Source organism: Pelmatolapia mariae, unplaced genomic scaffold (assembly GCF_036321145.2).
Source record: "Pelmatolapia mariae isolate MD_Pm_ZW unplaced genomic scaffold, Pm_UMD_F_2 NODE_ptg000216l+_length_74052_cov_1, whole genome shotgun sequence".
NCBI classification, from domain to species: Eukaryota; Metazoa; Chordata; class Actinopteri; order Cichliformes; family Cichlidae; genus Pelmatolapia; species Pelmatolapia mariae.
Window position 1 is genome coordinate 1,667 of NW_027051910.1, and position 72,089 is coordinate 73,755.

Consider the following 72,089-nt stretch of genomic DNA (forward strand, 5'->3'; position numbering starts at 1 on the left):
CACCAAGATCAGGAAACATTGAACAAAATACGCAAAACAAAACTAGAATTAAATGAGATAATTGATAAAAAAACAAAATTCTTAGTACAAAGACTACGCTTACAAAATTATGAACATAGTAATAAATCCGGTCAATTTCTAGCAAACCAGCTAAAAATAAATAAAGAAAAAACAACTATATGTGCTGTTCAAGATTCATCTGGGAACACAATATATGAACCGAAACAAATAAACAACATTTTCAGGGATTTCTATAAAACGTTGTATTCACCACAAATAAACCCATCTAAAAAGGAAATTGATCAGTTTTTAGACAACATAACTCTCCCAAAATTATTAGACACTCAAGCAATGGCACTGGATTCGCCACTGACGCCAGGTGAACTCCAGGAAGCCCTGATAAATATGCCCAATAATAAGGCTCCAGGTCCAGACGGCTTTCCTGCAGAATTCTACAAAGAATTCTGGACGATTCTAGCACCAGTTTTTTACAGAACGTTGTTGGAAATCAAAGAAAATGGCAGACTTCCACCAAATATGAATTCTGCAAACATTAATCTCCTGCTAAAACCAGGCAAAGACCCTGTATATCCCTCAAGCTATCGTCCAATATCCCTTATAAATGTAGACCTTAAAATAATTTGCAAAGCTCTCTCAAAGAGACTAGAGAAAATAACCCCCCTCTTAATTCATCCTGACCAAACTGGTTTCATAAAAGGTAGGCACTCATCAACAAATACACGTAGATTACTTAATTTGATAGACTACTCATACAGTAAAAACCTTGAAACTACAATATTTTCTCTAGATGCAGAAAAAGCGTTTGACAGAGTTAACTGGAAATTTCTATTTGCAACTTTACACAAATTTGGTTTTGGATCTTCTTTCATCAACTGGTTAAAAATATTATATAATTCCCCAACAGCTTGTGTCAGAACAAATGACCAGACATCCTCCAGCTTCTGTCTCCTGAGGGGCACCAGGCAGGGATGCCCACTCTCCCCTTCACTGTTTGCAATTTTTATCGAACCACTAGCAGCAGCAATTAGACAGAATTCAGTAATTAAGGGCATAAAATGCAAGAACGTGGAACATAAAATCAGCCTTTATGCGGATGATGTGTTACTCTTTCTCCAAAATTCACAAACCAATATCTCTGGGGTGATTGAACTGATAAACTCTTTTGCAAGAATATCAGATTACTCAATTAACTGGTCAAAATCTACAGTCCTTCCGATTAATTGCTCCTTCCATAATTCCTCTTCTACTCCACTGCAATCGGGAAATATAAAATATTTAGGTATTAATGTTTCTCCCAAGCTTGCAGATCTAACTAAATTAAACCATATCCCACTTTTAAAGAAAGTAGAAGGTGATCTGGCTAGGTGGAAATGTCTACCCATATCACTCATGGGAAGGGTTGCCGCTATAAAAATGATGGTATTACCAAAAATAAATTATTTATTCTCAATGATCCCAACTAAACCGCCGCAAGATTGGTTCAGATCTCTAGATTCATATATGTCCAAATTCCTTTGGAAAAATAAGCCCCCACGTATAAGCTTAAAAACACTACAAAAGACCAAGGATAAAGGAGGATTAGAACTACCTAACTTTCAGCACTACTTCTTGGCCAACAGGCTTCAGTTTATCTCAGGATGGCAAAAACATACCCTCTTAGATGAACCTTGGCTAGATGTAGAACAAGCACTTTGCAATAATCTAGAGATTTCAGATCTACCGTTTATCAGCTCAAACATCCAACGACATGAATGCTTCAAAAGCGTCAACATCAGCTCCTCTCTGACAGCGTGGTGGGAGTTTCTGAAGTTGACAGAGTCTCCATTAATCCCATGCAAACGTACACCTATCTGGAACAACCCTGACATATTACAAAACAATAATATGATAAACTTTTCAGATTGGAGTAGTAAAGGAATCAAATATTTAGAACATATACTAGAAGGAACAGAATTTATTTCATTTGACAGACTAGTTACACAATATGGGATCAACAAGAAAAGATTTTTAGAATATCAACAAATTAAATCCATAGTAAAAAAGAGATTTAAACCGGGTCAAGTTGAACTACAAACACCACCAAGTGTGGTTCAATTTCTTACTCTTAAAACCCCCAAATTACTATCCAAAATATACAGAATGCTTTCTAAAACAGATGAATCAATATCACTTCCTATTGCAAAATGGGAAGCGGATTTATCAGTTAACTTAGACCAAAACTTCTGGTCTCAGATTTGCTTAAAAACCTTTCATTTAATTAGAAATCCCAGTCTTCAATTAATTCAATACAAAATACTACATAGAGTGCACTATACAGGTCATCGGATGTTCAAGATGGGCTTTACGTCTACCAACAACTGCTCACACTGCCAAACCAATTCACCGGACAATTATATCCACGCTCTTTGGTTCTGTCCACCAGTTCAGAAGTTTTGGCGTGAGATATGTGAAGACTTATCAAAGTGTCTGAAATGTAACATTCCAACTTCTCCTTTAGTATGTTTGTTGGGCAGCTTAGATAATGTCACTACGGAAAAGAATATAGCCCATATGGTTTTCACTGCCCTATGCATAGCCAAGAAAACAGTCCTCATGAACTGGAAAAATAAAAATAATCTTAATTCTAACCAATATAGAAATTATCTATTAGATTACATTAGTCTTGATACAGCCTCTGCCACCACATCAGATCAATTGCTCTGGGCTCCTTTGATCAGCTCCATCACCTAGCGGGGGTGGGGGGCCATAGTTTGGTCCCACCTTCACTGTTGTGATTGGTGTGGGGGTAGGGACAGGCTTAGGGCGTCGGGGGGTTCCCCAGGAGCATCTTCCTTGGGGGGCTCAACCCGGGGTAGCGGTCATGGCCAATTAGGGGCTCTGTTGGCTCTTAGGTGACGGTTTCCTCGTGGCTGCGTGCAGCGGGGCTAGGGGAGGGTCTGTGCTGACGGACGTGGGTTACTGACCTGGTAGCCTGGCTGCCCCTGGGTGGGTCCGGGATGGGCGTGAGGTTCTGGGGGCGCTCCGTCTCTGGGCTGGGGCCCTGGCCGGGCCTCAGGGGCTTGGGTCCTGGTTGGTGTGTTGCCGAGGTTGTGGGCGGGTGGGTGTATGGGGGCCCGGCCCTGGCGCGGGGTGCCGCCGGTGCATCGAGCCACCTGGGGGGCTCTTCAACTGGTGGGGGAGGTTGTCACATCTTGCAGGAGCTTTCCTCTCTTCAGGAACTCTCTCTGCAGGAGGGGGAGATACAGGAGTGGTGGAGGAAGATCTCAGCCTGGGCGTCTATTGTCTTGTGTAGTCTGGAAGATGAGTGGATGATGGGGTGGGTGCAGTTTTCTCTGTGGTGGGGTCGGGTGAATTGTCCCGGGCTCTGTGGGGCCGGGGGGCGCTGCTGCACTGGGCCCCGGTCCGGATGGGCCTGGGCCCCCTTTCCCTGGCGGGTTGCACAGCATGGGGGTGCCTACTGGGGTCAGCGGGGGAGCTGGCCCCAGGGAGGGGTCACTTGCCCCTCCCTTCCTTCCCTCCCCATCTCCAGCGGCCTCCCTCTTCCCGCTCCACCACAATCACCCACACATGCAGGGCCTTGGGGTAGGGGTGTGTCACCAGGGTGCAGAGGAGACATCCCCCCCCTCTGTCCCCTTCTGGCTGCCTCTGCCTCAATTTTATCCCACAACTTAGACATTCACATTACTCACACTCTCATTACACATACATATAGGATCTTGGAGGTGGGCACGCTACACGGATTCCAAACTACCATCAGGGTGTACACCTCACCCCTGGCGTCGTTGCCCACCTCTCAATTTTAAATACATGTAGACATTGAGGGCTAGCAGGAGGGGCTATATGCTTACCTGCTGCTCTGGCAGGTGGCTCCATGCCCTCCTGGGTTTTAAATGCACCTTAGAACACACATACATCAACAGTACATATGAGCGGGTGGAGGGAGGTTTGGAGTCTTCCTACACCCCCGTTCTCTGCGGCCTGCTGGAGCAGGGGGGCTAGGAGGAGGAGTTGGCCGTCCGACTGGGGTCTGGTGTATGGGGCCTCCCTGCTGCTGCGGAGTCGGGGCGGTCTGCTTCTCCCCACCGCAGGGAAAAGGGTTACACCACCTGAGTCTGGGTGCAGTTTCCCCCTCCAGGGGCAAGGGTACCTAGACTCGGGGCTTAGAGTACGCTTGGGGAGTGTGATTGTGTGTACAGCGTCTCTCTATGTCTGTCTCCACGTTGGGTGAGTGTTGAGCAATTGTATATGAGAGCATGAGGGTGGGAATAGATGTTTGTATCTGTGTGTGCCTGTTTGTCTGTGTCTATATGTCAGGTTGGGTATCAGACGCCACCTCTCTGAGGACATCTCAGGCCCTCCAAGGTTTGGAGGCCCATCTCCCCCCACCACTTCCCCTGCCGGTGGCGGACGCCCTCAGACATCGGTGCGTTGGTGGTTCTCTGTCTCCGGGGGTGGGCGCCCAGGTACCCACCGGCTCACTCCTTGGCGGCTGCTTATTGGGGCCTGGAGCCTGGGGCTCGCTCGGGCCACTTTGGGGATGGGGTGCCCTCGGCCTCACGGCCCGGGGCTCGGCCACTCAGGCACAGCTGGCTGCCGGCGGAGCTCACGGGCACGTCACTGCAACCCCCCCTGGCTTCTGCTCCGCGGCTGCTGAGTGACCCCTCATCTGGGACTCTCCTCAGCTCTTTCTGGGATAGTGGCGCGGCTGCCCCTCTGTTGGTCTTCCTTGGTCTCTTGTGTTCTGGGGGCCTCTGGATGTCTGGAGTCTTGATCTCCTCCATACCTGCTTCATGCCCTGGAGGTCGGGGCAATGGCCCCCCACACCCTCTAGCAGATCATTACATGAAGGAACCTTTTAAAAACAAGCGCGTTCATGCTCACAGGTGTACACACGGGTGATCACACACACAAATTACACCCTTTTTGGCTCCTACCTCAAAGCACACTGTGCGCTGTCGATCTCACGTGCTGCACAATAATGTTTAATATTTAGTATTTACTGTCATATTCTCATATATCATTGTGATCTTGTTTATTACTCTCGTTTTCTTCTGCTTGCTTTCTTTTTTCTTTCTCAACAGGTGATCCAGGTGATCGATATATGTATTTTTTGTCTGCTTATTCTGTTGGTTTTTGTTTTTTGCCCTTTTTCCCCGTCCCTCTTCTCAGGTTTTTTTCTTTCCCTCTTTCTTTCTCCACATTCTCTCCTCCAGTCAAGTCTGTCCCGTATTCAGCAAGTGAAAATAAAATAAACAATAAAAAGTTGAATCAAATGGACCATTACGGCAAGGCTGGGATGGTCCATTTGGTAAAGTAAATCCGTTGGGCATCTTTCTTCGCCTTTAGACAATAATTCTGATGGCAAAAGAACCAAACGGGACAGGTTTAAAAAAAAAAAAAAAAAAAAAAAAAAAAAAAAAAAAAAAGAATTTCTGCAGAAAAGAGGCAAAGAAGCAGAACGTTGCGCTGAAAAGAGGTGAATGAGCAGAATTTCTGCTGAAAAGAGGCAGAAGGTTCTGTATGTAGAAAAAGAAACACGATGAACCATGTGTGAAATAAATAAAGAAATGAAATGAAAGAACAACCTGATTCTGCTCAAATTCACCAATCAGAGCTACTGCCTCTGTCTGCTTAATTAGGCTGGGTACTTGTATGCATTTTGGTCCATATTAGAAAAGCTGCTAAAATTATAAAACTTTGCAGAATTGTAATAAATGATAAATATAAATGACAGGTCTGTGATAGTGTATAAATTTGTAGTGAAAAAACAAATGCTCAACAAGGTGGGATTGAACCCACGACCTTTGAGCTGCAGAACCATGTCATTACTGATTGCGCCACCTGGGATGGGGGCAATTGGCTCAAAAAACATAGACATGAGCAGTCAGAAAATAGATCGCGGTGAGCGGCAAAAAGCGCCGTTTTTTGGAGTTACAAAATGTCGTGTAACTCAAAAACTAGGAGGGCTAGAAGCATAATTCTTGTACTGGGTGAATCAGCGGACTTTGGTGTATCTGGACTGCGATTTTCATAGCACTTTGTGCCTCCGTCGCGGAGGTATGACGAGAGAAGAAACGGCTTCAATTCCAGAGTTTGAAGACTGAGAGAAGGACAGATTTCCACCCCTCAAACAAACGTAATTTATGGCTCAACGGTAAGATGAATGAAAAAACGGCTTCCACTGTGAGTGTCAGGAGTGTCTGAAGATATATTGGCACAAGCCTCATGTCCTAACTTTGCTTTGTTAAGGAGATATGGCGATCTAAAAATGCCTCCCGTTACAGAATTTCAGCTCTGAATTTCAAAACCTCCCCATACACTTTGAATGGGGACTTGTCAGACTTTGTGTCACTTCGAGGCAAATTGCGAAAAAACTGTGAATCTCACAATAAAGATAGTGACATTGTCTGAAAGCCAGCAAAAATACCTACGTTTTGATGTATAATTTGTGGGGGTTGAGTGAAAATTGAGCGAGTAGCAAGAAGTTGTTCAGACATGAAGAGAAAATTCAGAACAGACCAGCACTCACTCTGAGTTAATTGCACAGAATTGTGGAAGTTTCCCATTCATTTCAATGGGATGGGACAAATTAAAAGAAAAAAGTGTAATATTTTAAAAAGTATAATAGTAATAAACACCAAACGTCATAGCAGGAATTAGCAGAAAGAGCAGAACAGTTTAGAGTTTGAATGGAGAAAATCGGCTGAAAACTGAGGGAGTAGTTAAGCGGCAAAGAAAGTGGCAACTTGAAGAATAAAGTATAAAGAATAAAGAGAAACAGGAACTCAATAGTGTGGAAGCCCTTTAGGGCATCCACACAATAAAGAGAAACAGGAACTCATTAGTGTGGAAGCCCTTTTAGGGCATCCACACAATAAAGAATAAAGAGAAACAGGAAAACAATTGTGTGGAAGCCCTTTAGGGCATCCACACAATAAAGAATAAAGAGAAACAGGAAAACAATTGTGTGGAAGCCCTTTAGGGCATCCACACAATAAAGAGAAACAGGAACTCAATTGTGTGGAAGCCCTTTAGGGCATCCACACAATTGTGTGGAAGCCCTTTAGGGCATCCACACAATAATAAAGATTAAAGAGAAACAGGAGCTCAATAGTGTGGAAGCCCTTATAGGGCATCCACACAATAAAGTATAAAGAATAAAGAGAAACAGGAACTCAATAGTGTGGAAGCCCTTTTAGGGCATCCACACAATAATAAAGATTACAACAACAATACTGTGAATGCTTTTACAAGCATTCACACTAATTAGAATCAGAAGACTTTATTAATCCCGAAGGAGATTAATTAATAAACATGTCACGGTCCTGTGTCGGTGACCCAGTGTTTTGAGTTTTGTATCATTATTGAATTTTGATTTTGTCATAGTTTATCTTTTCTAGTCTTTTGGTTTCAGTCTCTGTGTTCTCTGGTCTGCTGTATTCCCTAGGCCAGTCCGTGTCTGTTATGTTTCCTGTCTTACTTTGAAAGTCTGTGTCCAATGTCAGTGTATTGAGTTTCGCTTCCCCTAGGTCTTGTCATGGCAGATTACTCCCAGCTGTGCTCTCCTTCTGTGTCTCATTTCCCTCGTTATCCTTCAGCGTATTTAAGCCCCGTGTTTCTCTTTGTCAGTGTCGCATCATCTGTGCTCCACGCCCTATGTCATGTCAGGTTTCAAGTCTCTGTGCAGGTCATGACTCATGTTGCTTATTCTTATAATTCATAGTTCCTTCATGTTCTGACACAGTCGTGTTCATAGTCTCACTGTTCTTAGTTTCTTCCCAGTTTAGGTTCCTGTTTAGTTTAGTTCATGCACTCCAGCCTGTCTGTCAGTCCTGCACTCTCTCTCTGTTTCTTTCTCTCTGATTGTGGAATAAAAGTATGAACATGTATTTATAAGTTACACTTGTGTTTGAATCCTGCAGCTTATCACACATTTCATTTCCATGTGTGACAACTGCAAGTGTCCAGAGTGAGGACAGACTGAGGGACCCACTGCTGCACATCATCTGTGAGGCTTTGCACCCCTGATGATCCACCAGGACAAACTCAGCAGTGTGTGAGGAAGAGGAGGAGGAAGAGCCAGCAGCAGCTGACAGATGGAGAGAATAGACAGACTGTTCCCTGTTTGTGAAGGACTGCTAGAAAAGTTTAAAAGAACTATATACTATATATAACAGGAGGTTATGGATGAAATGGAAAACATGATCTTCACAACTTAAAACTGTTTACATTAATGGTTGGATGGTCCATCACAATTAATTGTGTGACAATTTATTCTACCCTCTTATAAAGGATGGTCCAGTGGATCCTATGTTACAAGACGCAGAAATGAGGCATAGAAGCTCATTTCTTTAGTGTTTGGAAAGTTATAACAGGTCTTATTATGGCTGCCACGCAGATACGCTTGGGTCACGTCTCTTGGTTAGGAATCAGAAAAAAATTAATATTGTGCTCTATGCTGCCACCTGCTGGCACTGCTTATTCAAAATCATAACAGTTTTCATCTGATTCACACTCACAAAGCGGACAAGGTGAGGAAGAGAGGAGTCAAGGGAACAACAAGTACCACAATGTGTAAATACCATAGTGTTACAAGGTTATAATAATACCCTTAGTAGTAGTAGTAATAATAATAATAATAATAATAATAATAATAATGAGGAGGAGGAGATGTTCACAGTTGTTCCATGTTTGTATATTTCAGCTGTGGCATCTTTTTATTCTTTAAAGGTTAAAACACTTTCAAAGGACACACCTGTGCATCCTCCTTCAGCCTTCTCTTTTGAAGCCAAGCTTCAAAATCAAACAGCAAGTAATGACCAAGATACAGTAAATTGATCTTTTAAAGGCAAAATTAAGTAATAAGGTTAATATTATTTTTAGTTTAAGAGTTTGAACACAGGTTTCTGTAGAATATTTATTAAAGTTCATCAATTTACGAGAATAAAAAATACAAATCTAACGTCCACTTTCATCACAGATCCAGTGACAAACTACAGCCAGTAGGTGGCAGCACATCTCCTTTCTACACCAACACCTCATCACAGCCACGTCACTACTTACATTAAGGCTTGTTTCGGGTTTTCATTTTAAAGAACAGGGGGGAGAAACAGGTTTTCAGGGGCCAGTCTTCAGCTAGTGAAAACCTGAGATGAATGAACTGTTTGCATAACAAACACCAAAACCAAAAAACAGAACAGACAACTTTCATGAGTGCTGCTGACACAATCCTCCTCCACTGCCTGCAAAGGTGAGGAGTTCAAAACTGTAGCAATGAATGAAAGATGTCTGATGAAGACAAAAAACACAGAAAACAAACCATCAGGACAGAGTTCAGGGTTAGCAAAGATGAATATGAAGTTGAAAATTCTGGTGTGATTATCTAGACGAGGATAATTACAAAGGAATAAACACACAACAGCCTTCAGCCAACTTGTATTAGGTTGCAGCTCATAACTTGCTGGTTGTTTCATGCGCAGGCACTAAAGCAGTCTAAAGCAGAATGTCATGCTAAAAAAAGGATGATTCTTTTAAATACAAGGGGGAGCAAGTGAGTCAGATACCAAAGCACAGAGATGAAACAGGTCTAATTGGAAATACTTTATGAACATGTGGTATACTCACTGATGTGAGTGAGCTGGTGGACCCATGTTCATTATGGGTCCACCAGCAGTCCAGGAATTCCTTCTTTAGAGCAGAGTCCACGCCAGCCTCGTCTTAGGCAGATGAGGAGGAGCCTCCTATCCTCTTGTCCTTCCACTGGGCCCACCACATCCCCCAGCTTGCGTTCTGCATCCGAGTCCATCCTGTGATGCCACCACAGCTCCCCTTGCGTTGGTGCCCTGTAAAATAACAAATAGGGGCCAGAACAATGGTCCCAGAAGCGGCTCTGGCTTATAGCCTTAGCCACGTATATACCTCTGCCCTGCTGCCAATCACACGTGTTGTCTCCTACTGTCGCCCTTCCTTGCTGTCAGGACTGGGTCGTCACATCACGCACACACAAACTCTTTTTACACATACAAATCCTGATTTACAAGTACAAAATATTTATGACCACAATTTGAGCCCATATGTGAAGCCCAACAAGTAAGATCAGGAGACCCAAAGACTGTGCATATAGAGAAAACCTCCTGCAGGAAATGAGTGAAAAGCACCTTCATCTGACATGTTAAAATGTTGCTTTTGTTAAGCAGTGTCTTTGATACAAAGCCATTTTCTGGATGGTTTATTGGTAAAGAAACTCCCACTAAGATTGTAACACTTAAAAATCTGTGTTACATTTGTCTATCTCTCACTTTGCATTCCTGCGACAGTTCAAAGAAAAGAACAATCATATAAATTATGATTATTTGCACTGTGCAATTATAGCAATGCAAGCTCCATTTGGAGAAAGATTCAGCGAGTTCAGAAAGGAAAAATAAACCCACTGTGGCCATCCTCGTCATACTGCTGGACATCGACCCATCCCTGCTTAACACATTCACTGGGTTAAGTCAGTCTGATCATGACATTGAACTGGTCGACAGAGCGGATAAAGAGATGTGGGTGTCCAAGTTCAAAAGCCTGAGAGCAGATCTCAAAGAGCTCGTCCGTCAGAAGACCAATCTCGCTAAAGAGCACAAACCTGACAAACTTGTTTTCCCCGACACAAACACATGAACATGACAAAGTATGCGCGTGGGTTTGGTAATAGTTATTTGTAGCCGTAACTTTACTGTATGTAAATGGTAAATGGCCTGTATTTGTATAGCGCTTTACTCAGTCCCTAAGAACCCCTTTACACTACATTCAGTCATCCACCCATTCACACACTGGTGATGGTAGCTACATTGTAGCCACAGCTGCCCTGGGGCGCACTGACAGAGGCGAGGCTGCTGAACACTGGCGCCACCGGGCCCAGGGATGTAGAGCTAACATTTCCAAAAGTTCAGGAGTAATAAGTGATTACAAGAACTGTGTGTGAAATAAAAGTCAAGAATGAGGGATACAGTCAAAATATCTCTCCCACCTGTACATGTTACAGCTCCAACGTAGAGCAGATCAACAACTAACTTCAGAAACTAAGTCACATAAAACAGGCGAGAACACAGCATTTAATAGGCTATTATTTCTCTGTGTTGCAACAGGTAACATTAAAAAAAAAGATTAAACTTTTAAAAGTTTAAAAGCAGTTTTATGTGTTTTTGTCTCCAGATGATATTTTTTAGTGGAAGACGGAGCAAAATGCTCTTTTAATATTAAAGGCCGCTAACCGTTGAATTATACTCAAACACTTTGGATCTTTGGAATGCAAGTGAAACTTTCAAACGTTAACAATAAACTTCATGAAGGGGCTTCTACATCAGGATTGATCCTTTATTTGAACCAATAAATGATTTTAATAATTTAAAAACCTTTAATAACATAATGATCATTGTCCAAGATGAATAAACAGAGGCTTTGCTACAGTGAGACATTTCCAACAAACGAGCTCAATACAAATGAAACAGCTGGAGCCTCCACTGAAGGTCAAAGGTCAAATTCAAAGACTATGAGACCGCTCTTATCAACAGGATAAGAGCATCTTACCTGCAGTGCCAGAGTCAGTGATTGCTTTCTGAAAGTAACACATGACAGCAGCAATAACCTGAGCAGTAAGCTCGTATTTATTGGCATCAAATGAAAATAAGATGAACTTTCTGTCCATTAATAATACAAATATTGTTCTACATGTCTACATATAACAGTGTTTAGTGTTGAAAAAGTTGTGCAGCATTTCTATCAGCAGTATCAGAGAGACGTCTTTGTCTATGATCAGTTTCTGCCAATAATATGTTTCCATGGTGGTTTTCTGACCTGGGCATTATTATCTGACATTATCTCTCTGACCACAGCTTTTTTTTTAACCTTTCACACAGTTACAAACCTGTGACATACAGCTCTGTAACAGTGTTTGTTTCTATTAGTCTCAGAAATTATATAACAGCAGCCGTGCTCATTATGTGGAGTCAATTCATTTTGTTTTACATGAATGCAGAAAGTTTACCGCAGTTTCAGGTATGAGACCGAGGTGGAATGGCTTCACTGTGTAAAGCCTCCTGTGTTTATCTGTGCTGTGATTTTACAATGTGAGCAAGTGAATATTTAAATGTTCTGAGATGATGAAATGTTCTGTACATCATGTCAGGAAAAATTACTTTATAATTAGTTTGTTTTTGTTTGCTTTTTTTTTACTACAAAAGGACTGACTAACAGTTGTTATTTCATGTGCTGTCAGCATGGTTGGACTTTATTCAGTGGAAAATGGAGTAAAACTGACTCAACAATTTGAATGTATTGACATTTTAGCCAAATTACTTTAAGCAAAGCAGACATATTTCCCCCCACACTGTTCAGTTATTTAGTAAACATTTGCATAAGGTGTCACTTTCAGTGCTTGTTCCTGTTTGCATTCGCTGTCAAGCAACGGGCTGTTTGTAAGAGGAAATGTTCCCAACAGTCTCTCACAGATCAGCTGCTGCTGACAAATTCAACACAGAATCCTGTCAAACAGCTTTTCACAGGAAGGTTTCCAACTCAGAAAAACTATAATAAAAAGTGTTAGTCGCTCTGTCTCTCTCTCACTTTGAATTTTCCAAACAATACCAAAAGGTGTTTGGATGCTTCATTTAATGTTTCCTTTAATGCTTCCTTTAATGTTTCCTTTAATGCTTCCTTTAATGTTTCCTTTAGCAGAGGAGACACTGGAACTTTATTCATGAAAGAAAGAAACTGATGCTGGCCCACAGTTTACAGGGACTCACCGTCAGACTAAACAGTCAACATCACTCTGAACTCGTCCTGAAAACTTTTCATCCTGAGACTCTGAGACTTCAGCACCATCACGTACATGATACAGGAGTGAGGAATTATCACCAGTTACCATAGTTTTATCACAATCCAATTTAACCCAACATCATGCACTCAAGTATACAATGGGAGGAAATATTGTCCTCCTGGATCAAGGGTGCAAACTGTAAAAATAAAGTGACAAAATAAAAATGTTGTTATTAAATTATCTGATGTCAGAACAAGAAGCATTGAAGTGGAGCAACATGGAGAGAAAACATGAGCGTTTATTCGTGTTTAGTCTCTGTAATAATTAACACCATCGTGTTAATAAACAAATAACTATCAGAGCAGTCTGAGTCTCTGAAGGAATTATCTATTTATATTTAGTGCTCACTGATTGAGAAGAGGTTCAAAAAGAGTTTAAACTAATAATCCAGGCTCACGGTGCCCGAAGAGGTTTAACCTCCAGAGTCCAGAGTTCGTTTTACTAGTGATTAATGGATCCTGTTCACAGTCACGGTTAAGCAAACTGTGCAGCCAAGTGTGCACAGCTGTGATGTGCTTTTTATGAGTAGGATTAGCAGACAGTGTGTCAGTTGTTCCCTGTTCCTGCAAGTTGCTTTCATTTTAATTCGGTTTACTTTGTAAACAATGAGGTGATACTTGGCTTTTTTAAACATCACTCTATGCTACTGTAGACAGCCGTCAGTGTTGCATGGTTTTGATTGGTGACTCTGTTGCTGATAGAAGCTGTACAGAAGTTTGGGAACTTTTTTCTAAACACAGTCAAAGTAAAGTGAAAACCATCAGCAGAGGGAAAAATACTGATGCTGCTGTCATGACGATTAAAATTAAGGTAAATTACAAAAATTACAAAAGCAAAAGTAAATTTAAAAAGACATTAAGGTAAATTACATTTCATATCAACAACTAACTTGTTATACTTAAAGCAGACGTCAAAGGCAGGGAGTATCTTGGTTTATAGAGTCTGTCACTGAGAGTTTAGAGGTGCATAGGAGTTTGGTCTCTCTCGTTTCTTTCTCTGTACGACTGAAAATAAATTCCACATCAGCAGAGTTAATGCTGCTGCTGCTGCTGTCAGGAAAATTAAAATATTCTTCCAGTCTCTCTCTTCTTGTAGTGATGAAGTTGGTCTCTGAGTTGATCTCTGATCAGCAGCAGCTGTAACGGACATGAAAATATTTACTTGTGCAGAACTAAAATGAAACCATCAGGATGTTTGACATGAACAACACTTCATGTTTTTCAGTTATAAATCACAAACATTGCACATAAAAGTTTAACAGACCAGTAAATATAAAAGTGGTCATTCAGTTTTGACTTGTTCAAACTTACCAGTGACGTTGAGTCTACAGCTCGCAGAGCTGAAGCCATAATCTGTGTTTACTTCACATCTGTATTGACCCGAGTCCTCAGTCCTGAGTCTGCACAGCTGGAGTCTGATTCGTCCTTCTCTGAGGGCGTCTTTGTCACCCTGAACTCGTCCTGAAAACTTTTCATCCTGAGACTCTGAGACTTCAGCACCATCACGTACATGATACAGGAGTGAGGAATTATCACCAGTTACCAGGTCACAGTAAATTATTAGATATGTGGGCGATCTGCCTGTTTCTACTGTGAACGTCCACTCCAGTGTGATGTTGTGGTTCTCCTCTGCCTGATAGGAGGTCTGAGTCACATTCACTACAAATGATCCTGTTGAGGAGACAGAGAGAGAGAGAGGAGCAGACACTCTGAGGACTGGAACAAACCTGTTGTTGTGGTTTTTGTTTTAATTTTACTTTGAATTTTATCCAATCCATGAACTTGAAAAACAGAATGTTTGTGTGCTCTCTAAATCTTCATGAGGCAGATGTTTTCTGAAGTTTACATAAAGGTTGATGTGAAGTTTTACATGTATTGCCTCAGGCTTCACCACTGTCCTCTAAGTGTTGAACTCTAAGTGACCAGTGAAGTACACGGAGGGATTTGTAATGTAAATTATTGCTACAAAGCATCTCTCCACACAGAGATGCTTTTTCACACTTTAGCTTGCGCATGTTTTAATTAATCAATCTTTATTGACAGACTTAATGTCCATAGTTATAAACAAAACAAAACAGAACAGAACAGATACACCTTAATAAAAAAATATATAAAATATTTGTAAAGATATGAAACCACAATATACATAAAATACACAATTACTTAAAAGAAATCAGTAAATACACAAACACTTCAAGCAGTGCTTCCTCAGACTGGATGAGTAACGGGAACAACTCACTGTCACATCTGTGAGTGTTAAATTTTTACTGTTAGTAGAGCCATGCAGTCGTTCTCTAAAAGTGAACATTGACTTCCTTAAAAGTGCTTTAAAAATCCAAACACTCTCAGCTGCTGCTTGTAAGATGACCGCCAGTGGCGGCACATAGTGGTGTGCAATAAGCTTTAAACAGAGTCACTTTAACTGGAAGTGAAAAAAAAGCTGAATTTGCGTGGAGATTGTATTTGCCTGCACATCGAGCTTACAGCGTTGTATCTATACGTCATCATAATCATTTATTTGATCAGGAATAAAGTGACTGAATATTTCACCTTTTTATGAACCTCGAGGGTGTTTGGACAGTTTTAACACAGGGAAATTTAGCTGATTATCCTGCTTGGCTCTACATAGCAACACTTTTACCAGCACTGTTCTTTATATCGTATTGCACACCATATTCAGAAGCTGCTGTAATCCAGCACTACTGGGACTAAAACAACCAGGTCATCTGCATACATAAGATAATCACTGTGAGGAAAAAATAAATCGATAGGATTTTAAAATCAAACTCACCTGCACAGGTAAAGCCCACGAGGGAGACAGACAGTAAAGTCCAGCAGAGCCACGGAGATGTTACAGCAAACATGTTTCATGAAGCACAATCAAAGTTCACAAACGGAAGTTATGTTGGGTGTCGGAAGGAGTCGTGTTTTTGGTTGTGGGTTTTTTTTTCCCCCAACGCCCATGCTTGTTATTGGATAAGGCTGCTGTCGACGGTTCGCTGGCTGTCTCCCTGGTCACACCCCCTCTCATCGCTGTGACTCGGTATCCGCTGATTCTCTTACACACAAGTAAGCTGGCTGATTAGGAGCAAAGTGCTCAAACGATGTTTTTGAGCTTGGAGAAGAAATTGCTCTATTATATTATTATTAGATTATTATATCATTATTCAAGCAATTGCTTGAATAATCTTAAACTGTGATAAATGTATAACTTACAGTTTTAAATCCATCTTTAATCTTCATCCTGGCTCTTGGTGCAGCTCCTCAGTTAATCCCGAACATAAAACTAAAGCTAAGTGTTCTCACCTCATTGTAAAACTCATTGTAAAAAGAGTCACTGTGAGAGTTTTGCAATAAGTCAACACGACTGCAGCGGTAGTTACAAATCAGATTTTTGCTTCAGAGACAGTCATCTGATTGTGGGAAGTTTATTTCAGTGAGCAGAACTCATTAGAAGTAATTGAAAATGATTTATTTATGTACAGAATTTAACTTTAAGTATTTGGTGGTTAGACTTTGATGGCCCATCACTGTTAATTTCAGACCACAGACGTCATTTCTGATTTCGTTTTTCTGCATGTAAAAACTGCAGACTTTGCTCCTCTAAGCTAACAAGTAACAACACAAATCATTATGTTTCTTACTGAGACTTTTCAAAGGTTCTTTGATGATTGGAGCCTCCTTGTTTCATCTGTGGTTGAATGTGAATCCAGCATATAGCTTTGTAATAACTATTGTTAATAAAGGGTCAATTTTTGTTTTGCTGTTGAGACTCATATTATTATTCCAGATGTTTTTGCTTTCATATTTCAAATGTTTTATCAGTGACATCTTTGAAAACTGAAAAAATCAAATGTTTTGCCTCTTTTAACAACAATTCCCTGTTGGGAAATTCAGGCGTAGAAATCAGATGAGTGGTGAATACTGAACCCAGAGTGTGGATATTGAAGACGCAGGGAGAGAATACACTAACGCAAGGAAAAACAACAACAACGTCAAGACAGTTCAAGCAAAGCTTAGGAGCTTATTAACCATCTTATGATAGCAGACAATCTGGCAAAAAGTGGAGGCTTCAGCTGGCCTTTAAATCTTGCTGTTGATCGCAGACGATGGTGTGTACGTGAGATGATCCAAGAACTGGAAACAGAACTCCATCCAGGGAGGAGGAACCTGGATTCAGGGGCAGAATCAGAAAAACAACCCCCCCAAAACCCCCTCAACTAATTCTGAACATGATGCGACGGAAGTGGGGAATTCTTTTTCAGCTTTCATGTATTATAAAAGAAGAAGCTGCTGTGCATCCAGAACCACAAAGTTCCTTTTGTTATCTAGAAAAACAAGTTCATATGCAGTGTTTGTGGTGTGAATCTGCAAATCACAGCCTGAATCAGGAAGCTGCTTTCTACCCACAACAGCAAACTTCCTGATGGCGCTCCAAGAGTTAAAGCAGTAAAAACATTAACAGTCAAACAGTTAAATAACAGAATTTAAACATGTTTAAAGTTGAAAAAAAAGAATAAATAAAGTGCACAGGGTCCTCACAGGGGAGGCAAATGGTCTTCCCCATGTCAGAGATCTCATCTCTGACAACAAAAGTAGAATCAAGATTTTCAGAACATGTTTCTTCTTTACTTATAAATGTCTCAGCCCACACAATGTCAACCTGTGTGCAACAACAACATGGGGCCTTTACACTGGGTAACGGTCCGGCTCAATGTGCACATGCTTGAATTACTTCTTCACATCAGCCTCTGTGTCTCAGTTAAACAGACACTACTTGGTTTTAGCTGAAGAACCAAAATCTGTGTAAGAAGACTAAATATATTTCTGTGGATCTTACTGATGTTATAAAAATATAATCAAGTTGTTGTTGTTGTTTTTTAACATCTTTAATTCTATTGATATCAAATAAAATGAAGCCTGTGATGTGGAAAAACAGCTGTATCCAGACTAACTCTCACTTCTGTCTCAGAATGACTCACAGGGAAATGAGAGTCAAATCTCCTGAGGTCTGAGTTTTGATTCTCAATGAATCGAAATTAATAAAAGATCAGTGTTATGGCTCTGAATATATGGCAAGCATTTATCTAAAAGTTTCATGCTATTTATTCTATCCACCCTTCTCTTTGCGTCCCACCACACATGACATGCCCAACCAGAGACAATAAAACACTGGACTTACTGTGTGCCAACGCACCTCTCCCTCCCCCCAGAGATCTGATCACAACCTGGTGCACGTTGTCCCTGTGTGCAAGGCCTTAGTGCAGAGAGCCACCAATCACCCACACAGTGCTGAGACGGTCAGAGGAGAGCTAGGAGGCTCTTAAGGACTGTTTTGAGTCTACTGTGTGGGAGATGATCTGTGACAACCACGGGGAGGATATCAGCAGACTTGTGAACTGCATTACGGACTATATTAACTTCTGTGTGGATAACACTGCACCCACCAGGACTGTGCGGTGTTTCTCCAACAACAAACCCTGGATTACTCCAGAAATTAGGCCATCCTCAAGCAGAAAAGGACAGCCTTCAAATCCGTAGACAAGGAGGAGCTAAAAAGCGTGCAGAGAGAGCCGAGAGGACTGATCAGGAATGGGAGGGACAGCTACAGGCAAAAGATGGAAAATCAGCTTCAGCAGAACAATGTCAGTTAAGTCTGGTAAGGCCTCAGAACCATCTCAGGCCACAAAGATCAAAACTCTCTGCCTGTGGGAGATGTGAGGTGAGCAAATGAACCGAATCGTTTCTTTAACAGGTTTGATTCATCTAGGGCTACATCCACAGCCTCGATGTCCATACTTTGGATGTTCAGTGGTTGCAGTGGAGGATGTTTGTGCCTACGGAAGTCTACCACCAGCTCCTTGGTTTTACTGGTGTTGATCTGGAAGCACCCTGACCACCACTTTATTATAAACAGATGCTGCTCTCAGATGTTTGTTGAGAGATTAGATGTATTCTTATTGGCTACTTAAATGTTTTCCTTTACTTGATAAAAAACCTTAATATTTATTTCCATCATCACATTCACAAACACTTTAATCCATCCATCTATTTCCTTCTACTTATCCAGGCCGACTGAGCAGAGAGGCCCAGATCTCCAGCTTTTTCCTCCAGTTCATTCAGAGTAAGACCGAGGTGTTCCCAGGCCAGCTGAGAGATATAACTTCCCTGGGGCCTCCTTCTTGTGGGACATCATCTAAAATGGCTCATTTTAATGTGGAGAAGCAGCTCTACTTTGAGCCTGTATAGGAATTTATTTTACTTATGTATTAATCACATTATTTTATTGTATAATGCCTTGGTGCTACTGGATTTAAACATGTCTCACACTCATACAGTAAGACAAATGGTGGGGGTCTAGTAAGGAAGTTGGGGGGAAGCAGACAACTACACAGGAAGAGTCTTTTGTCTCTTTGAGGACTCTGGGAGGTAGCAAGGGAGTGTGAATCTTAAGGTGTGAAACAGCTGTGTACTGCCTTTTGTTCCTGGAGAAGGTGTTTAACTGAGAGCCATGCAAGGCTCGGGGGAGATTCTGCTGACCGTCTGCCCCGCGGTCATGCAGGGGCTCCACCAACTTGGTTTTCTGTTCTTTGTGTTTTGATTAAAGAATGTTAGCTACCGCTCACCGCTCGTCTGCAGGCTTTATTTAATGGAAAACTTCCACAACAAGCCCCTCCTGGGTGGCCAAACTGCTCATCCTATTTTGGCGGTCGAGGCAAGCCAACCTTAGAAGACAGATAATTTTCACAGTTTGTATCTGTGGTCTCGTTCATTTGGTCACTAATCAGATTTTGTAACTAAAGCTGAGGGTAGAAACGTAGAGCAACCTCTAAATTGAGAGCTTCACTTTTACTCTCAGCTCTCTCTTCACCACAACGGAGCGGTACAGCATCCACATCACTGCAGTCGCAGCACCAATCCATCTGTTGATCTCTCGCACTTCTCTCTCCTCACTCGTGAACAAGACCCTGAGATACTTAAACTCCTCCACCTGGGGCAGGAACTCACCCCTGACCCACAGTGGGAACTCCACCCTTTTCCATCTGAGGATCATGTCTGCAAATTTGGAGGTGCTGATTCTCATTCCCGCTGGAGGCCACCACCTGATGAAGCAACAGAATCACATTCCATTTTATTCTCAGTACGTGGAATCCATTCCTTAAAAAGTTTAACATGGAGTACTTTACTCCCTCCCTGGAGACCTGGTGTGGAAACTTGGAAGGCAGTAGGTCCAAGTTTTCTCTGCACTTTAAAAGGCCCCTGACACTTTGGCAGTAACTTACTGTCAGAAGTTGGAAACATTACTAAAACCTTCTGCCCAGGGACAAAATTTCTGTGGCAAGCTTTAATCAAACCAAACCTTTTGGTGCCACTGAGCTGCTGCAATATGGCTCTGAGCCAGTTTACTCATCTGCTGCAGCTTTTCCCTCATATGAATGACATATGAGATAACAAAGAAGCCAGTGGAAGCCTTTGCAACTTCCTTGTAGGCAAAAAAATCAGTCATGACAGCCACAGAGGAAGCTACAGTTTTTCTTTAACAGTTTTTAATGGAAAGACTTCATGATCTCTGTAGCATAGTCTCTAATAACTATAACTATAACTATAACTAATATAAAGCAATTTCCAGCTTTGTTCTTTTCCAGAGGACCAACTATGTCCATGCCAGGATGCTGAAATGGTGTACCAATGATTGGGAAAGGTTGGAGGGGTGCTTTGGTGGAGACCCTAATTGAATACTTCTGACACTGAGGACAACTGCTTAACCTGGCCATGCTGGTGGTATAAAATGTCATCTTTCAGAATGTACTGCTCTTTATTTGTGTTAGATTCTACATTTGATTCGCATTTTCTGTGTACCAAAGTCTGCTGCCAGTATCTGTTAAAGTATTCATTTCTTGTCCATTAATTTTAATTGTGGTGATTTTATTTGACTGCTTTCTCTCAGATTTAATCCACATTCTGGTGAGGCACAAACCACATCTGAGTTAGTTTGCTTTAATTATTAGGACACATGGGCTTGGTGTGACATTCCTGTCCATAAAGGTAACACACTGGTGGCCTTTTACCAGGCTTGGAGTTATTTGGAGGCTGGTTTTCCCTTGTAAAGGGCTTGCCCACTCCCGTTGCTGGCCTCTGAGGGTGCTGAGGGGGTTGTGACCGACATGAATCTCTGACAGCCTTCCATGCACTGTTGCTCCATGGCTGACTCCTACTTTGGGTAGCTGCAAACACATCAGCCAGGGTGGCAGCATCTGCAGCAGGCTTTGGATCATGCACCTTGATCCAGACCAGTATTCTTAAAAGTTGCTCCAAGATAATCTTTTCACCAACTTCCTTTATAGTTTTATTTGTAGGCTGAATACATTTCTCAAAGAGTTCTTTCAGCCTTGTATACAGTTCTTTGGGACTCTCGTCAAAAACATTAAGACAGCAGAATCTTTGCCTTTATTCTGGATTTATATTATATTTTTGCAAAATGGCAGCTTTTACTTTATCATAATCCAGTGAATCATCCACATCCGTTTTAACAAAGGCACTTCGAGCCTTACTAGTCAGAAGAGCAATGAGGAGAAAAATCCAGTCCAGCTGCAATTCTCTTGAACGTGGTCAGAAAATGTTCAATATCATCTTCAATAGCTAATTTCTCCAGTTTAGGATGATGACTATGCGCAGACTGACCTGTTAATAAATTTTGCCATTCTTTTAGTTAATGGATTTTGTTTTGCACTATGCACATTTTATATGTCATTAGGTCATTTATTGTGGAAATTCTCATGTACGAACATTTGTACTGCATGCTGGTTTCACTGGTGCACCTGAGGGAGATGCACGCCCATGTTGATGTATGAGCATGGCAAGCTGAAGCAGGAGAGGCCAATTTAATTCAGGAAGTTTGTTCTTAAAAGTATCTGTAAAGTGCTCATTTCTGCCTCAAAGCACGGGTCAGCCAGCGAGGTATGTTTTGTATGTTATAAAGATCATTTTATGTCTTTATTTCACTTTTCTTACTATTTCATTGAATTTTATGTTATGTTTTAGTTCGACGGTGGCGTAGTTTGTGATCAAGGTGATGCTGTAACAACCCCAAGACCTTACAACTGACATTAAAGCCAACTTCAGGCCATCATTAAATTAAACTTCAGGCCATCACCACTGCATAAAAACTAACACACACACAGTCTGTCACACGCACACACACACACACAAACACACACACACACACACACACACACACATACCACATACCAGGATACAGAAAAAGAGAGGGTGAGACGTTAAGAGGGAGAGGCAGAAAACGACAGGTCGGCAGATCGAGGACAGTGGCACCATGACAATTCAATAACTGTAGATGGTTTTAAATTCTGCAATTATTCTTATAAGTGTAATGGAGATAAAGTTGGCCAAAAAAACTTTGGGTCCAAATCCTTTCAATAATTTTTTGACTTTTGATTAAATGCACAAATGTATCTTCAGGAAATAAGATTTAGGTGTCAAAGAAATAAAGATTCAATATTTGGGTTATGATTTTTTTGTATATGATAATAATAATAATAATAATAATAATAATAATAATAATAATAGATAGTTTTCTAAATCTTTTATTTTTGTATTATAATTTAACTTTTTAAATTTTATACAATGAGTTGAGTAGAGCACAGTAGAGTTTACTCCTTCTATCTAGAGAAATGTCACTCGCAGGTTGATTAACTCATGCAGGCTGTTTAGTGCCAGCAGAACGTGTTTTGACTATATCAACCAATAAAACCTAATTAAAAAAAATAAAATTAAACTTTAAAACTTTTACATTTATATTTAAGAAAATACAGTAAACATGCCCCAACCACCATACCACCACTGCTGTTTTTCACAGATGGGACCTGTCAGCATTGTCCTATGACCTGCACAGCTTGCAGTGTGGCACTCCTTTCTCCTCCAGCCTTCTTAGTCGTCCTGTGCCTTCAGCTTGGCTTACAGCTCAACCACCAGTGGAGTTACTGTGGCTCAAGCTTTTTTTCAAGTAGCTTTTTTAATGTTTGATTTCCAGACCAGATTTGACCCATTACTTTTACAGTTTTGTAAAAAACAAAAAACAAAATAAAGAAGTGTAAAATCTATGGACTCTAAATTGTCTATGGACAAGTTTCCTTCTTGTGCTTCCTCTTTGAGAAACTTATGAACAAATGCAGGAGTGTTACTCCGTTGTCTTGCTATTGTATAGGAAGACACACACACATACAGACCCACACACATATTTTTACTTCTCGTTTTTCTTACACACACAACATTGACATTACCTATATGCTGAGTATTCCAGTCTTTAGTGTTTACTGTTGCACCGCAAGACCTGAAAATTTCATATAGCCATCTAGTCAAACTAGCTTCACTGTCACATGAAACTACATCAGGGGAACAACTGATGCCTGACTCAAAAAAAGCTCTGCTGGCTGTAATGAAAACTGGTTATGCAGGAAACGACCTTTATCTACCTAAATGTTTTGAGAGAGAAACATCGTTGTTTGGGTTTTTTCTGTCGGTAAAGCATGGAGCTGTGTGGATGTATCAGAACAGTTGGTTGAGCTTTTATTCTGCTGTTTTTAACCTTGCTCAGTGGTTCTGCCTCCTGACCTTATCGTAATACTTTATTGTCCTCTGGGACACCAGTTACCTGAAAAGAAGAACACCGCACCTTTCATAGTGTGCAAGCTTTTCAACAATTATATGCAAGTTGTTCAAGATTTTCAAGAACGGCTTTTCGTCACTCGCTCATCATTTTTTGTTATTGTGGCTCCATAAACAGCAGGAAGAAGAGGTAGGAAATGAGCTATTTCTATACTTTTGTCATACCACAACAATAAAAACCCAATATCTTTGCAATTACATAAATAAGTTATGTTAATTTAAAAATTTCAGATACTTTCTGATTCTGGCGGAGTAGGTATTCATTAGTTTCATTTCGTTTCGTTTTCACATGTTTCATTATGCACTTGTCAAGGAAGTTTATCTTTGAAGTAAATAGTCCTTTACCACAAAAAGGGAAAGAAGCCCATACTTTTATATTTATATACTTTATTAGGTACACCTGTTGGACAGCTATTTAACCCATGTGTTCAGGCTTTTAGGCACGTAAACATGGTCAAAACAAGCTTCAGAAAATGCTGATTGACCAACTCTACACATAAAAACGTTGTATCACTGAGGCAAGCAAGAGATAGTGGCTCTCCCCTGAGGTTTCACCTTAAACCTAAATTTCTGGATCGTTATGTCATATGAATGATCTTTCTCCAGGTAGCTGTACTCTGTCTTTAAATATGCAGCCAATGAAAGTCTTCTTTTTACCTTAATATCACGGTGTGCCTTAAATGTTTTGGCTCAAGGCACACATTATTTTTCTGAGCACAGAAAAAAGTAAAACTGTAAATAGTTTTTGTTGTGTGTAAATTATTTTGATCATTATTGTTTCCCTCATCTGTGGAGACTTGGAGTATTTTATATATTTCTTAGAGTATTTTTAAAAAGATGTCAGAGGGTTAAAACCTGTGGGTCTCCATATGTTTTCTTATGAGTGCATACAGAAAGGTATTAACAAGAACAAGAAAAGGCACAGCTCTTTAGCAAATAATTGTTTTTTCAGTCACTGAAGCATGGAGGTATATGATTACATTGTAATCTCCTATTCAAAACTGGCTTACAGGTGTGTGTGTGTGTGTGTGTGTGTGTGTGTGTGTGTGTGTGTGTGTGTGTGTGTGTGTGTGTGTGTGTGTGTGTGTGTGTGTGTGTGTGTCCTCCAAGCACATATAAGAGGTTGAAAAACCAACCAGTTTCCCTCGTAAAAAGAATAATAAAATTAAGAACTCTTAAACAGATCTGGGTTGAGCATTGTGCTAATTCTAACATACTGCCTGGACTAATCTCTTCCAATCCCATGAGCCCCTTGGCAGCCAAAAGGACTAAATAGTATTGAAAGATACAGGCGATAAACTGTCAAAATGTGTTTTCCAGTGTTTCTGTGGGGTTTTTTTTTTTCATGTGTAATATATCTGTTTATATTGGTAAACCGATTGTAGATAATAGACTTTACAAAGGCCTTATATATAAAATAAAGAAATAACTTGTGTTGCAAGTATCTTTATGATTCCATGATATTGTGTCTAAATTATATTCAACTGGGTCTTTTCTGCCCACTATCGTTATGCTACTGCTATATTATTCTTATTTCAATTTCTGCTGGCCCCTTGGTCAGCTCACTCTTCAGAAACACATTTGTAATGTAAATGAGATTGTTCACCCGAATAAATAAAAGACATCTAAATGTCGACAAGTCATTTACAACAGCTTAAATATTTTTGGCAAGTACTGGAAATTACTTTTTGGCAATAACACAAAGAGCTTCAACTGAGAGACATGAAAGGCAGGATGAACTTGATGAACAGGATGAACTTTTTACAGAGGCAAAGGAAAAAATGTAAAAAAAAAAGAAAGAAAGTATTTGTTCATGTTCATTTTATAAATGTTCAATCATATCTAAGATGTGAGACATAACATGTTTTATATGACTGATGTGTCCATTTGCGAAATTTAACTATTTAGATGGTAAATATTTTGTCTTTGTTAATTAACCTACTATAACGTGTGTTTCTGTGTATCAACAGATGTCTGTCTATACAAGCTCAAAGCTTTTTGTGATTGCTGTTGTCGGTGTGCTGATCATTATGTTTACATTCTATTTCGGGAATTCGTGTAATTGGACAAATGAGCTAGCCAACAAAAATCTTCCAACATTAAAACAAAGGTAAAGTATTCCTGTATCCTGGTGTGTGTGTGTGGACATACAAATATGATGTGTATGGTACACATTTTTCTTTTCATGGCAAATAGACTGAAGCAGCTGAGTGAGAAGGATAAAGTGATGTAGCTAAAACAGTGCTGTGCTGAAAGTGACCCGTGCACAAGATTTGTAAAACCCTGATAGTCTGCACGTCAATTATGTATTGATTATTTGATAGTGGGAGCACGATTTTGATGGGGCACTTTTGCCTCACAGCAAGAAGGTCCTGAGTTCAATTCCACCATCAGGCCGGGGTCTTTCTGTGTGGAGTTTGCATGTTCTCCCCGTGTTTGCATGGGTTCTTCCTCCCACAGTCCAAAGACATGCACTTTGTGGGGATAGGTTAATTGAACAATCTCAATTGCCCATAGGTGTGAGTGCAAATGGTTGTCTGTCTCTGTGTGTTAGCCCTGTGACAGACTGGTGACCTGTCCAGGGTGTACCCCGCCTCTTGCCCTACAGCTGGGATAGGCTCCAGCACCCCCTGCGACCCTGAAAAGGATAGGAGAATGGATGGATGGATATTTGATATCGTGTCTTTGTCACGATCAATATAGAGAGAACTGCATATATGTTTAGAAATATTCTGGGAGTTTCATGGATGATCACTAATTCATTTTATTCAACATTTGTACACTTCCTGTTTCCGGTCAATACTGACCAATCACTAGAAATGAATGGTTGAGACAACAATTAGTGTAAATAACTGAGATCAGGTACATCCTCTTTTGTCAGATGGCCGTAAACACACACACACACACAATGGGTTCCCTAGCAACTACTCCGGAAACGTTTGCCCAATAGAGCCTCACTTCCATGAGAACGAATCCTCTGTTGGCAGTATCATTGTATCATTGAACATTTCTCATAGATTTGGTGTACAATGCTTTTTTGAGGCTTTGCTCCCAGGTAACTGGGTGTCAGCACCATGACAAGGCGATATATAACCTAAGTGAGGCTCTTTACTACTTATTTGATCACTACACTGATGAGGAGGAGAGAGGCCAGGAAACTGACGGTGGGGATGCATTAGAGGAGAAATTGTCTGCATCTGAAGGTGGCACGGAATATAACCCATGCAATCTAGACCAAGAAATGACTGATGAGAAGGAATCCAATGATGAAAAGGATGGCCATGCTGAGGCTGCCATAAGGATCACATTACATAAGGATATACTTTCTTTTATACTTGACTGTAGTAGTTCATTTAAATGTTGATGTTGAATTGTGACTCTTCAGGACTTCCATATTACAGGCACTCTTCAGGATCTCTCAGTTATAAGTCATCTTTGCCCACACAACGCAGTTTACCTGGTCCATGCACCTGTCCTGATGGCTCTACAATCCTCAAAGACCACATCCCAAAAGACCAGTATGAGGAATTAATGCAGCGACGAGCTAAAGAGTTCCAGCAATACAAAGCCAGGTAGAAGATGGATGTATGGGTGGGAGCTTTCCGGGAACTGTTAGACTTACAGTTCAATAATAAAAGAATTAAAAATGTGTGTGTGTGTGTGTGTGTGTGTGTGTACTCATACTGAGTATTCAAAAATTCTTTTGTGTAATTTTTCCCAATTCCATCTCCTCAACAGGACTAATTCAATACTATCCAAGCTACTTTTTGCTTTGCCTAATTCTCCTCTGCAGTATCCTATCCAGGGCGTTATAGTACGACCCTTGACTGCAACTGCAATACCAGGTATGCCAAGCTCAATATATGCTTCAGTCACCAATGTTTTAGTTTTTATGTTCCTATAAAAATATAAATACAAATAGAAAAGGAAGGCAACAAGGCCATGGTTCAAAGTTGTATATGAAGATAGGGTTAACATGAAGTGATCATAGTACTTTTTATAAAAGTATGCTGTCAGTAGTCAGATCAAATTGGTCCCAATCATGTCAATGGGAGAAAAAAACAGCACAAAAAGCTTAATATTTTAAAAAGTATAAAAGTAATGACACCAAAAGATATAGCAGGTAAGAACAAAAATGACAGAATTTTTAAAATATAATGGTGAAAATAGCCTGAGAACTGTGGGAGTAGTCAAAGGACAAAGAACGGAGCAACTAGAATAATAAGAAGATAAAAATATAGGGAAACAGGAACACAATAGGTTGAATGCCTACGGCATTCACCCACTGAGAAAAACCTGAGTGAAAGATAGCTGAGGTTTCCTCAAGAACTCACCTGGCAACACTTGTGTAAAGTCAAAATATGATGTGAATATGTGTATTTCAGTAGAAGGACTAAGTGACACTGAAGGTAATTTTTGAATTTCAGGTTTACGTCTGCATGCTGAAGAAGGAAACAGCTATAAGGTTGGTCTGATATCACAGATTAGAAACAGGCAGATCTCACCCAGATCTGCCTGACTGAATGGTAGAGGTTGGCAGATTTATGAAAGATGGCTGCTGAATGTTTGTAAAGTTCAAAGATATGTGTGTTTTTATTTTATAAAAGGCAATGATGTTCAATACAATTAAATTGTACTGAAAAGTTAATTACATAATTAAACATAATTAATTGTCTATGATTACCTCTGAGATTCTCACTAATTTTGATATAAAAATCAGGGGCAACAAAAATTTATATTCAGCTTTTAGGTGAATAATTCTGTCGATTTTTTTGTAAATATTACAAGCAGTGATACTTCTTTCTTCTTTGACATGATTTTTTAATCAAGCAGCCATCTTGGGTAACATTGGGCTTTTATACAGCCTGCTACTGAAAATGGTTTGATTTTGAAAGCCAGTATCTTATTCTGAATTTAAGATCAAATTTTCTCATTCTCATGCCAAGAGAATTGTTAATGTACTGTATACTAACTATCAAAAAAAGTATTATTGCATTCATGTGTGGCAAACAAGGCTTGATATACAATCTACATAGTCAGTACTGGCTTTCATGACACACCATTATTCAGTTTCAGTCAGTTTATTTTAGTAGACCCTATATTTCACCAGGTAACACTGGTATTGGCTAGTGATATATGTAAATCTGTGCAAGTTATGCATGTACAATAATTTAAAATTGACATGAAAATTTGCATTATTAACCAATTAACCAACCAACCAAGTATAATAAAGTTTAAGTTATTGTGTGTTACATACCTAGTAGAGTCAACAATTTCCCTGAATGTGAATTCAATAAGGAGAGATCATTAGATTTGATTTATTGATGAAAAGAATATAGGTAGGTGTTTTGCGGTTAGACTACGATGGCCTTTCTTGGCAGAAAGGAACCCCAGCTGTGAAACGGATTAGAGCAGGAACCCCAAAATAACAAACATCTTACAGTTCTTCTGGGTGGGGAAATGAATATGCATGTTAGGAGTAATGGATGGCGCTGGCAGCGCATAGCAAGCATAAGTACAGAGAAGGGTGAGAAACTTGGAAAGCTCTGGTAGGAACCCGACCAGGGTTAAAGGAGAGCCTTCTAGCCAGAGGAACAGACCGCCCATCAGAATGGGTGCTGGCACTGGCGCCGGCCCTCCAATGGCCACGACAGACCAGTACAGTGTCTACATCACTGCAGCCACAGCACCAATCAATCTGTCGATTTCCTTCTCCCTTCTCCCCTAATTTGTGAACAAGACCTAAAGATATTTAAATTTCTCCACTTGGGGCAGGAACTCCTCCCTGACCCAGAGTGGGCACTCCACCCTTTTTTCAGCTGACCGAACCACGTAACCATGGCATAGTTGTCAACTATGTATTCATAGTTGTCCTGCTGGTTTGTCAAAACCAGAAGCAATCACCAGATTTGTGATACGAGATGTATGACATGAGCAACAGAGTTGTTATAGCTGTTAGTTCATTGGCCTTGAGACTAGACCAGAAGAAATAATAAAGAAGCTTTGCATACTTGCATCTCCCACTAGTTTGCACTTTAACAAGACAGATGACACACCTTTTGGGCTGTGTAGTGTATCTGACATGCACTGAATCTTAAATAAAACTATATGAATGCTGACAAATATGTATTTGCGTCAGGTTCTCTAAAAGGCGGGACTAATGTCTAATGCCTTCTCACTTTAAAGCTTTCTTCTGGTTTAAAAAGACAGCTTAAGGGGTGGTGCAGTTTTGTGGAGATGGTAGTAATGTTGGTATTGCTAAAATTACTCAGAGCACTTTTTAGTTTATTCATGTGTTTCTGTTCTAGGTTCTCTTAACTGTGTCTAATGGTGTCCTAACAACAGAAACTCCAACTGCAGAGGCCACTGTTCAAGGTGAGTTTCCAAGTCAAAGGTAAATTTATATATACACTGGTACCAAATTAATATTGGGGTTTTTTTTAATCATATTATTTGCTTGCTTTTTTCTCTTTGTTTCATTGTTTTTTGTTCCTGTGTCCCCGATAGAAGGGTCAACATTGTACAGAAAATGCTAATATTTATATAATTATTTTGGATGAAACATTGAAGAGTGGAAGACTAGTAAAAGCTGGGTGTAAGGTAAACTATATGCCAGAGGTGAACGTGACATTGATACACTGATAAAGACATTTATACACTGATCCATAACAGTGCAGCATCTACAGCAATTACATTGGGATATCATTCAAACTGGAGAAGTTTATTGGAATGGTAACAAAGAGAGGGAAGGTAGGGGATTGCACTTGCTGATCTGTGGGACCAACCCCCGAATACAGGAAGTCTGATCATATGAGTATTACCTCAGTGCAGAGCTTGGATGGATGTGGTAGGTGAGGGGATTCCCTCAGTTTTAATTGCCTCTAAATTCTAAATACCTACCCCAGCTACTCTAATTAAAATTGGGGGGGGGTTCCTTGCAGGCCCAGTATGTACCAGTCACAGCTTTTGCAGCAGCGCCCCCTTTGTTCAGTGTTCTTGAAATATGACTGGGTTCAGTTTAGTGGCCTGGACTGTAAGACTCAAGGTTCTGAGTTCAATTTCTCTAGCCACACCTCATAGCCAGGGCTTTGCCCATGGGGGCTAGCTGGCCTCAGCCCAAAGAAGCTACACTGGGATGCAAAAGTTTGGGCAACCTTGTTAATAGTCATTACTTTCCTGTATAAATCGTTGGTTACTACAATAAAAAATGTCAGTTAAATATATCATATAGGAGACACACACAGTGATTTTTGAGAAGTGAAATGAAGTTTATTGCATTTACAGAAAGTGTGCAATAATTGTTTAAACACCCATTGGCCCACTGGGCAAATGCCAGGTATGCCCGATGGCCAGTCCAGCTATGGTCTGTGTGCCAAATGACACTTCAGAGTGCTCAGCCTTCTTGGGGTCATTGGGTGGAGTGCTGGGAATTGCGCCATCTGGGGATTCCATTGTTCTATTCCATGACTCCACATGGGCAATGATAGCGTGACCTGGAAAGGTGTCATGGGGAGGAATGGCCTGTTATATATGAACCTAAATGGGGTTCTGTTACTGGACTTCAGTGTTAACTACAAGATAACACCATGATTGAGCATAAGAGTATTCATAAGTGTATGTGGCACCAGAACACTGTGTAGATGATGATCAGTTTTGTAATTGTATTATCAGATCTGCAGCAGTTAGTCTTGGACACTCAGATGAGATGTGCTGCTAGTTGATCACCACCTGGTGATCAGTTGTGGCAGAAAATTCTGGACAGACCTGGTGAGGGTATGCTGGGGGCAGAGGCCATCTTCAATTCCCACAGTAGAAGATGCATGGCAGACCCTACAACATTGTCACACTTTCAAACACTTCTTTATTCGGCTGTCGTTTGTTTTACACTCGGCTGTAGTTTTTCAGCTGCCAGCCACAAATACACAACAACACTCGGGCGCCAGTTCACTCTTTTATGGAGGGAGGCGTGATGATCTCATGTGTGTCACGAACCAGGCCCCATCACAGCCACCTTCAGCAGAGACTGAACTGCACTCTGAGGGAGACTGGGAACAATGAATCTGAGTGGATCATTTGACACACCGGCATTGCTAAATTGGCAACAAGGGGCTGTGGTTTGTAGAGCCAGAGGCAACTGACAGGTACTGACAGGCCAAGCACAATTGTGGGTCTTAAGTGGCTGATTCAAAAATGTAGGTGTGGAGTTCAGTGAGACCACGGAACAAGAACGTTTTTTTAAAATAAATTTATATAAATTATTTGCTAAAACCAGAATACGATATTGTGGTCTAATAGAATACATGTTTGGTTGTTGGAAGAATTGTTTCCAGTGCCTTCACAAAACACTTTGTTATGTTTAGAAAACAAATGTTAATACGACTAGGGGTGGGTTTTGATGATCGATCTATCGATTAAAATTGATTCTAGCTTGGATAACGTGATATCGATTCATTAAAATTCTGAATCGATATTTAAATATAAATTTATTTTGCCCGAAATGCCAGAATCTCAGGTTAAACCTCACAAAATTTCAACAACCACCAAACAGCTAAAACAATGAATGAGAGCAGGTACACGGATTCTGCACAAAGATGTAAACACAGAGCGCGGACCCACCGAAGCATCAGAATCAGTGAGATGTCGCCTTTCTCTCCCGACAGCTCGCTGATTCTGATCCCTCGGTAGGTCCGCGCTTTGTTTTTACGCCCTTTTTGTGCTAGATTCAGAAGCTGCAGGTTTTTATCTCTCTAAATTGACTAAACCAGCAGCAAAATAAGATCCAAACAACGTTTCACATTTCGCTTCACATAAACATCGTCATGAATTCCCTCTGACTTTTGCTGTTTTGCTTCCACCACGATAAAATCCCACTTCATGGAGAGCTCTCTCTCTCTCTCTCTCTCTGTGTACTTCAAGAATAGTTTCTCATCTAAAAATCTTTTTTCTGTATTATTCGCTTGCTTATGCAAAATGCTTAGCTGTGTCTCTAATAAAACCTGTAACTTTGCTCTGCTTCACTTCAGCAGCATCCAGTAATGTTCAAATGATAATGACTTTCTTTCGTTTTTGATCTACTTCAGAATATTTTTAAGGTTATCTGCTATAAAATCCCAGGCCAGGAAAATCGCGTTCATGTTTTTCTGTGTTTTTGACACAAAGGCATCTGCTGTGATGCTTAAACCTTTGATTAAGTATCGCAAGTGTCAGCTTTCTTTTTAAAGATATAAAAATATGGAAATTTACTGATAGTTGATCAGAATTATAATATTTCTGACTGAGGCAAAATTTCCCCGATTAAAATCAAATCGAATCCAATCAAATTGTGCATCAAAACGATTCAGGACCTTGTGAATCGGAATCGAATCGATTCTAGATATCAGAGACAATACCCAGCCCTAAACATGACTCAAGTGCGGGACCCAGGCAAAACAAAGCAGAATAATCAGTTAAAGACTTAATTCAATCTGAAGATATTTACAAATAATTTAAACTGTGGCAAGTGACTAATTCGACTTGAACAAACACAAAACACAAGTGATCTTTTACATGGGCAAGAGTCTTGACTAAACACAAAGATCAGATTAACTTGAGTGAGTCCTGTCAGTAACACATTAAACTAGCCAATATTACTTTTTTAGATCATTTTAATTTTTTTCCCATAACATCTGTGTAAAATAAAAATTGTAATCTCAAAAGACTGATAAAAGTTAGAAGACAAAGACATATACATGTATTCTTTTTCTTACAAGGTATCTTGGCACCTTTTAAAAAATCCTACCCTGCAAAACTTTTTTATTACACCTTTTAAGTTATAATGGTTTTCCCTTTAACTTGCCTCCATAGCTCCATACAATTTCAGACATCGTGTATCCTCAATCAGCATAGCATTGGTGGTTTTACATGAATCTTATTTAGTAAAGTTCAGGACTTCATATTCTTGTTGTCAATTATCAGTAACTAATGTATTTTGGCTGGGCAGCACGGTAGCATGGTACTTAACACTGTTGCATCACAGCAAGAAGGTCCTGAATTCATCTCCACCATCTACTGTATTTTGTGTGGAGTTTGTATGTTCTCTCTGTGTTTGCACTGGTTCTCTTGTGTACTCTGGCTTCCTCCCAGAAATCCAAACACACACAGTTAATGAGGTTAGGTTAACTGGTGATTCTAAAACTGCCTGTGAATGTGAGTGCCAATGGTTGTCTGTATGTATGTATGTATGTATGTGTTAGGCCTGCGACAGACTGGCGACCCACCCTGACCTCCCAATAAGGATAAGCACAAGAGAATGGATGGGTGAATAATTTAATTAGGAAAACCACTTTCCTAATTAGTCAGAATAAATTACTCTGAATTAAAGACGACTCCTGTTATATTATAAGTCCTTTCTGAGAAATTACCAGCAGTATTATATTACTGTGAATATAAAGTAAATTTGTCACATCTATTGGCACTTAGCAATAACCAGTTAAACTTCATTTGAAAGCTAATGTAAAGTTGTTCGGTTTAAAATTCACAGGTTCTGGAGAGACAAAACTGACTATTGAGTCTAGCACCTTGTTGGTCCTCAATGACCTGCTGGCCAAAGTGTCCCTATACCAGCACCATCTACCATATAAACACTGGAGACCTTGGTATGTATCAAAACTGTGAAGAGCTACAACCCCCATTTTTAAATGACAATTGAATTTGCAAAATGTCATGTGGGATTTTACATTAGCATTAATGTATGAGTCCTGTATGTTATATTTAAAAATAACTGAAAGAATAAGTCCTGAATTGCTTCTTTGTTATTTTTCTTTAAACAAGAGTCCCACTTGTTCTGAACCTAAACAGATTTTATTTTTGTGTTCAGTCACTTTCCAGTTTGAAAACTATGAAGCCGTGTTTCCCATTACCATCCAGCAGCCTCATGTACCAGTCCTGTATGACATGGGAACAGGTAGAAGTGTATTCTTCATCAGGGGTCAAAAGCCAAGTCCATATTCATTTAAAATGCTTCTTTATTATTTGCATCTTGTTTATCATTGCATACAATTAAGAACATTAGTTATGTTGAGGCAGAATCATTGTCTCCTTCCATCACTGTCATTCTCTTATTATCATACACTTGTGGAAAAAAAAACCCAAAACCAAACACGCTATACTCTCAAAACTCAAAACTCTTCTTCATTCCTAGTCGTTTCCACTGAAACACTTTGCTTAGTTAAGAACTAGTAACTGATTAGTTAGAAATATCATCCTAAAGATGTAGGAAATCCACAAGAATATAATAATTATTTGTACAATCAAATAATCATAAACCATGCTTTGACATCAATAAAGAACTGGGATATGTACTTGAATTTAGAGTGAGGTGCATGACAAGTTACATCACAGATTACTGTCATGGCGGGGTATGCCGGTGAGTTTATTAAACGGACCAGATCTGTGGGCAGACATCAGAGAAAAACGAGGTATTAAAAAAAAGGCGGCAGCTAACAGATGCCCGCATAGCAAACAGGTCTGGCCCTGATCTTGGTGTCAAGCCAGCATTGCTGGCTGACTTCTGGAATGGTAGGTGGTATGTCATCCAGATATGGGCCAGGTCTGGCATAGATGGCACTGTCTATGTGATGGCATGCCACATCTGGCCCGATTGTGGTTTGGGTTATGGGGCCCAGGCTCATAGAAAACAGGTCTGGCCCTGATCCGGCATCAAGCTGGCACTTCTGACTGACTGGTGTCATGGCAGGGTGTATGTCAACCAGATGTGGGCCAGGTCTGGCAATGATGGCACTGTTTAAGGTACACATTAGGCTGACATCTGGGGTCAGAGCTGAAACTGTTCTGGGCCAGCACAGGACCAGTAGTGTGTCTGCAACTGGCCCATGGCTGCACACAACATACACATGACCAATATACCCAGGTGTATCAGTCTTTACATCCTCCGAGCAGAGGGCAACTGCTTAGGCACTCCAGGGAAGTCTAGGATTTCCCACCGCAACGAGGAGCGCTTGTGGTGCGGATGACGCTTCCTCCTAGAAGTGGGCGAAAGGGAAGCTGATGCCACATGAGCTGAAGGTGTAGTGGCAGCAAACTCCTCATCATCTGACCTCATGCGCGATCCATCTGAGGCAGTGAGGGCAAGTGACTTGTGCGTGACGTAAAGGTGTATTTAGGCAACTCTCGGCAGAGGAAGAGGCTCAGCGAGCCGACCCTGAGCTGGCCAATGTCAGCCTGCACCAGCACAAGGGCATGGAGCCTATCTTTCAATGGAACCAGGGAGTCCGACGTTTCTGCCAGTTGATGAATGGCGATGCGGCTCCCTTCCTCGTCCGTGGCCGCCAGTACGATGGACATTGTCCTGGATTCTAAGGACCTGCTGATGAGTGCTCAATTCTGCACAGACTGCCTACCTGCCCACTCAACTGCTTAGTCCATGCTGGTCAGGTTGTGCTGTCATGGCGGGGTACGCCAGTTAAATGGACCAAAAACGCAGACTTGGGAGAAAAACAAGGTATAGCAAAAGGCGAGATGTTTATTTAGGCTGATGTCAAAACAAAAATAAAGCAAGGCAAAAGCTAAAACTAAAACTAAAACATGGGAAAAGCTAAAACTAAAACATGAGAACTGTGACTTGAACATTGATTGCCTTAACAGGAACATGAGAAACTATGACATTAGAGAACTAGAACACGAACACTAACCTGAACAGGAGAAAGAAAACTCTGTGACGAGACCTGACTTGGTGTGGAGACAAACAGACAACCCAACAAAGAACAGGGGATAAATATACAGAAGGGTAATGAGGGAGGAGGAAACACCTGGGGAGACACAGCTGACACAAATAGACAATATGCCACACAGGAACGTAAAACAAAGCACATTTAACATGGAAGCACTAGACTCTTCAAAATAAAACAGGATACGTTGAGAGACGTGGACATCACACACAAGCTTGATGTGGGCACAACACTGACATGAGAAACATGACAGACTGGACAGGAAACATGATACATAACTAAGGAGACACAGATGGCACAAAACCCAGAATAAAACTCAACTAAATCCTAGCTAATTATAAAAACACAAGAAATTAACATATTTCCAATGTAACATACGGAATAAAAAAACCCTCACTATAGGGTTTGAAAAAGTCTTTCAGTTACAATGTTCCTATTACATAGGGATGTATTATAATTAATGAAAAGAATCTACTGTTTATTGTATAAGACTAAAATAAAATGATAAACTTTAAGGGAAATGTTTACTGAGGTTCTAAATCAAGTGAGCATAAGGGTAATGTTTTGAGACTTTATTACCAGTGTTGGGAAGGTTACTTTTAAAATGTATTCCACTACAGTTTACAGAATACATGCCCCAAAATGTATTTTGTAACGTATTCTGTTACATATTAAATCATTTCTTGAATAATAATTTTTAAAAATATTTCTTCACGTCATTATGCTGGCCGCAAGTAGAGGTGACAGTGGCCGCGAGATTGAGATCCAGGCATTAGAGCTTCTTAATGCGTGTTTTTTTTGGGGGGGTTTCCACTGGGGTGGAATGACCAAAAATAGAGAGGACATAGCCTAACATATGACCGCTCGAGCCCCAGTCACTCTCAGTCAGCCCCTATGTAGCACTGCTGCTTATTGTGGTTACATGAATATGCATAGTCTCATTAACATGTGACATCTTAAATAGGCATAAGTGTGAACAAAGAGTACCTGTCTGTGTGAGGTGTGAGGTGTAGGTGTGTGTGTGTGTGTGTGTGTGTGTGTGTGTGTGTGTGTGTGTGAAAATATGACCCTGTGAACGCCTCCTCAGAAAGCCGGTGCCAGGAGTCCAGCAGTCCACCTTAACAAAGGGCTCTTGTACTTAAACAGATACAGAGTAGGCGTCTTCCCATAATATATATCACAAGACTAGATGCCCTTCCCATGAATGTAAGCATGTGTAGAGTGCACCCATACTCTTAGCAGACCTAAATAAGAATGAGACCTTTTATCAACATACAAACGATTATATACCTCTAGACATAAATGATTATATGTTTCTAAGTACAAATGACAATCCTAAAATATCACTCTGACATTACACTTCGGTCAATGAAAGAAAAACTCACAATGGTCACAGAAATAACTTTAATCTGACAAAAGTAATAATAAATAAAAATTCTATAAATAACTTAACTAATGAAAGTCAGACATTGTTAAATCCTCCCAATTCTTTAATCTTTGGGCTGAAGGAAGAACAACACTTGGTGTATAAATGCTCAATCAACAATCATTTATTCCATACCATTCTCATTATTCCATACAACACTTTTGCACAATACACTGGATGGGAGATGTGCCAAAGAGCGTTACAGCAAATCTCGACGTGTGGAGCATTTCTCACATTCCTATAGCTTCAGGAGGCCCCCACCTCGTCATAAAACCTATACATCCACATTCTTTCTCTCTCTCAGTGAGCCTAAGTTATGACCTTGTCTTCCTGTGCAGTATGTTCTGTTCTTTCTAATCAGACAAATGAGGCCATGATTCTCTGAAAACAATATTTCTTATAACGCAGCAGTATCATGCATCATAAAACAATATCATTCATTCACAATAAATCAGCAGTCTAATGTAATACAAATCAGTTTAATAAATCTAATAGTTATCCCCTTCTTCTAAGTCAGGAGAATAATGCAAACTAAAAATACATAATAATTTCACAATCTTTAATTAGGGGTATAATGTGGCATAAGATAATATAATAATCTCACAGTACCCACAACTTAATATTTTGTTGCACAACCCTTTGAGGCAATCCCTGCAATCAAACGATTCCTGTAACTGTCAATGAGACTTCTGCACCTCTCAGCGGGTATTATGGCCCACTCCTCATGAGCAAACTGCTCCAGTATTTTCTGGTTTGAAGGGCACCTTTTGCAGACTGCATGTTTCAGCTCCTTCCAAAGATCCTCAATAGGATTGAGGTCAGGGCTCATAGAAGTCCACTTCAGAATAGTCCAATGTTTTCCTCTTAGCCATTCTTGTGTGTTTTTAGCTGTGTGTTTTGGGTCATTGTCCTGCTGTAAGACCTATGAACTGCGACTGAGACCAAACTTTCTGACACTGGCCAGCACATTTCTCTCTAGAATCCCTTGATAGTCTTGAGATTTCATTGTACCCTGCACAGATTCAAGACACCCTGTCCCAGATGCAGCAAAACAGCCCCAGAACATAACCGAGCTTCCCCCATGTTTCACAGTAGGGACAGTGTTCTTTTCTTGATATGCTTCTTTTTTCCATCTGTGAAAATAGAGTTGATGTGCCTTGGCAAAAAGTTCAATTTTTGTCTGATCTGTCCACAGGACAGTCTCCCAGAAGATTTGTAGCTTGTCAACATGTAGTTTGGCATACTCCAGTCTGGCTTTTTTATGATTTGTTTTCAACAATGGTGTCCTCCTTGGTCGTCTCCCATGTAGCCCACTTTGGCTCAAACAGCGATGGATGGTGCACTGATGTTCCTTGCGCATGAAGTTCAGCTTGGATCTCTTTAGAAGTCTTTCTGGGCTTTTTTGTTACCATTTAGATTATCCGTCTCTTTGATCTGTCATCAGTTTTCTGCGGCCACGTCCAGGGAGGTTGGCTACGGTCCCATGGATCTTAAATTTCTGAATAACATGTGCACCTGTAGTCACAGGAACATCCAGCTGCTTGGAGATGGTCTTATATCCTTTACCTTTAACATGCTTGTCTATGATTATCTTTCTAATCTCCTGAGACAATGACTACCTGGAGTCCTATATATAGGCCCACTGACTGATTACAAGATTGTTGACACCTGTGATGCTGATTAGTGGACACACCTTGGATTAACATGTCCCTTTGGTCACATTATTTCCATTCTTTTCTAGGGGTACCATCATTTTTGTCCAGGCCTGTTTCATGCATTTATTTTTTAAATAATTCACTTGAAGCATGGTTGAAAAGCAGTGTCTGACTTTCATTGTTTAATATTTATAGAATTTTTTATTTATTATTACTTTTGTCAGATTAAAGTTATTTCTTTGACCATTGTGAGGTTTCTTTTGATTGACCAAAGGGTACCAACAATTTTGTCAACAAAGTAACTGTATTCTGAATATCGCCTTTTTAAACGGTAACTGTAACGGAATACAGTTACTGATAGTTTGTATTTTAAATACGTAACGCTGGTACATATACTCCCCAACACTGTTCAATACATTAGTTTTTTTTTTAAACCAGAGAATGCACCCACTGCTGGTTATTAGAAGGAATGCACATTTAATTTAGTTTGAATGATGCAGAAATCTAATGCTACTCTGTGCCATTACTAGCAATCCATCTTTTAAAACAATATTCTCTGTATACTTCTGTTTGTTAGATATCAGCTCTCAAGTTACCATTGTCACAAAGACCTTCCTGCGCTACAAACAACTGAGGGTGTTGTTGGATAGCATCCGGAAATTCTATAGTAACATAAAAGTGATTATTGCAGATGACAGCTTAGAACCAGAGAGCATTACTGGAGAAAACATCCAGCATTACATCATGCCTCCAGCACAGGTATGCACATGCAATAATTTTCTGATTTATGAGTATTTAGCAATGTTTTGGACTAAAATTACATTTATAGAATATAAGATATGCAATTGTCGATTCAATTTATGGAAGATTTATCAAGTACAATTTCAGTCAAACCAGGTACCATTCCGATATATGAATTCGGGATGTTTTTTTTCCTCAGGGCTGGTTTGCAGGCAGAAATCTGGCTGTGTCGCAGGTTACCACCAAGTACTTCTTGTGGGTGGATGACGACTTTTTGTTTTCTGAGAAGACAAAGACAGAGAAACTTGTGGAGGTGATGGAGGCAGTCCCAGAACTAGATGTGGTAAGGATCAAATAGCTTGTGTTGGATCGTTCAGTTTGTTTTAACTGGTTTAAGTAGAACTCTAACAGCTACAGTAGTAGGCTGATGACCCTAACGTTGTACTTTTAGAATATGCAGCCTTTGTTGTTCACCTAGGTTTTTGTATTCAGGTGGCAAAAACTAACAATTCTAACCGACACAGAGAAAAATAATTTTCAAGATTCAAGAATTAGGGTGAAGGGGTTGGGATGGTATTTTCACGGGTGATACCGTACACTTAATGAGTTAAAAAGGAAGGGGAAAAGAGGAAGAGAGCTGAGTATGTAACAAACTGAGATGGTCTTTTGTTTTCAAAAGTAATTTAAGATTATTCTTCTCAATCACCAGTTTTGAACCTCTGTTACATCTGTTTAGGGTTGACTTTATAATGAGTTGTTTGGTTTTTCTCTAATTAGGTTGGTGGGTCAGTGCAAGGGAACACGTTTCACTTTTCTATTCTGTATGAGGAAGGAGATGAAAACGAAGGTGGCTGCCTATACAGGAAGTCTGGTGGGAAATTCCACCCCCTTCCTAGTTACCCACAATGCCATTTGGCCAGTGGAGTGGTCAACTTCTTCCTGGCTCGTACAGATGCCATGCAGAGGGTGAGATTTGACCCGAAGCTCCAGCGAGTAGCGCATTCAGGTAAGTCCAGATCTCAAAACTGTTTAGATTTAAAATTGCAGTATGATTTTTTTGTCAAATGGCAAATCTCTGTTTCTGACTCTAGAGTTCTTCATGGATGGCCTGGGCTCTTTGATGGTTGCCTCATGTGGTGATGTGACAATTGACCATCAACCTAAAACAGCCGAAAACCGTAATCCTACCTACAACAAATTCAGAAGCCCTGGAGCAAATGATGTAGAATTCAAACTGCAGCTTCACTTTTTCAAAAACTACCTTAAGTGCATTAGATATGGATAGAAGACTATAAACGAACATAAGGGTCAGTTGTTGTCATACATGTTGCACTTCATCTGAACATTTTCTTATCTTTCATTTTTATTGTTTTGTCATTGTTCCAGAATTGACAGAGCTTGGGATTATTAGTGAATATAGCTATTTTGTGGCTGTCTGTTGGGTTTTATCGTTCCTGATTTGATTTCTTAATTATTCTATAGAAAGTTTGATTTCTTATGCTATTGTTAATAAGGTTAGGGTTAGTTAATCTAGTATATTGAACTTTTATTGTGTTTTATTGTTCTGTTTTCTCCACTATTTCTTTTTCTTTAATATATCAATGCTTTTGTTGCTAGCAGATAGTCATAATCACCTATAGTTTGCATGGATCACACAAACATTTACTATTTACTCTCTTACAAGACGAACTGCCAACTCTTGAGCCACGATCGCCCAGCAATAGTGACTGTCAGCATACTCCATTAACCATTCCCAACCAATCACAGGCTAACATATGATAAGGGCTTCAGTTACCTTAATTATGACAAATGTTGTTTACAGTTTCTTTTCTGACCATGTCCTCTTTATCATCTCTCCAGCAGTTGTTTTGAGGTATCTATAAATAGGTATGCAAAAACCTTAAAGATTTCTGAGTGTTGGTTTATAGACTATTGTAAGCTTGTTAAATTAATTTTGTTGTTTCAATACTGCTGTGGGAAGAACTGTTGGTGCAATAAATAAATGTATTTTTGCACTTTTACTTTGCTTGGGGATTTTTGTTCAGTACCTCTGGGCCAAGTTAAAGTCAACCCCAAACCCATTTGGAGAATTCCAGAATTTGTAATTTGATTCCACAAGTAGGAAGCAGCCCCCCCCCCCCCCCCCCCCCACCACCACCACCACCACATTCTTAAAGCATGAACAAAGGAGTAAACTCAAGAAGGTAACCTTGAGCGGAGGTAAGTGACGGAAGGAGAGGTAAGTGACGGAAGTGACGGACAAGGTAAGCGACTCATGTTGTAACTGACGTCAGACGCCGGAGATTTTGGCGGAAAATTAAAGCGAATGGTAGTTTAGATTTGAATAAATTCCTTTAAGCTTCAGCATAACCAAATACACTTATCAATTGTCTTATAACTAACAACATTTGTCTAAATCATCTCCAACACCCTGGAGAACAACGGGGAGAGTTTAGAGGCTCTCCAAGATTACATTGATCAGTACTTCCAGGATCTCGTGATGAAGAAGGCTCAGAGTGCAGCTTCCCCGGCCAAACCTGACACGCCGTCGTCGAAAAGACTTCGCCCGGCAGATTCCCCCGGCACAACATCGCCAGCCGGCAAAGATATTGTCGACATACTGGAGTCAATCGACCAACGACTGTCCAGTTTCGATGCAAGGCTGTCCTTGGTGGAGATTCTTCACCGGGAATTTAAATCCTTGCGAGAGTCCCTGGAGTTCAGCCAGCAGCAGGTGGAAACGCTCGCTGCTGAAAATGCCACGCTAAGGGAGTCGGTGAAATGTCTCACAGACAATGTTACCCAGCTCAATAGAGAAAATAAAAAAATAAAAGAAACAGTTATTGATCTACAAGCTCGTAGCATGCGTGATAATCTGGTATTTTCTGGTATTCCAGAAGCCGCTGGAGAGGACGCGGAGACCACGGTAAAAAGCTTCATCAAAACCCACCTGAAGCTGCCCGAGGACACGGTGAAGAACATCGTCTTTGATAGGGTGCATCGCCTCGGCCCCATTCGGGCTGCGGCCGGGAGACCACATCCTATCGTGGCCAAATTCGGCCACTACAAACAAAAGGAACAGGTGAAAAGCCGCGGCAGGGAATTAAAAGGAACGGACTTCAGCGTGAACGACCAGTTCCCCAAAGAGATCCTGGAACGACGCAGGGTCCTCTTCCCAATCCGACGCAGCTTTATCCAGAAGAGCTCCCGCGCTGTCATCGCTGTGGACCGGCTGTACGTGGACGGACAGCTTCACCGCGACCCCGACATCACTCCGTGGCTGTATTAACTTCACACCAGATAAGAATCCGCTACACCCTTTCCCCACCCACTCACACTAACTTGCATTAACATCTGTTTAACTTACTAGTATCAAATCACATCTTAGGTGTGATTTCATAGCAGAATTAACACCGTCACTCTCCGTCAATGGTTTGATTGGAATGTTTCCGGATTTTTTTTTTTTTTCTTCTCGTTTTTTGTTCTCTTTTTTCCCCCTCTTGTTTTTATGCTGCTCACCCTTGTCCTTGGTTTCTTTCTTTCTTTTTTCTTTCTTTCACTGCTTCGATCACCTGCTTCCACACTCATCCACAAACAACATCCTTTATTTGGACACATACGCACAGCACGATCACGCACAGCCATGCGCTCAACGGCAGCACATTTACATCAGACAGCGCACACAGTCGTATAGGATACACACACTTAAACCAAGCGTACTCATATTAGTAAATATGCACACACATAGTCAGACTCAGGGAGCATCTCACCACACATTTTTTCTCTTTCCCCCTCTTTTTATTTACGAACAAGTGATGTATTCTCTCCACCTGTCTAAGCGACACACACAGCGCACACCGCTAGTTATACACAGACATCTATGGGTGCACTAAGATTCGTTACATGGAATGTAAATGGAGCAGGCTCCAGAGAAAAGAGGTTAAAAATATTTAACCAACTCAAAAAACTACAGGCAGATGTTGTCCTTTTACAAGAGACCCACAGACCTCTTAGAGGTTCGAATGAACTTAAAACACCTGAGTTTCCTAATGTGTTCTCAGCTTGTTATAATTCTAGACAAAGGGGAGTAGCAATTTTAATCCATAAAAAAATTAATTTCACAGTACTCGATACAGTTATAGATCCAGAGGGCAGATTCTTAATCATTAAACTATCTATACTTGATAAAAAGCTATGTATTGTAAGTGTATATGGTCCAAATGTTGATGATCCCTCATTCTTTCACGGTTTTTTCAGTGCACTCTCCGAACACTTAGATGGCACACTTGTTCTTGGAGGCGACCTCAACCTTGGACTAAATGAAGAAATGGATAGGCTCAATACAGCAGGAACTCAGCGTAATTGGCAGTCCATAAATATAATCAAACAGTATATGAGCGACTTTGGTCTTTGCGATGCATGGCGCTCCCTTCACCCCACCAGTAAGGAATATACTTTTTTCTCACATGTCCATCACTCCTACTCTCGTCTGGATTATTTTTTGGTCAGCAGCTCACTGCTGAGGGACATTTCAGACACTGAGATTCACCCTATAGCTGTCAGCGATCATGCTCCTGTATCTTTAACACTAATGCACAAGAATAATACTACGCCTAGTAAAAACTGGAGATTTAATACATCACTGCTTAAAGATGAAGACTTTATTAAATATTTTAAAAAAGAGTGGACTTCATATTTAGACTTTAATGACACTCCCGGAACATCAGCTTCTGTTCTATGGGAAGCAGGGAAAGCTGTGATGAGAGGTAAAATAATTTCTTTCTCATCACATAAAAAGAAAAAAGAAAACAAAAATATCCAGGAATTAGAAAAAACCATCAAATCACTAGAAGAAGCCTATGCGTCCGACCAAGATCAGGAAACATTGAACAAAATACGCAAAACAAAACTAGAATTAAATGAGATAATTGATAAAAAAACAAAATTCTTAGTACAAAGACTACGCTTACAAAATTATGAACATGGTAATAAATCCGGTCAATTTCTAGCAAACCAGCTAAGCTAAAAATAAATAAAGAAAAAACAACTCTATGTGCTGTTCAAGACTCATCTGGGAATACAGTATATGACCCGAAACAAATAAACAACATCTTCAGGGATTTCTATAAAACGTTGTATTCACCACAAATAAACCCATCTAAAAAGGAAATTGATCAGTTTTTAGACAACATAACTCTCCCAAAATTATTAGACTCTCAAGCAATGGCATTGGATTCGCCACTGACACCAGGTGAACTCCAGGAAGCCCTGATAAGTATGCCCAATAATAAGGCTCCAGGTCCAGACGGCTTTCCTGCAGAATTCTACAAAGAATTCTGGACGATTTTAGCCCCAATTTTTTACAGAACGCTGTTGGAAATCAAAGAAAATGGCAGACTCCCATCAAATATGAATTCTGCAAACATTAATCTCCTGCTAAAACCAGGCAAAGACCCTGTATATCCCTCAAGCTATCGTCCAATATCCCTTATAAATGTAGACCTTAAAATAATCTGCAAAGCTCTCTCGAAGAGACTAGAGAAAATAACCCCCCTCTTAATTCATCCTGACCAAACTGGTTTCATAAAAGGTAGGCACTCATCAACAAATACACGTAGATTACTTAATTTGATAGACTACTCATACAGTAAAAACCTTGAAACTACAATATTTTCTTTAGATGCAGAAAAAGCGTTTGACAGAGTTAACTGGAAATTTCTATTTGCAACTTTACACAAATTTGGTTTTGGATCTTCTTTCATCAGCTGGTTAAAAATATTATATAATTCCCCAACAGCTTGTGTCAGAACAAATGACCAGACATCCTCCAGCTTCTGTCTCCTGAGGGGCACCAGGCAGGGATGCCCACTCTCCCCTTCACTGTTTGCAATTTTTATTGAACCACTAGCAGCAGCAATTAGACAGAATTCAGTAATTAAGGGCATAAAATGCAAGAACGTGGAACATAAAATCAGCCTTTATGCGGATGATGTGCTACTCTTTCTCCAAAATTCACAAACCAATATCTCTGGGGTGATTGAATTGATAAACTCTTTTGCAAGAATATCAGATTACTCAATTAACTGGTCAAAATCTACAGTCCTTCCGATTAATTGCTCCTTCCATAATTCCTCTTCTACTCCACTGCAATCGGGAAATATAAAATATTTAGGTATTAATGTTTCTCCCAAGCTTGCAGATCTAACTAAATTAAACTATATCCCACTTTTAAAGAAAGTAGAAGGCGATCTGGCTAGGTGGAAATGTCTACCCATATCACTCATGGGAAGGGTTGCCGCTATAAAAATGATGGTCTTACCAAAAATAAATTATTTATTCTCAATGATCCCAACTAAACCGCCACAAGATTGGTTCAGATCTCTAGATTCATATATGTCCAAATTCCTTTGGAAAAATAAGCCCCCACGTATAAGCTTAAAAACACTACAAAAGACCAAGGATAAAGGAGGATTAGAACTACCTAACTTTCAGCACTACTTCTTAGCCAACAGGCTCCAATTTATCTCAGGATGGCTAAAACATACCCTCTTAGATGAACCTTGGCTAGATGTAGAACAAGCACTTTGCAATAATCTAGAGATTTCAGATCTACCATTTATCAGCTCAAACATTCAACGACATGAATGCTTCAAAAGCGTCAACATTAGCTCCTCTCTGACAGCATGGTGGGAGTTTCTGAAGTTGACAGAGTCTTCATTAATCCCATGCAAACGTACACCTATCTGGAACAACCCTGACATATTACAAAACAATAATATGATAAACTTTTCAGATTGGAGTGGTAAAGGAATCAAATATTTAGAACATATACTAGAAGGAACAGAATTTATTTCATTTGACAGACTAGTTACACAATATGGGATCAACAAGAAAAGATTTTTAGAATATCAACAAATTAAATCCATAGTAAAAAAGAAATTTAAACCGGGTCAAGTTGAACTACAAACACCACCAAGTGTGGTTCAATTTCTTACTCTTAAAACCCCCAAATTACTATCCAAAATATACAGAATGCTTTCTAAAATAGATGAATCAATATCACTTCCTATTGCAAAATGGGAAGCGGATTTATCAGTTAACTTAGACCAAAACTTCTGGTCTCAGATTTGCTTAAAAACCTTTCATCTAATTAGAAATCCCAGTCTTCAATTAATTCAATACAAAATACTACATAGAGTGCACTATACAGGTCATCGGATGTTCAAGATGGGCTTTACGTCTACCAACAACTGCTCACACTGCCAAACCAATTCACTGGACAATTATATCCACGCTCTTTGGTTCTGTCCACCAGTTCAGAAGTTTTGGCGTGAGATATGTGAAGACTTATCGAAGTGTCTGAAATGTAACATTCCAACTTCTCCTTTAGTGTGTTTGTTGGGCAGCTTAGATAATGTCACTTCAGAAAAGAATATAGCCCACATGGTTTTCACTGCCCTATGCATAGCCAAGAAAACAGTCCTCATGAACTGGAAAAATAAAAATAATCTTAATTCTAACCAGTATAGAAATTATCTATTAGATTACATTAGTCTTGATACAGCCTCTGCCACCACATCAGATCAATTGCTCTGGGCTCCTTTGATCAGCTCCATCACCTAGTGGGGGTGGGGGGTCATAGTTTGGTCCCACCTTTACTGTTGTGATTGGTGTGGGGGTAGGGACAGGCTTAGGGCGTCGGGGGGTTCCCCAGGAGCATCTTCCTTGGGGGGCTCAACCCGGGGTAGCGGTCATGGCCAATTAAGGGCTCTGTTGGCTCTTAGGTGACGGTTTCCTCGTGGCTGCGTGCAGCGGGGCTAGGGGAGGGTCTGTGCTGACGGACGTGGGTTACTGACCTGGTAGCCTGGCTGCCCCTGGGTGGGTCCGGGACGGGCGTGAGGTTCTGGGGGCGCTCCGTCTCTGGGCTGGGGCCCTGGCCGGGCCTCGGGGGCTCGGGTCCTGGTTGGTGTGTTGCTGGGGTTGTGGGCGGGTGGGTATATGGGGGCCCAGTCCTGGCGCAGGGCGCCGCCAGTGCATCGAGCCACCTGGGGGACTCTTCAACTGGTGGGGGAGGTTGTCACATCTTGCAGGAGCTTTCCTCTCCTCAGGAATTCTCTCTGCAGGAGGGGGAGATATAGGAGAGGTGGAGGAAGATCTCAGCCTGGGCGTCTATTGTCTTGTGTAGTCTGGAAGATGAGTGGATGATGGGGTGGGTGCAGTTTTCTCTGTAGTGGGGTCGGGTGGGCTGTCCCGGGCTCTGTGGGGCCGGGCGGCGCTGCTGCACTGGGCCCTGATCCGGATGGGCCTGGGCCCCCTTTCCCTGGCGGGTTGCAGAGCATGGGGGTGCCTACTGGGGTCAGCGGGGGAGCTGGCCCCAGGGAGGGGTCACTTGCCCCTCCCTTTCTTCCCTCCCCATCTCCAGCTGCCTCCCTCTTCCCGCTCCACCACAATCACCCACACATGCAGGGCCTTGGGGTAGGGGTGTGTCACCAGGGTGCAGAGGAGGCATCCCCCCCCTCTGTCCCCTTCTGGCTGCCTCTGCCTCAATTTTATCTCACAACTTAGACATTCACATTACTCACACTCCCATAACACATACATATAGGATCTTGGGGGTGGGCTCACAACACGGACTCCAAATTACCATCAGGGTGTACACCTCACCCCTGGCGTCGTTGCCCACCTCTCAATTTTAAATACACGTAGACATTGAGGGCTATCAGGAGGGGCTATGCGCTTACCTGCTGCTCTCTGGCAGGTAGCTCCATGCCCTCCTGGGTTTTAATTGCACCTTAGAACACATATACATCAACACTACATATGAGCGGGTAGAGGGAGGTTTGGAGTCTTCTCACACCCCCGGTCTCTGCGGCCTGCTGGAGCGGGGGGGCTAGGAGGAGGAGTTGGCCGTCCGACTGGGGTCTGGGGTGTGGGGCCTCCCTGCTGCTGCGGAGTCGGGGCAGTCTGCTTCTCCCCACTGCAGGGAAAAGGGTAACACCACCTGGGTCTGGGTGCAGTTTCCCCCTCCAGGGGCAAGGGTACCTAGACCCGGTTCTTAGAGTACGCTTGGGGAGTGTGATTGTGTGTACAGCGTCTCTTTATGTCTGTCTCCACGTTGGTTGAGTGTGGAGTAATTGCCTATGAGAGCATGAGGGTGGGAATGGATGTTTGTATTTGAGTGTGCCTGTATGTCTGTGTCTATATGTCAGGTTGGGTATCAGACGCCACCTCTCTGGGGACATCTCAGGCCCTCCAAGGTTTGGAGGCCTATCTCCCCCCACCACTTCCCCTGCCGGTGGCGGACGCCCTCAGACATCGATGCGTTGGTGGTTCTTTGTGTCCGGGGGTGGGCGTCCGGGTACACACCGGCTCACTCCTTGGTGGCTGCTTATCGGGGCCTGGAACCTGGGGCTCGCTCGGGCCACTTCGGGGGTGGGGTGCCCTCGGCCTCTCGGCCTGGGGCTCGGTCACTCAGGCACAGCTGGCTGCCGGCGGAGCTCACGGGCACGTCACTGCAACCCCCCTGGCTTCTGCTCCGCGGCTGCTGAGTGATCCCTCATCTGGGACTCTCCTCAGCTCTTTCTGGGACAGTGGCGCGGCTGCCCCTCTGTTGGTCTTCCTTGGTCTCTTGTGTTCTGGGGGCCTCTGGATGTCTGGAGTTTTGATCTCCTCCATACCTGCTTCATGCCCTGGAGGATGGGACTGTGGCCCCCCACACCCTCTAGCAGATCATTACATTAAGGAACCTTTTAAATACAAGCGCGCTCATGCTCACAGGTGTACACACAGGTGATCACACACACAAACTACACCCTTTTTGGCTCCTACCTCAAAGCACACTGTGCGCTGTCGATCTTACGTGCTGCACAATAATGTTTAATATTAAGTATGTAGTGTTATATTCCCATATATCATTGTGATGTTGTTTATTCTATTACTCTCGTTTTCTTCTGCTTGTTTTCTTTTTTCTTTCTCAACAGGTGATCCAGGTGATCGATATATGTATTTTTTGTCTGCTTATTTTGTTGGTTTTTGTTTTTTGCCCTTTATCCCCGTCCCTCTTCTCCGCTGTTTTTTTTTTTTTTTGTTTGTTTGTTTTGTTTTTCCCCCCTCTTTCTTTCTCCCTTTTCTTTTCCCCTTTCCCGTATCTAGCAAGTAAAAAATAAAATAAAATAAAATAAACAATAAAAGGTAAATCAAATGGACCATTACGGCAAGGCTGGGATGGTCCATTTGGTAAAGTAAATCCGTTGGGCATCTTTCTTCGCCTTTAGACAATAATTCTGATGGCAAAAGAACCAAACGGGACAGGTTTTAAAAAAAAAAAAAAAAAAAAAAAAAGAAGGGACTCGTGGCTTCGCGATCTAACCTGGCGAGGGCAAACAGGGCGTGAGTGGGGATATGATACGTATCCAGGAGTGAACAAAGGTTAAGAGAGGAGTTTAGCTTACTTTGCAGAAGGATTCTGTGATACTTAGAGAGGGTAGGTAAAGATCTGGGTATCATGGAGCTGAGTAGCGAAAATCCAGTGAGTATTGGTCCCCTCCGAATGGTGGGGGCAGCCGAGGAGTAGAACGTGGAACTCAGCAGAAATTTACCTGTCCCGTGACAGTCTGTGCCTCTATCCTTGACTTAGCCTTTCCCAGATCTCAGTCCAATCGAGTATCTGTGGGACTTGCTGAACAAACAACTTTAATATTTGTTTTCTTATTACCATAATCCAAAAGCATCCTGGTTTGCAACAGTTTCAATAAACTTAACCTTCCTGTTTTAAAGTACTCTGATGCAATTGGTGTCCACCTGGTGCACAAAAACTGCATTAACTACAAAACTAATAAACTCAGCTTGCGGTAATAAACTGATAGCTGAACTCCCTCATGTTTTTCTGGTACAGAGCAGGATACATGGTTCCATCAATTACAGTAAGTCATCCAAGACCTAATGAGGCTAAGCAGGACCATGCCATATTGTGAAACGCTTTGTGAGTTTTACAGAAGATGTAACAGGATGTAAAACTTTACTTGGTCAAACAAATCAAGTGACAAAGGTCAGGCCTGGTTGTAACTAGTGAAACTCAACTTACTTTCCAAAAAAATGTATATTTGATTTAACAATTCAGTTGGTAAATCAATTGTTAAATTGTCAATTTCTTTTTCGCATAGGACCTGGTTAGCATTTTCCCCCTAGTAAATGGAACATTATTTAAAAATAGCAGGTTGTATCCCAGCCAACATTTATATGTGGGGCCCATATGGTTTGGAAATGGGCTGAAAAATGGGCCCCATATAGGATTGTCCGCGGGTTCCGTAATGGCCCCATATTAAATGCCCATATAGGTGTTATATTGGTAAAATCTGGGATCTAAATGGGCCCCAACTGGGCAAAGTACACAGAAACCCACCCGGGCCCCATCTTTCAAGTTTTTGTGGGTACCATGTGGGTACCACAAAGGCTAAAAAGTGGGTTTTAAGTGGGATTGTCCGCGGGTTCCATAATGGCCCCATTTTATAAGCCCAGCTTGGTGTTATATTGGTAAAATCTGGGAACTAAATGGGCCCCAACTGGGCAAAGTACACAGAAACCCACCCGGGCCCCATCTTTCAAGTTTTTGTGGGTACCATGTGGGTACCACAAAGGCTAAAAAGTGGGTTTTAAGTGGGATTGTCCGCGGGTTCCATAATGGCCCCATTTTATAAGCCCAGCTTGGTGTTATATTGGTAAAATCTGGGAACTAAATGGGCCCCAACTGGGCAAAGTACACAGAAACCCACCCGGGCCCCATCTTTCAAGTTTTTGTGGGTACCATGTGGTTACCACATAGGCTAAAAAGTGGGTTTTAAGTGGGATTGTCCGCGGGTTCCATAATGGCCCCATTTTATAAGCCCATCTCGGTGTTATATTGGTAAAATCTGGGACCTAAATGGGCCCCAACTGGGCAAAGTACACAGAAACCCACCTGGGCCCCATCTTTCAAGTTTTTGTGGGTACCATGTGGGTACCACAAAGGCTAAAAAGTGGGTTTTAAGTGGGATTGTCCGCGGGTTCCATAATGGCCCCATTTTATAAGCCCATCTCGGTGTTATATTGGTAAAATCTGGGACCTAAATGGGCCCCAACTGGGCAAAGTACACAGAAACCCACCTGGGCCCCATCTTTCAAGTTTTTGTGGGTACCATGTGGGTACCACAAAGGCTAAAAAGTGGGTTTTAAGTGGGATTGTCCGCGGGTTCCATAATGGCCCCATTTTATAAGCCCATCTCGGTGTTATATTGGTAAAATCTGGGACCTAAATGGGCCCCAACTGGGCAAAGTACACAGAAACCCACCTGGGCCCCATCTTTCAAGTTTTTGTGGGTACCATGTGGGTACCACAAAGGCTAAAAAGTGGGTTTTAAGTGGGATTGTCCACGGGTTCCATAATGGCCCCATTTTAAAAGCCCATCTCGGTGTTATATTGGTAAAATCTGGGAACTAAATGGGCCCCAACTAGGCAAAGTACACAGAAACCCACCCGGGCCCCACCTTTCAAGTTCTTAGTGGGTAAAACATGAGCTAAAAAGTTGGAATGGCGTTATCAGTGGGTTCTGTAGTTGCATCTTACTTCTAGTTTGAATTGGCTAATTTCTGGCACTGAGTGGGCCCCATGTAGTAAAACACTCACAAAATCAATTTTTCAGACAGCTAATACGGGTTCTGTGACACAAAGACACCAAATGTATTAAAGCTGACCACAAACAAAAACTAGTTTGTAAATAAAACCATTTCAAAAATCACGAGGGTACACAAAACAACATTTTTCACATTTATTTTATCCAACAACTGTGATTTTACGTAACTGTATTCCAAAGTGCGTAAACTTTTAAAAAACTAGAAATGTCAAACTACATCAAAATTCCTTAGATATTTGGAACTGTTGCAACAGTGAGAAAAAGTCAGATGGAAAACTCAAAAGCTTATCTTGAATCAGCAGGGTTTCTTTTTTTGTTTTTTTACAGAGCCGTAAGTCTATTTTGTACCCTTGCAGCCCTCGGTCCTCCTCTGTCTTTAGCTCCAGTGAACCACTTGGAGAGAGCCTTCTCTGCTTCTTGCAAGTTGACTTTTGATGTTAAATAATTCTTCAGTGCCTCTGCAAATGAAGAAGAAAAATGGGCAAGCCAAAGTAAAGTTAATCTTAGCTTACTTAATTTGGTGATGATGTGCAAAGAACAATGTTTATTTCACTTTATTGCCTCAAAATATATATACAAATTGCATGATAACCAATCTCAGTTACACTTTCAAACACTTTATTAAAAAAGTTTAGTTTTCTAAAGTTCAAATGTCTCAAGTGAAACTAACTTACCATACACAACATTAAAAAGACGTAAATCTCTGAACTTTTTTTTCCCATGTCGGCCAAGCATGTTGTACTCCACAGCCAGCTCAGGTCATATGAGGAATTTCATCATCCTTCTTGTGGCATCGTCTACACTTGTTCCCCCTGTATCTGCTACCATGGCAACCTGAGGGGAACACACAAAAAGGACAGATTAGATAATGGCATCTGGTTAGGATGCCTCCCTGGTGAGGTGTTTTGGGCATGTCCCACCAGGAAGAGACCCAGAACACCCAGGACATGCTGGAGGGACAATGTTTTTCGGCTGGCCTGGGACTGCCTTGGGCCAAGTGCCTGGAGAGAGCGAAGTCTGGGCCTCTCTACTTAGTACCGGATTGGGTTGAGGGGCAGCAGCCTAAGCTTAAGATAATGGACCGGAATGGAGGATAAATGGACGCTTTACATATTACTTAATGTTCACTGTGTGGTGATAAAAAAATATGGTAGTAAACACAAGCTAAACTAAAAAAATTAATTGCGGTTCCTTAACCCTTTATCCCCAATAATGTTACGCAGGATAACCGGAATTATATATTGTTTTAGCTGTAAAAGTGTCATAAAATCAGCTGTGACTGTGTGTGCTTTTGTCCCTTTTTTCAGTATTACTACTACTTTACACATCTGGTAGGTTTTTTTCCTCTACTGTATACTATATGAATGTAATCAAGGATTAATAACAGAAAAAAAAAAATTGAAATTTTGCCATTTTTACTGAAGGCAATCAAAATGTACATGAATAAAATATTTAAATTAGTCAATTCAAATTAATAACTCTAAAACACTGAACAAAATCAAGTATTTGACCCTGTGGTTTATTTTTGGACATCTCTTTTCTTCTAAAAGTCCAGGCGTGTTGGGCCCCTGGTAGAGCTCAGGTTTGACGAGACAGGTTTGGAAAAACCTGTCGCTGGCGACTTTTTGGGGGCTGAGGGTTAAAATAAATATGAATTGGCCAAAATTTGTATAAACTATCATAGCAGAACAAAAGTAAAAAAAAAACTTTATCTGTTATCAGAATCAAATATTTGATTAGAATAAAAAATTTAACTTTCTGGAAGATTTCTCGTTACATCTGTCACAAAAGTAACAACATCTCAGAAAAGAAACATGATAGCAACAGAAAAATATTATAGCAGTGTGATGTGATGGTCCCTGGCCAGATTTATACACATATTATAAGCCCTGTGACACAAAAACCACTGAACTCTGACACGCACAGACTGTTTTCCTTCTTGGTAATGAAGAAAAATGCTGGTCTGGTATGTAAAAGGGAATTTATTCTTCCAGGACCTGAAGCTCTGTAATGCAGCCCTCCAACAGCCAAACCTATCTGTTGTCTGATTGTCTTGATGCATGCTCAATCATCCAGGTAAGTAAATCTCCAAAAGTTGATTCTGTTCATCTGGACGTAGCACTTTCAGCATTTTCTCCCACTGAAAACGCTACGTCCAGATGAACAGAATCAACTTCTGGAGATGTTCTCTGATTGGATTGTTTAATTGGTGATTGACATGAAATTGACCAATCAGCTGAAAGGAAGAAAAATAGGGTCAAAATTTGGATGTGTAAGTATAAATCCACACACAGCCAGGAAAGCCGAGCGCAGAGTTGTTTGTAGCACCAATTCAGCCAGAGTGGAGCCAGATGGATTTTCCATCCATCCACACTGTAAAGTCTATAGACCAGCAAGTGATAAATTAACAGTGTTGTTAGTATTTTCTAAAACAGTTGTATGCAATAGGAATTGCTGTTTATAGTCCTCCTGTATATCTGCATGTTGCCTCCCAATTAAAACCTGTGATAATGGAGATTCAAATTCATGTCATACTTACACCAACAGTTATCAAGTATCCGGAACGACCTTTACTGATGTGCTTAAAGGAAAATTGTTATTTCCATGTATTTTCCTGTTCTGCCTTCAATTTTGAGGACTTCCCCCCACATTTCTAGTTGTGACAGTGCACTACAACAAAAAATCTGCTGTGATTTACATTTGTTGAATGAGCAATTTTGTAAAATAGTCTATTTTTGTATGCACAGTTTACAAATCTGTCCTGTACAGCATGGACTAATTGCATGCTAAAAAGTTGTTGCTTAAAAATAAAACAATACATTTTTAATTAATAACATCAGCAGAAAGCCTTGTTATTAATTAGATGTACAATTTCTATAGAATACGAAACAACTCAGTTCATTTTTGATCATATCAATACCAGCATATTACACAACTAGTGATGGATTTCCGGCTCTTTTTAGAGAACCGGCTCTTTCGGCTCGGCTCACTAAAAAGAGCCGGCTCTTTGGGCTCCCAACCGGCTCTTCAGGTTGTTTTGTTGCTTTAATTAATTTATTATAACCAACAATATAAAATTATGCACAAAAGGAATTACTAATGTAAAAAAAGAAACGTGGTTGTATTTTTAAATGTTTATATATAAATATATACGGTGGCTCCTTGAGACAAAACACGTACAAACCCTAAAACACATTTCTAGCGTTAACTGAACTTCCAAAACAGAGCTACCTAGATCACTTAAATTACACAATTGAAAGCATATGTGTATTGTTTGTGTATTTATACACAAGCACTCAAATATATTCAAATAATTCCAAAAACTGTTCATTTACCTGTTACTACCACACACCAAATCCGGTCGTTGGTACTTCCTGGCTTGTGTAGCCACTAGGTAACAAAAGCTCAACACTGTGCCTAGCATCCTGGAGCACTTCTGTTGTGTTTTGTAAGTGCTTCGGAGTTTGTACGTGCTATGGAGGTTTTACGTGTTTTGGAATTTTTTTTACATGTTTTGGGGTTTGTACGTGCTTTGTCTCTAGCGGGCACCGTAAATATACTTTTATTTATTCTCTCCACATAAAATGTAATAAATAAATCATATAATACAAAAAACAACTATTTACATTTCAACTTTTAACTATTTAAATTTTCAGCTTTTTCCTTTTAAACAAATTTAAAGTGAAACAACTGCAAACCACAACACAAATATAAATTAAAATATGAAAACAAAAAGAAGATGCACATTCTCTGTCATATGGGCCTGCATGAATAAACTTTCTGAATCCTTTATCATCCGCAATTGAAAATAGTTGTGGATGATTACTATACCTTTCTAACGTGACATTGTTGTCCCTGGCTGTCTTTCTCTCTCTCTCCCTCCCGCTCTGTTCCTGTGCTACTGCTAGTGTAACTACCGCCCCTCCCCCTCTTCCCAGCGCAAAGCACAAGGCTCGGGTGCGGAGTGAAGCGGAAAAAAGTGCGAGAGAGAGAGAGGGTGAGAGAAAGAAAAAAAAAAAACACGCTCGCGTTGTTCACTTCAAAGAGTCGGCTCTAAGAGCCGTTTCGTTTCGACCAACACATCACCAACAACTATGATGAAAAACGCTCATCTGCTTCCATCACGATCAGCTGATTAACATTGAGCTGCTGCAGTCAACACCATCAAACTAACTTAGTGTTTAATGTTATGTTATTTAATGCTTTTATTTTTAAATCTTTACCAGAGCTTAAAGACTGTAGATGTTCACACCTGGTGTTAGAAAACCGAGCTCACAGCAGTATTTTTTTTTTTATAACAGGAAATTTAAATTTTTATTGGTTACCGTGTTTATTACCACTTTTATCAGTAATGTACTTCCTATAAAATATAGATTTGATAAGTTACCGGTTTATTAAAATCAGCTAGTGAACACATCGATCACTTTATTGAACTACATGCCTTGCACTCTTGTGAGCTCTGGTTACTAGCAGCAGGTGTGAATATTTGTAGTCCAAAACGCAGATAAAGATTAGAATAACAAGGCAATGCAAAATCAGTTTAATGCAGTTTGCAGTAGCAGCTCAGATGGAAATCAGCCAATTGTGAGGAGAGCAGAGGACCAAAACTGTCAGAGTTGTGGGACAAGTGAAGAGAACACTGTTGGCATTATTGTTAGCATAAAAGATGGAAATTTAAATAAATGTTAAATTAAATTTTAAAATTGATCATTGCCTCCTGTGCATATATATATATATATATATATATATATATATATGTATAGTGAATACCAGTAAAAAAAAAATGAAGTAATGCACCCCTTTCAAGGATGCACCAAAGACCATCACTTTTCAAAAATAATAATAATAAGTAATACAAATAATATGAAAGTTACTTACATGTTAAAGATGGTGCTTGTGATCTTGAAGAATCTAAACGTGATAAGGAAATGAAAGAAAGTGCATGAGAAAAAAAAATACAAACATTTTCGTTTTTTCCCAGGATAATTCAATATAAAAGATTCTCTTACTAATACACAAAATGAACAGTGTAATTAAAAGTTTGAAAGGCACTGCATGTGGTTATATGGTAAACTGACTAATTCAAGCAGCAAACACTAGCAGTGCAAAAATGTATCTAACTAGCTGACAGACTTTAAAGTCACAGGAAGATATATCAAAATGGTGACTTATGCCAGAACAAATATCTTGACAGACATAATTCCTAAATTCCTTTAAGTAAAAAATTGGTGACATAGTAATAAGTGGTCCCTAGTGGTTTTCAAATTATTACATGGCTTGTTAATTTTTTATTAAATTATTAAGAAGCCAGATGACTTCAAAACATTTACAAATTACTATAAAGCACTATCCAAACTTCAAAACAAGTGGCAAAATCTCCAAATTAAAAGTACTCGCAAACTATAAAAATTTGATTATACTTAAAAATATCCAAAAACTAATTTAGTGGATTTTTTACCTGCTCAAGAATTCATTAAACATGCACTATTTAATTGAAAAGAACAAAATTTTTGTACTTTTAGAAAGAATTATTAAATATTTGGGGATACTAGCCATAAAGAGGGTCTCGTACATTTACGGGCATCTAATTTCCTGGATTTAATGGTTTAAAAGTTTAATAGGTCTTTGAACTTGATAATAAAATTGAGTCCATTATTAACAAAAAGAATTAAAAAAGAGCAAAAAAAAATGCTTAATATATAATAATTGTTTTAAACTTAAGCTTTGTAAGTGTAGCAGATTTCATTATGTCTGTAATTTTTTATTTAGCCCCACAGTAGTAAAAGCCATAAATGGGAGTTAGATTTATTACTAGTATTTTACACAGCATTCAGCTATAGTAACATGTTCTGCATTTTCCTACTTCACCATCTGATCTGAACAGCTGCACTCTCTTAATTAATTAATAACCTAACATTTCTCAGTAACCAATAACTAGATAGAACAGCACAGTATCTAAGAGATCAGACAGTGTTTGAGCTAAAGAAGCTGTGTGTTTCTTTTGGGGGCTTTTTGCACACTGATCCACCACGTTTTCCTATAGTACAATGCATATCTGGTAACATTACCGTAAACGTGACCAGTAGGTTCACGTTCAGATCAGAAAACTGTTTCAGCTGCAGGCATCTACTCCTGTAATTTAAACAATCACCTCATACACCTCATGTTTTACACCCCTATAAGGTGAGCTTGCTACACTGCACATGAATATTACGTGACATGGTATGACTAGCTCATGTTCAAACATTTAAGATACTGTTCAGCCATTTTGTTTACTGGGTAGTGCATAATGGCCAAGTTAGCTGAGCGGGAATCCACTAAAGCCAAAAAAATAATATATATATTTTTTAATTAATTACAAAGACCTTATAGGAAAGCCTAAGAAACAGTTGCAGAAGCACAGAAAAAAAACTGCCGTGTATGTTATAATATGTAAATTCAAAAACTGTATAGAGAGAATGGCAACGAAAACAGAATAAGATAAGATGAATTTTTTCGAGTAGAATATAGGCAGTAAGAGTTTTGTAATTAACTTTAAATTATGTTTGCCAAAGACAATGCAGTAAATTAACCCAGTTCTACCTGCTAGCTAAGGATGTTATGCTTCTCCCCCTTATACCGTTTAGGACAACTATAGAAAGTTACTAAAATAACCATTGATGAAAACGTAGAAAACTTTAAGTATTTACCTTTGTCATAGTTTTCGATTCTTTGGTATCCTTTTGTCCTCCACATTTTCAAACACCAGGCAGAGAAAACGCGCAACTGACGAAAGACCGCGAAGACTAGACGCTAGGCGGTGCAATCTGCTCCTCCCTCTTTTTAAACGAGCCAATAGGAGCTGCTCACATTAAAAACAACTTTATTTAAAAAGTCATTTTACACCTGATACAAAAATTTTCATTCAAGTCAAACAATGCACAAGTTTAAAAGAACAATTTTATTTATTTAAGCATAGGGATGGTTAATATGTTTAAAAAATTAATACATAATATTTATCAAATAATTGTCACCCAAATCAACATCATAATAAAAATATAATTAATAAAATATATAATAATGATAAGAAGAATAATAACAGTTTACCTAAAAGCTCTTCTAACATTAGACTGCTTTTGAAAAGTTTCAATAGTGTCAATACACCATAAGGACAAAGGAGTTTCACAGTTGAAGTGTGACTGCTTTAAAGACCCCATTCCCTCTCCTTTCCACTAGTTCAAAGAAAATATAAATTATTTCTGGTTATATAATTTGAGATCACAAGTTTGAAGAGTAAAATTTTAACAGATCGGTAATATACTTCAGGAGCTTTACTGGATCTGATTAACCAAAACTTCCAACTTCCATGTAGCTAACTGTCTTTTCTCTAATACAGTAGAGTGTCTCTGATCTACTAAAAATCCTCAATTGCATGTTTGCTCAAGTAAATAGTCTTAATTGTTTGAACAACCAGTAATCCTTAATTTGCAAATGCCAAATCTGGATTTTGTCTGTGTAATTCACTTTTATCTTAGGTTTTTTAGTTGTATTTTTTGCTTTTCTTTTTTTCTACTCTTGTGTCCGTTTTAATCACTTATTATTGCTGCTGTGACAAGTGAATTTACCTAAGAAGAATCATGAAGTCCTTATTTTATCTTATCTGAGCCTCACCATGCAGAGCGCTGAAAGTTCAAATTAAGTACTTAAAATGAAATCTAAAATTAAAAAGTAACCAGTTTCAAACCAGTTATTTGGAATAGTGTGCAGAGTGTTTTGAGTAACATTGAATGTTCAAAAACATCAAAGTTCCTATAGTCTCACTTGACAGCTGGGTTGTAGTGTCTGATAACACATAACATCTTGAGGTCTCAACGTGGACTTTAAGTACATTCGTTAGCCAAGGCTAAATACTGAGAGGGTCAAAAATGAAGGGTAAAGAACATCTGACTGTACGTAAGGATAGCAAAAGTGATAGACTGAGGTTGTGCCAAATATGTTAAAATTAGGGTGATTCGTTAGAGAATGGTACCCCATGGGTGCCGTCTGCAGGTTATAAAAGAAAGTTATGTTCATACTTTCTTTTGAGATTCTTTTTACAATTTGACTTTCAGAACTCCCTGGGTTGTGTGCAATCTGTGATGGGCTTGTTTGGAATAAATCCTCCTTTATTCAAATAACACTTTCTCAGGCTCTTCACAGAAGAAGAATCCTCACATAAGCATGTGCTACCATTTTGAACCAATGTACACATTTACCATCACTGACCCAACTAGGACCTACATTGGATGCCCACCCATATGGATTTAATGTTAGAAACCCATGTGGGTCCCATATATACTAAACAATCTTGAGCCCATGTAAAATATATGCCCATATTAACTTAACATAACCCATTTGGGGCCCACATAGACATGTTTTCAGGGTCTGACTTGCATTTGCCCATGTGTGACACATATAGTTTGACCAGGTGGGCCCCACCTATGTCATCAGTACCAAAAAATATATACTGATTACCTAACTTAGCCCCACCTGGGGCACACAGCAAATGCTTTTCTTTAAATGACTGTGTTTGCCCATGTCTAACCCAGGTGAAAAACCCAAGTGGGTCCTACGTGTGCTTCCCATTTTGAACCAAGTGAAGTGTTTCCCATGTTTGACCCAGCCAGGACCTACTATATGTTTCCACTTGGTTTTGCCCATATGGCTTTCATGTGAGAAACCCAAGTGGGTCCCATATATACTAAACAATCTTGAGCCCACGTAAAATATATGCCCATATTAACTTAACATAACCCATATGGGGCCCACATAGACATGTTTTCAGGGTCTGACTTGCATTTGCCCATGTGCGACCCATATAGTTTGACCAGGTGGGCCCCACCTGTGTCATCAGTGCTAAAAAATATATTGACTATCTCACCTTTGCCCCACCTGGGGCCCACATAGACATGTTTTCAGGGTCTGACTTGCATTTGCCCATGTGTGACCCATATAGTTTGACCAGGTGGGCCCCACCTGTGTCATCAGTGCTAAAAAATATATTGACTACCTCACCTTTGCCCCACCTGGGGCCCACATAGACATGTTTTCAGGGTCTGACTTGCATTTGCCCATGTGTGACCCATATAGTTTGACCAGGTGGGCCCCACCTGTGTTTTCAGTGCTAAAAAATATATTGATTACCTCACTTTGCCCCACCTGGGGCCCACATAGACATGTTTTCAGGGTCTGACTTGCATTTGCCCATGTGTGACCCATATAGTTTGACCAGGTGGGCCCCACCTGTGTTTTCAGTGCTAAAAAATATATTGATTACCTCACTTTGCCCCACCTGGGGCCCACATAGACATGTTTTCAGGGTCTGACTTGCATTTGCCCATGTGTGACCCGTATAGTTTGACCAGGTGGGCCCCACCTGTGTCATCAATACTAAAACATATATTGATTACCTCACTTTGCCCCACCTGGGGCACACAACAAAAGCCTATCCTTAAATGACTGTGTTTGCCCATGTCTATCCCAGGTGGAAAACCCAAGTGAGTCCTACATGTGTTTCCCATTTTGGACCAAGTTAAGTGTTTCCCATGTTTGACCCAGCTAGGACCTACTAAAAGTGCCCACTTGGGATTGCCCATATGGGTTTAATGTGAAGAACCCAAGTAGGCCCCATACAAAAAGCCCAGTTTGAGCCCATGCCCACATGGAACCCATCCAGCCCGAGCAAAAACCAGGTGGGGCCCATATATACATGTTGGCTGGGATGTACTTAGGTTGTCTTTCTCTAATATTACTATTACTTTTTGATTATCAGAAAAGTCAACTGTATATAAAAAGTCAGGGATAATCCACAAGTCCCAGAGTGAATTCTCAACCCCCCCTTGTCTTGGTTGTCAAGCCAAATGGTGACCTGTGCATATGCAATGTTTTAAACAGTTAAAGATGCACATCCATTGCCTCATGAGTCAGACACTCTTGTTGCACTTGGAGAATCACAGAACGGCCGGCACTCCAGGAAGGCCAGCGGGCCAGCCCACCACTCTCCACGCATGCTTTCAACACCTGTCCCCCCCCCCCCCACTACTAATCTCTTTCACACTCCAGTACTCTAGGGGGCAGCACTGCATCTCTAAGTTGGATGCCAGCTGCATTGGCTGTGGCCGCTAGTGATGGGATTTCCGGCTCTTTTTAGAGAACCGGCTCTTTCAGCTCGGCTCACTAAAAAGTTCCGACTTTTTCGGCTCCGAACTGGCTCTTCAGGTTGTTTTGTTGCTTTAATTAATTTATTATTAACAATAATATAAAATTATGCACAAAAGGAATTACTAATGTAAAAAAAAAGTGGTTTTATTTATATATGTTTATATATAAATATATGTGGTGGCCCCTAGAGACAAAGCACGTGCAAACTCCAAAGCACATTTCTAGCGTTAACTGAACTTCCAAAACAGAGCTACCTAAATCACTTAAATTACACAATTGAAAGCATTCGTGTATTGTTTGTGTATTTATACACAAGCACTCATATATATTCAAATAATTAAAAAAAATGTTCATTTACCTGTTACTACCACACACCAAATCTGGTCGCTGGTACTTCCTGGCTTGTGTAGCCACGAGGTAACAAAAGCTCAACACTGCGCTTAGCATCCTGGAGCACTTCTGTTGTGTTTTGTACGTGCTTCGGAGTTTGTACATGTTTTGAAGTTTGTATGTGTTTTGTCTCTAGGGGCCACCGTAAATATACTAATATTTATTCACTCCACATAAAATGTAATAAATAAATCATATAATACAAAAACCAACTATTCACATTTCAACTTTTAACTATTTAAATTTTCAGCTTTTTCCTATTAAACAAATTTAAAGTGAAACAACACAAAACACTGCAAACCACAGCACAATTAAATATTGTGGCGAGCTCAGGAACGGAGGAGACAGAGGTTTCGTTCGGTCTTGCTACCCGCCGTGTTAGCCCGGGAACACTGCCGCGAGCCAACTGCTCCGCGCGGCAACATACACAGCAACAACAACAACACAAAATGGCGCTCTCTCACCGGAAACACACAGTCGCAGAGGGAGCGTCACCTGTAACCATGGCAACAGAACAAACATAACTGTACACAGAACATAAATGTCCATAACATCCGCGGACAGCCCTGGCCCGCTACAATATAAATTAAAATATGAAAACAAAAAGAAGATGCACATTCTCTGTCATATGGGCCTGCATGAATAAACTTTCTGAATCCTTTATCATCCGCAACTGAAAATAGTTGTGGATGATTACTATACCTTTCTAATGTGACGTTGTTGTCCCTGCCTCTCTTTCTCTGTCTCTCCCTCCCACTCTGTTCCTGTGCTACTGCGAGTGTAACTACCGCCCCTCCCCCCTCTTCCCAGCGCAAAACACAAGGCTCACGTGCAGAGTGAAGTGTAAAAAAGTGCGAGAGAGAGAGACGGTGAGAGAAAGAAAAAAAAAAAACCTCGGCTCGTGATAAGGAGCCGGCTCGCGTCGTTCACGTCAAAGATCCGACTCTAAGCCCTTTCATTCGCGACCGACACATCGCTAGTGGCCGCCAGGCAAGGAGAAGAAGTGGAGTAGGAGGCAAAGACGGTGGAAAGAAACGATGCAAAACGCGGCTGCAAGTACAAAAAGAGAAAAAAAATTGCGGGCATTAGATGCTGAAGCCTCTAAATGTCACAGACCAACCTACATATTTAGCAGCACAGCCAGCAGCAGCACCTTGCAGCAGGTTCGCAGCAGTGAAGAAGTCAGGCAGCAGGCACGTGCAGAGGGGGGGGCTAGAGGGGCTTGAGCACCTGCCCCTTTCCTGATGGGTGCCAAAAGTGCCCTTTTCTTGAGGCAACTTTAAAAAAAAAATATATATATATATATTTTTTTTTTTTAAATGTGTGTGTGCGTGCGGAGTCCTGTCTGTGCCCCTCAACAATAATATTTAACTATTAATCACAGTTTTGCTAAATAAAAGAATCTGTCTTGCATCAGTCACATGATCACTATTAACCAATGATCGCCCTTGACGGCAGAACGCGCTGGTTACGAGCCGGGAACGAGCTCATAAAGAGCACGCGCATTTTTAGCGGTCCGGAGCTGTAGGAGAAACACAAATTACCTCAGAGACACAGACTGATGCGACAAAACCAGTAAGTAGGTCTACAGCGCACACTGTAGTGTATAGCACGCAGGAGTATTAGCTTATTACGTACACGTTGGTAAGTTGTCTTGTGACAACTGACGAACTGAAACAAATGAGCGTGCTGTGTGTGCAACAGCGCGACAAACATTACCTGTCCTTTTATTAACTACACAAGTAGTGCTGGTCATAGCTGCTGGCTCACTGGGTAAGGCCGTCATGGGTCTGTAGCTCTGTCACCGTTTTAGGGAACATGTTTAGTTTTAAAGCAAGTTACTGGGCTTTTCCTGCCTTTCTGGAGGGATTATATTTCACTAAAAACGATCTAATATGCATGTCCACATAATTATGGATTATTATAATTATAATATTTAAAAAAACATACGCTGTATTTTAAAGAACATACATTAAGACACAGATTATAGTAGATTTATATTTTAAAATGCTGATTTTATAGCAGTAAAATTGTTGTATCTCTACAGTTAAAAAATGTAATAAGCTTTCTCCCTGCACAGAGTGGTTAGTGAAACAAATGGAATCATCATAAATACATTATTTCATATTTATTATTGTTTTTCCCTCATTGCTTTATTATTGTAGCTCTAGTAATAAATAATAATGGAAGGATTCTGGATCAGCACCATGATGCCTACATTATATACAGTATTCTGAAGGTCTAAAATGTCCCTGTGTGTGCGTGCATGTGTGTGTTTTATGTATATGGATTTTTTAAATTATTACTCATGATATAACATTGTCCAGACATGGCTGGTAAGGACATGAGGAGGAAACAGTAGGAGCTGTGTGAGGCTACTAAAGGCAGCGGATCCCTCAGCAGCTGGATTACAAAGAGCACAGGTAACATTAACACATGTACCAGTTGTTGGAGAGGTATTCCAGTATAAAAAATAATAATAAGCACAACTGGAATGTTTTGCTTCTATAACATTTTTCTGTCATCATTTTATTATAGATTAAATGCAGCAGTTTGTTAGGTGTGGATAATTAAATAATACTTTATTGCAATAGCAAGTTGTGCCTTGTTCTCAGATAGACAGCAAGTGGAGAGTGATAGATGAGATGAGGGGATGGAAAGAAGAAGAGAAGCAGAGTGATTCACAGGCAGAGCCTAGTTTATTTCTCACAGTTTTTTGTTGCTTGGTGGTTCCAAGCCCATTTTCTTATATTCTTTGCATTTAGTTATTATCTCATGACACTTGTTTAATCAGCTACCATCTCTCCTATGAACATTTTAATGTCTACAGTCTCAGATCAGCACAGCCCTGCCCTCCAGCACTATCAGCAGCAGGAGCAGCAGCAACCCCTCAACAGCAACATTGTACCCATCAGGTAAAACATAGGCTACGTTTGCTTTGCCTTGTTGCCACCTCACAACAGTAATGTAGTATGATGCAATCCCATATTAGATTCTTGATGAATGTGTGTTGTTGTTATTCAGCCTGGTTCAATGTGCCCCTTTTTAACTTTGAGCACCCGCCCCTTTAAACGTCTCTGCACGGCCCTGTCAGGCAGACAGCTACACATCAACATGCCAGCAGTTAGGGACAGAAAGATGAGCTGGTTCCACAAGCAGATCCAGGCCAAGTAAGTATGGAACATAAGAGGAGAAACAGTTATTTGCTAGGGACGATGTTAGGAAGTGATGTTTAGGTTGCAATTTTTTTTATGATTACAGCATTTTAAAACAGCTAGACTTCAACATTTTAGCTGTAAAAGGCCACATGCAGTAGCTAATATTAAGAAATATGTTGTGCTTTTACATAAAAAGGTTGGTAGTGTTACAGTTAATGCTTACAAACTTTGAAGATTTTAAATACACAAGTTACATTTGTAATGGTTCATTTTCATTTAGATGTGGTATTATTTGTGCAGTAAGAGTAATTACTGCATAAATTGTTAAGCTTATCAAGTAATAAATTCGTTTTAAGACAGCATGGAATAGATTATATAACAGCATGTTATATAATCTATTCCATGCTGTCTTGGAAGAAAACCTTTTTTTAAAATCCATTCATCATTTTTTGGGGGGTTGAGCTTAGACCGAGAGCAGGGAAAGACACACACTGCAGCTCAACTTTACATTTTTTTAAGCGTCCCAAGTCAGACAGTCACAGCCCATTTCTATGTGAGTATTCAAGTTAATCTAGAATATTATACTTTTAATACAACATCTAGTCAACATCAGCACTGTTGCTATAATTTTGATGGTTTGATAGCATAAGCCACAATTAAAGTCTTGTAGCACTCATGCCAAGCATTATTGTTGCCAAGTTTCTGCACGCCGATTACTTTGGGCCGGGCCCAGTCAAAGTCCAGGGCTGTTTTTTAGTCTCAGTCCGTCCCTGCTTGGTGGAAATGTCTTCTTCTCTACAATAGACCTCACATCAGGGTTTTACAATGTCAGAATCTACAACACAGCATTCTCTTCCCCATTTGGCCTTCATGAGTTTAACAAGATGCCCCAAGGCCTGTCAAATAGTACTGCCACTTTTATGTCACTACTGATGTCCATGTTTGATGTCCAAAATGGCGCACTAATCCCATAATTGCACACTACCTATAATCCTCAACCGCCGTTTCTATGGAAATTAAGACAATCAGCAGCTTTGTGCTACCCATTATTCCATTATTTATTCTAAAATAATAGCCAGTCATAATTATCATCATAAAACGAAAGTAAACTGGCCCAGTTTTTAATGATGTAATTACAAATTGCAATATATATATATTTTTTACAAATTGCAATATTTATCTACAGCACGCCTTTAGTGACACATCAACAGATCTTAAATAAGGCGATTGGATGGTTTTTACTGCAATGCATCTTGGGAGTCGTAGTAAATGCATGTTTCAAGTCAAGGTCCTGCTGCAAAGTGATTTTTCGACAAGACACGAGGCAGATCCTAGCTAAGTAAGTTGTGATAAACTCTGTGGGTAACTTGCATGTTAACTGAAATATTAATCAGCTGATTTCAAACTTGAAATGTTTTCCAATCACCTGCAACAGGAAGACAGTGCAGTGGATGCCTGGGCAGCCTTAATGTAAAGGAGGGCTTGAAAAAAAAACCAAGAACAGTTTAAAAACAGCAACTGGGCTGCCTCTGTTAAAAAAAACGAATTGCAAGCAGGGTGGTTAACTCTGCCCAGTTGTCAGCAAGTTTCAAAGTTATGATCTAATAAGTGGTTGGTCTGCCAGACAATTCTTTATTAATCACAGTTGTCAAAGTTTCCGTGTATATGATGAAGTAAGAAACTCACAAGACATGTCTATACACATAAACTATTTATTTATAAAAGAGCATAAATAAAAAAGGTATTCACATCAGAATAACATCATCACACTAAAGACATCAAACTAGAAAAAACTTCAACTATTTTAATTTAAGCTACCTCTGATTTTTTATTTAATCGACTATTAACTGAGAGACAAGACATTTCAAGATGGATTTTATCATTAATTTACAGGTTTGGTCACCATAAATACTTTTTAACTATCTACAACAATAAAACAACAAAGATGTGAAGCTTAAAAGTTTGTTATACATCAATTTGCTTACATGAATGACTGGCTGCATATGTTTCTCTTTGTTGTTCTTGCAGGTTTCAAAACTACATGCCCTGGGCTACCAGCCTATTCTGTTTCTTGGACAGTTTGACCGTAAGGGCCGTATAGTAGGGGACGTGATCACATAGAGCCAGCGGGTGGTGCTGCACGTGACATCCTCATGAAGATGAGGAAACTTTATGAACACCTTCTGAGAAGTAAGATATGCTTTGTCCATTATCTGTAACCAGGTAACCTTTTCAGGTAGCCTATCTTTGCTGACTTTGGGTGAGACTCAGGGTACACCCTAGATAAGTTGGCAGTTCACCACGGGGTACATAGAGACGAACAAGATGATGAGGATGAGGATAGTTAAGAGTCAGCAGCTATTCTATTCTGTTCTATTCTATTCTGCTTAGGGCTGGGCCATATGATACCGTTCATGGTAATACCAGTATAATGTTTGGCAACGATAAGAAAATGAAATATCGCGATAGAATATGGGTAAAACGCGCATGCGCAGTGCCTTTGTTTTCATACGCACATGGCGGAAAAAGCATGGCGGCGATGGAGAATGAGAAGGGCGAAAGCGGATCGTTGAATGAAACGGATGAACCAGAATTGGTTTGTAAAAATGCTGCAACTTCAGTGGTGTGGAACTGGTTTAGCTTTCATCCGTCAGATACACAACAAAGCACTATTTTTCTGTAGAGCATGCTAGCGGGCCGTCGTTATTACCGTGTTTTTGGAAAATACGGCACAACTTAAAATCAATCCTTTGATTTTTCTGAAAATCGACAGTGCCACTTATAATCCCGTGTGCCTTATGTATGAATTCTGGTTGTGTTTACTGACCTCGAAACGATTTCATGTGCTACACGGCACTCGAAAATCTGTCAAATGTTTTAGTACGACTTTGCTAAGCTATGAACCCGCACCGCTTAATGGATTGTCGGAGCATTACGGCTATCGTAGGCAGGAGCCTCGCGGAGTGATACGTACTGTGCTTCAACATAATATTACTGTATTGTGTGTATAACCTCTTTTTAAGTTTTTGGATATTATACATGGTTATGTCGGCCAGTTTCCACTGGAAATGCCTTTTAGTTAAACTGTCAGCAGGAATTTGTATTTGCACTGTTAATTTTTTATATAACTTTAATGCACATAAAAAACAGCTGCTTGTTTAAGTGAAAATACATTGATGTTTGGGTTTTTTTTTGCACTAATAAAGTTGTGGAGTCATAAAGTATTTTGTCTAGTGTCAATTATATCATCAGTTATATCATTATCGCAAATTTTCAAATGTATATCTTGATAAATATTTTTGGTCATATTGCCCTGCTCTAATTCTGCTATTCAGCCAAGGTTCAGACCAGTAACCTTCTTGCTGTGAGGTGACAGCTGCCCTACATGTCCTGTGGCTAACATGAAAATAGTGTTATATATACCTTATTACCTCCCCATATGGTGTTCACATCACCAAAGCTAGCCATACTGAACCTCTGGTGTTACCCGCCTTAACAATTTTGCATATATATGTGTGTGTGTGTGTGTGTATATAGTATGGTTTTTCACACTCTGTAAATTGTGCCAAAAGCAAGTCTGGAAATACAATAAACCGGTGCATGCTCAATCTCTGGCTGAAAGCGCTAATTCGTCATCCGGCTTTTGTCTGACTAAAGTAACTGTTAAAACTATTTGAAAAAGCTAAGCTATACAACAAGGAGAGATTGAGAATTTCCTTTTAGTTCTCAGTTTATTTGATATTGACAAAAGTTAGTCAATTTTGTCTGTTCTTCTGTAAAACAAACTAAGATTTATTTTTAGAATTAAAATTTTGTTTCTAAGTGGAATTGACAATTTAGTAGTCTGTTTTGTTTGTTCTATTTTGAAACTTAAACGATTTAGCGGCTGCGTTTTGTGTAGTTTGCAATATTTGCCTTTATTTATCTGAAACTGAAGTCTCATGTTCCTTAAGTACATCTACCCTGTTGAACTTATTATGGGAAATAAATATTTAAATCAAAACAAGCTGCAGATTATTTCACATTTTACTTGTGAGCAACGGCACATTTAAATCTTACAAATATAGTTATTTGGCTTATATCGTGATATATATCGTTATCGCCTGAAATGAAAAAAATATATCGTGATATGAAAAAATCTTTTATCGCCCAGCTCTAATCAGCATCTAAAGGACAAAGGTCACCCTTTCGAGGATGCCAGTATTCACATTTTGGACAGAGGAGACAGATTGTTTGAAAGAGGAGTGTGATTAGGTAGAGGATCAATAGGACGACCATGACCCTCTTGCAAAGATGCTCCCACAGGGCTTAAAATCTGGGACTCTGGGACTCATTTGCTCTTATAACTAAAGGAGCTTCTCGGATGAGAGGTGAAACATCTTCAAGGAAACTTAAAGAAGTCAGACACTTTTCTTTCCAAGCTCCTAAGACTACGATGACCTAGTACAACATCATTTCAACCCAGGTAAAATCCAGTTTGATCAATAACAATAATAATGATTTAACAATAACCTGCAACACACCCAGCGAGCTTGATTTGAAGTGGGTTTTATAAACACATTGCAATGTGGAGAGAGCATCCCAGTGAAACACTAGGATCATCTCTGAATTGTGGCCACTGCCCTTACATCTTATATACAGAGACACAAAGAATTATGACCTTGTTTTCTGCTTGGCCGTCACCTAAGGATTTACATCCCTGATAAGGAGAAGGAGTCCCACTATCTGTTCAATGTCTCCCATTACAATGGCCTCACTGTGTTAACATTCCACATGCATGCAAACTGGTGACAGGAGTGCTCTTACCATAGTAAAGTGAGAAAGTGATATTACTATAACTAATGTGATATGATTAAATATGTGATTAATGAATGAGAAAAGAAATCTTCCTCCACACATGTGAAGACTTTTCATTTTGAAGACATAGATCACTTCATGTCTAATCATCAAATTTTTTAGAACATTTTCTGTTAAACCTTCTCTGATTTTTATTTTCATAATCAACTATTCAGTGACCTCTCTTCAAATACTTAGACACAAGACAAAGATCATCTTTCATAGCAACTCTGCATTGATTTTATGACTCCTTTCCCTTTGACAAGTGGACCCTAACGTGGCAGCAAAGTGCAACGTCTCTCTCTGTAGGGGGTCAAGATTTTAGGGTATGCTTTTAATTTCTTGCCTGTCTGTAAATGACAGTGTAATGGTATGAATAATCCTTCAAATTTTAGCAGTAAAAAAATAAAACAATTACATCATCTCATCGGCGCAACCTAAAACACTCCTGTTATGGCTCGACTTTGCACATCATAACAACACAGAACAAAAGAAAGCAATTCATTCTCAATATCTGTTAATTTCAGGCAATTTTTTAAACATGTTTTAGTTCAAAAGAGCCAAAGGAAAAACCTCATCAATGTTGGAGTAAAAACTCGATGCTTTTATTGTATATACACTGATAATGCTTAATTTCGTGTAACTGTAAACCAGTAAAAATAAATAAATAACACTTTGGGATTCTGCTGAAGACCATAGTCAACAGCTGAGGCATCAGGTTTGGAGGCAAAGGAGCTGGAAAAATCACC

General features: G+C 40.2%; 1 protein-coding gene across 1 annotated transcript; it reads left to right on the forward strand.

Moving 5' to 3' along the window:
- The first annotated feature begins 29,483 nt into the window (after positions 1-29,483).
- On the forward strand, positions 29,484-41,394 carry LOC134622795 (beta-1,4 N-acetylgalactosaminyltransferase 2-like). Its single transcript, XM_063468135.1, is given in 9 exon segments — positions 29,484-29,516; positions 29,871-29,937; positions 34,082-34,155; positions 34,157-34,196; positions 34,418-34,504; positions 39,946-40,127; positions 40,309-40,452; positions 40,887-41,115; positions 41,201-41,394. Coding segments are annotated over 9 exon segments (1,050 nt in total).
- The last annotated feature ends 30,695 nt before the right edge of the window (positions 41,395-72,089 follow it).